Source organism: Peromyscus maniculatus, chromosome 5 (assembly GCF_049852395.1).
Source record: "Peromyscus maniculatus bairdii isolate BWxNUB_F1_BW_parent chromosome 5, HU_Pman_BW_mat_3.1, whole genome shotgun sequence".
NCBI classification, from domain to species: domain Eukaryota; kingdom Metazoa; phylum Chordata; class Mammalia; order Rodentia; family Cricetidae; genus Peromyscus; species Peromyscus maniculatus.
Genome location: NC_134856.1, coordinates 16,422,364 through 16,494,452, shown reverse-complemented (window position 1 = coordinate 16,494,452; position 72,089 = coordinate 16,422,364). Strand labels below are relative to the sequence as shown.

The window sequence follows — 72,089 nt, the reverse complement described above, 5'->3', positions numbered from 1 at the left end:
ACATTCAGGTTTTTCTTGGCAATTTCACAATCCATAGGAATTTCTCTTTCACAGACAATCTGAGAGCTGCGGTGGCCAAGCTGGACAAACTGAAGACTCAGGAGAGGAAGAGTCCCTAATTCTTCCCTCAGGAGCAGAAGCCCTTAGGAGCAAAGTCTTCTTGGCTCTCCCCCCAGGCCCCGATTCTTCCCTCGGGAGCAAAGTCTGGGCATTATCACTCTCCCACTGTCACAGGAGTGTCTGGGTGGGCTCAGACAACCCTGGGGACCCTCAGAGCTGAGAAAGAGAAGGAGCAGCTGTGCCAAGTGGTCAGGTGCCCACCCTCATTGCAGAACTACACTTGTCCCTGTCATATATTGGAACTCTGATTTAACATGTTAGGTACTGCTGAGCTGTACCCCAGCCCTACTCAGATCCCATGTTTTGGAAGGAGGGTCCTGATAAAAGCAGCAGCAACATGTAAACAGCAATGCATTTAGCTCCCTGCACTGGTATCTAATGTCAGTGTTAAAAAGTATTTGCTGAGCATCTGCCATGCCAGCAGTGCTGGGCTGGACCCACAGCCTGCATTTTTCTTCAATGCTCATCACAGATAGGTGAGGGGGAGGTTGCCTCATGTCTCACACGATAAAATTTAAGTTCAAGGAAATGAAGACCAGCACCAGAGGCAACCTAGGGGTGCCTGTCCTAACCATTTGTCCACACTGCTCCCTCTATACTGAGCAGGTAGGAGGCCAGAGACACAATGCAAGAAAGTAGTAGCAAGCATTGTGGTTCTATGCAGGTGGCCTCTGGAGACCTCCTGTAACCAAAGGGGCAAGCATCTAATGGTCTCTAAGGAAACACCACCAATTAGAGACCAAAGGCTCTAGCCTCCAGCTCACAGGGACACTTGGAGCCTTCCTGAACCAGCCACAGTCCCAGGGTCTTCCACTTGGGGGCGTTGCCATCTGTCTTGTAGAGGAGGCCCATCAGAAGCCATGCTCTTGCTGTTACAGTCTCATCAACAGTGTGGACACTGCAGGATGGAGAGGTGTCCGTTACCAGGACATGTGTCTCTCTGTCTTTGAGGGGCATGCCCATCACTTACACAAACTCACCTCCAAGACACTGGGGCAGGCGGCATTAAAAAAAAAAATTGCGAGGAGGCCATTATCATCATTAGCCCACCTGAGAAAGTGCACGGGATGATGGAAGAGGTCCTTGCCATCCGCCAGCCTCCTCTGCGGCGGGTCATTAGTTAAAAGGGGATGGGGGTGGAGCGGGGTGCCAGGTCTGGACCGCAGTGCTCCCTTTGGAGAAAGGAGCCAGAGACAAATGATTCGAGTCTGAATTCCATATACACCGGAGATTGCTTATCGATCCCCATCAGAATATGCGGCTGGCCCCGGGGACGGCTGGGATTTTCTCAGGGAGTTAATAACGTGGCAGCCGAGCTGTCTTGTCCAATTCACTGAAGCCAGGCCTCTAATCAGCACAGAGTTTCTTATTTTGAGAATTCTTGCCACTTGTGCGTGCTGCGCCCCTTCCACTCTGCTGGGCCCTGCCAGTGATTGAAATGACAGCCCACGGATGGGGAGGCTAATCAAATTGTTTATTATCGACCTAAATCAATACGTATAGATTGTCGAAACAGTACTGTCAGGCTGCCAAAAAGTCATACTAATAATTCCCGGCCAGCAGATGGAATCCAGTCACCGTCTCTCCGACTTGAATTACATCTGAATTTAGGGGGACAAAACAATTAAAAAGGGGAGGGGCTTTCAGGGAGAGGCGGGGCCCTGAGTGGGGGTGCATTCCCCACACAACTTGAGGGCTCTGCATTAGGTGGGAATGTTGGAATGTCACTTTGAGCTGCTTAAATAGGGGTCCCCAGCTAGGGAGAGAGTCGAAAGTCACTGCAAGAGGGAGCTATGTGAGGATGTGGTGGGGGTGTGCTCTGCAGGGAAGGGTGGGGACTTGGAAGATCAAGTGGGGGCCGTGGGGGAGGCTGAGATTTTGGCAGCCCGGATACAAGCTCTTGGCTACCTAAGAGGGAGTACTGGTGAGACGTCCTTTCTTCCTAGACTCAGTGACCAGACATGACTTCCCCCTTCCAGAGGACAGGTTGGGCGGGAAGAGGAAGAGGGTCTCACTGAAAGATGTAGTAGCTACAGGCACCTCAATTGCAGGGGCTCTAGAACCAGCAGTATCTAGACCTGTGCAGGTCTCCTTTAGGAATTAGAAAAGTCAGCTTTCCCTGATTGTAACAAGCAACATAGCTGAGCAACTTAGGAAGACAAAAGGTTTTCTGTTGATCAGTTTCAGAGGTTCTGGTCCCTAGCCAGTGGGCCTGTTGCTTTGGGTGAGGTAGTACCCACAAAGGATCATGTTGTGTGGCAAAGACTCCCTCATCTTTTGGCCAAGGAGTGAAACAGAGGGAAGAAACTTTTAAGGACATGCTCCCAATAACCTAAATACCTCCCACTAAGTTGCATGAATATTCCACCACCTTCATATAGAGCTACCTCGGAACCAAACTTCCAATACATGGCCTGTTGGGGACATTTAACATCCAAACTATAGCAGGGCTTCTCTGGCTAGATACATTAGAAAATGTCTCTGTTTTGGACAGACACACTGTTGCGGTTACCTGGCTTAGCCAATCAAGGTTTGTGGGGTTGTAGCCCCCAACCGGGACCTGGCAACTTTGTGAACACTATACAAAGGAACATACGAGGTTTATACCAGAGTGCCTACAGGCTCTGGGGGAGTATGTTCGTCCCTTACTATAACCTCATGGGTTAATCTACTACAGATGGAGAAACAGAGGCCCATGAAGTAATTTGCCAAGGTCTTAAGGAACAGAGGTCTGGTTTCTTGGCCAGGATGCATGGAATCAAGGCTGGCTGAGGAAGAGATTGCTACAGAGGCAATGGTGTGGGCCCACCCTACAGCTGTGGCCCCTGACTTCCCACTCTCTTCTCCTCCCAGCCTCAGCCTGCTCTCCATACTGAGCATGTGCTGAGACTCACACCAGATGTTGAGTTATGGCATCACCAGATGTTGAGTCATGACATCACCATTTACTGAGCATCTCTGTTTTCTCTGTGACATACTGAGAATTGTCTCTCAAGGAAGCCCTTCTCGGGGCTACTAGGAGAATAAGAGATGAGAGGAAGCGTGAGGCTTTGTAAGCCAGGGCCAGAAGAGGACCTCCCTCAGCCAGCATCCCTGGGCCCTGGCTTCTGTCTGCTGTGGGAAGAGAGGGTCAGCTCCAAGGTTTGAACCCAGAGCCTGGTCTCTCCAGCAGGGCCCGGCAGCCCCAGATGCTTCAAGAACATGCTGGAGACTAGAATGCTTCTCAGAGAACACAGTGTGACTTCTGTTTGGGGACAGATGTCATAGGCTCTCCAGAAACCATCTAATCTAAACCATAGGGATCATGAGAGAAGCTATATATCATTGGCTTCTCTTCTACAGGACCCTCCCAACCAAAGCCATGAGATGTTGCAACAAAGAGAACCCTCAATGTCCTCACTTGCCTTGTACTGGGCATGTCCATGTTTATCTCTACCCTAGGAACAACGTCTTGCGGAGGATGCTTCAGTTGGTGGGTGGAAGCCACTGGGCAGCCATGGCACTGTGTGTTGGGGGTTGTCTGTCTGCCCCTTAGCAGCAATGTGAGTTGGCAGGCTGGAACTGACAGGGCACCTACCCTGACTGGCAGAACTTAGCATGTTCTGTGAGCAGGCCAGCCTGTGCCTCACGTCACAGGCCACATGCTGCCTTCTGCATGAGTGAAGCACCCTCAGCACAGAGACACAGCAGATTTCCTGACTAACCCTCAGCCCCAGTCTGGGCTCTACACTCTTATTTGTTATTTTTGTGGTGCTGGAAACTAAACCTACAGCCTTGTACATACCAACACAAGTATTCCACCACAGAACTGTGCTCCACCACACAGAACGGTGCTCCACCACACAGAATGGTGCTCCACCACACAGAACTGTGCTCCACCACACAGGACTGTGCTCCACCACACAGAACGGTGCTCCACCACACAGGACTGTGCTCCACCACAAAGAACTGTGCTCCACTTCACAGAATGGTGCTCCACCACACAGAACGGTGCTCTACCACACAGAACGGTGCTCCACCACACAGAACAGTGCTCCACCACACAGAACGGTGCTCCACCACACAGAACGGTGCTCCACCACACAGAACGGTGCTCCACCACACAGAACGGTGCTCCACCACACAGAACTGTGCTCCACCACACAGAACGGTGCTCTACCACACAGGACTGTGCTCCACCACACAGAACGGTGCTCCACCACAGAACTGTGCTCCACCACACAGAACGGTGCTCCCAGCTCCCTTTCTTAGGAAGAGGCAGTGTGCTTCTGGTTTACCCCGCCTGGCTGGAACAGATGCCACTTGCTGAAAACTCACCGCTCGAATCGTGCATGCCCACAATGAGACGTGGACACCCACCTCTCCACTGGCTGCAGTTTGTCCCGTGCAAAGCTGTGGGAGGTTCTATCACACTCCAGGGGCCTGAGCTGTGGAACCCAGCCTTTCAGGTTCAAGTGGGCTCCAAATTTGGCAAACACATTTCCCTGTCTCTAGAGAGGAAAAAAAAATAAAACCCACTAGCAAAAAATACATTACACTGGGCATTATATTTCTGTGACGGAAATAACTCATTTTCATGACACACTATAATAATAGCAAATTATGGTACACAATGAACCCGTTCTCATTAAAGTCTGTGTGGAGAAAAGGAAAGAATACAAAATGTATACAATTGTTTAAAGGAAAAATGCCATGTAATATAAAAGATACTCTAATCGCTATTTCTAATTACAAAGAAGAGAAAATCACTAAAAAAAAAAATTACAGCATCTAATTACAAAAAAAAACCACGACAAAATAACTCTGTATAAAATTAATAACTGAGGACTTTAAATGACTGTAGTACCTCAAAACTGCTCTTCTTCCAGCCAAGGACTATCAGGCAGCGGTGGATATTAACTCTCAAGCATTTGCTTGGCTGCAGCCAGTGGAAGTCCCTCTCCATCAGGTGTTCGGCTAGCTGGCTGGGCACATGTGGAGTCACAGCTTATCCTTATGTAACTCTCTTGCTTAGGCATAGTTACTCTCTAGCTGGGGAAGCTGAGGCTCAGGGGGATAGTGTGAGTTAACCTCCAGGGATCTTAGACTGTGGCCAGCCCACAGCAAAGCCATGCATGTCTCTTGTTCCGTCTTTACTATAAAGCTTGTCTATTCTAGCTGGGGCAAAAACATCTTCAGGACACACGACTCAACTCAGCCAAAAAGGCTGAGAGTCAGCCCTTGAATCTTCAACCTTGGCTTTCAAGATGACGGACTCATCCAACAGATGTGATCAGTACTGCCCAGCTTCCTGAGAAGCCTGGCAGCTCCACACCTCTGCAGAAGATGCCCTTCTGGCCTCAGTTGCCACTCTGTAGCTGTGCGTCAGTGTGGAGCACAGGACAGACTGGGAACAGGGAAACTGAGGAAGCCAAAATGGCCACCTGGACAGAAGCAAAGTACTGGGATGAGAGCAGGCAGGTAGAGGCCCAGGGGTTGGTGTGAGGTACCTCTATGCAGGCACGATCCCAAAGACTTGGCAACATGCTACAGGCTGGACCTGCTCCAAGAATTCCTGCTTGAGATCTGTGTGGGTGGCAGGGCTTTAACTGAGATGTGGACCCTGGAGGAGTCAGGCTTGAGGCTTGGAGCAGGGGGCTCCGTTTGCATGTGTTGCGTTTGAAGGCTCTACCTACATGTGCTACTCCACTTGGAGGTCGAAAAGCCAGCTCAGTGGTTGCCAGTGGGACTTTGGTTTAGTTTTGTTTTGAGATCGTCACATTATGTTGCTTTGGCTGGCCTGGTATTCACTATGTAGCCGGTGAAGCTTCAAACCCACAGTAATCCTTCTGCCTCAACCTCCTGAGTGCTGGGATAACAAGTGTGTGCTATCACACCTGGCTTTGCAATAAAACTCTGGGGCCACTGTTTCCTAGCCCACCACGAAGCTGTCTTAGTTCCTTTGGCCACTGTATCAGTAAATAGGCAAATGATTCTACCAGATAGTTTAAAAAAAAACAAACAAACCAATGAAGTCACACTAACAACTATGTGTCACCTTCACAGGGACATTCAATTCATCAGCATATTCCATCCATTCTCCCTTCATATTGCATCAAGGATGTAGCCACCACCTTGTTCCCCTGCCTCAGCAGTGACGACAGTATATTCTGCCACTGTGACAGCCCCTTGGTGACTTCCAGCTTCCACTTCAGGCTTCTGGAGTCTTGTGCCGCAGCAGGTGGAATATTTTTATAATATAAATCAATGATGTCATAGGACCCTGTTCAAATCCCTTCCCTGACTTTCTGTGAGGCTCACTTTAATGACTTAAACTGTTTCCTTACAAAATATGCGTGGAAGTCCTACCCCCAGCCACCCACCTTATTTGGAAATGGGGTCATGTTAGCTGTAAGTAGCTAGGATGAGGTCACACTGAGGGAGGGTGGGACCTTAACTAAATGTGGTCATACAACTCTTAACCCCACTGAGAGACACTGTGTCGCTGCAAAATCGGACTGGAGTAACCCAAACACAGGCAGAGGCTTGGTGGCCCTGCCAGGAAGTGGCATCACACTGGGGACAACTGACCTATTGACATGGGCCTTCTAGACTCTGAGACCGAGGCGGTGACTTCCTGGTGTTTCAAGACACCCAGTTTATGGCACTTTGTTCAGCAGCCTTAGGATATAGACGGGACAGACTCACTCAGAAGTCCTCTGCATGGCTCATAAGACCCCCGTGGCCCTTCCCTGCTCATCTGGGCACAGCCCTGTCTCCTCCCCTTTCTGGGGCCACCTGCTGTGGATAAGGCATTCCTTTCTGGCCATTGTGCTCCCGCCTAGCGCGCAGTCTTCAGGACCAGCCATGATCCTCTTCTCCAACTTGGCCCTAATGCCAGTTTGCAGCACTTTCCTGCCTAAACTGTCACAGTCCTGCCCACATCCCCCTTCCTCTTTTTACTTCCCATAACAATGGCTGTTTCAATAGCCATTATCAAAGCTATATCTTTAAAACACTTCAAAATTCATCTTCTACACTGAAATGTAGTCTCCACCCCCCCATACACAATGGGCTTCAGCTGTCCGTGCACATCGTAGGTGGTGATTATCGCACTGTATCAGTTACGTTCCCGTAGATGTATAAGACACTATGACAGAGAAGACTTACAGGAATTCCTTGGGGCTTATGGTCCCAGAGAGTCGGAGTCCACGATGGCAGAGCAGAGGCATGGGAGCCAGTGTGACAGCTGGAACGGCAAGCTGACAGCTTGCATCTGGAATCCTAAGCAGGAAGCAGAGAGCGCGAACGCAGGCCTGGGAGCATAAGAACAAAGCCTCCGATAGCACGTCTCCTCCAACAAGGCCACAAGCCCTAAACCCACCCAAACAGCCAAACGGCCATCAACAGGGAAGCAAGTATGCAAATGTCGGGGACAATTGCAAGGCATCCCATTCGAACCAGCACACCCCCAAACACCAGGGACTCTCTACACGGTCCAACCCTCACAATGGTTTGTTATAGGAACGAAACCTATCAGCCACCATGGCTTCCTTCCAGGTCAGGAGCTCTAGGTGTAGACTTCATCCCCACTACAGCCTATGCCCCATTTCACAGATGAGAAAACTGAAGACAGAGAAGTTGAGACCTTGCTCAGAATCACATAGCTACTAGTAAGTGGCAGGGCCGGAGTTTGGATGGGGCCACCAGAATGACGATGTCTTGTCCTTTGCCACAGCCTGCGGCTGGGACTGTGAACAAGTGGGACTTGCCTCAGATGTCAATGCAGCCCCACACCACCAGGCTCCCTTTAACCTAAATAAAATAAAACAACAGGCATGCGGGACCTCCCCCCTCCCCCCTTATATTCCCATCTGCCTTTTTCCTGCTGGGGCTCATCCTGGAGAGGGTCTCACAGGAAACTGGTGACTTCTAAAGGTGTTCTGACTGAAGAGCAGGGCGTCAGGGATGGGGGTGGCTAGCCCCAGGCTGGCTGCAGCTCCTTGCCCATACCACGAGTGGGAGATCTGGACCTGACCCTTTAATCCTCCAACATTTCCTTCTTCTCCTCTCTACCCAGGGCTCGTAATTCTGAGCTCACAGAATAGGAGCCTGCCACGGTCACGATCCCTCTCCATTACCGAGAGTAAGTAAGGAGGCAGAGGAAGATGCGTTCTCGCTCTCTAACAAGTGTGTGCACCTAGCTGAGTGAGGCTCTCTCCGTGGCTATTTTCACTGAGGGACTGTGACTGAGTCAGTGCTTCCCTGTGAAGGGGCAAGACCCTTTGCTGGCTTAGTCTGGCCTTGGTCTATACCAGCTTCTCCTGGCTTGCCTTCTTGTCTCACATCTTCAAGAGTAGGGGTGGTGTCGTCTTACAACTACATTCCTCACTCACCCAATATTAAAAGCAAACTCTAAGCCAGGCCTGGTGACACGGGTCTATAAGTTCAGCACTTAGGAGATTAGGCAAGAAAAACTCACCAGGGCTACATAGAGAGACCAAGGCCAGCCTGGGCTACTCACAGGCCCCTGACAAAGATAAAAGATCAAATTGGTTTTTGCTTCTGATTTAGCCCTATCATCTTCAGCCTGAAAATTGCCACCTGGAAAGGTGCATCCAGTCCCTCTGACTTTTGAAGCCCACTGGCTCAGCCATTTGCTGCCTCCTCCAGACCTCCCAGCTGCAGGATGACCTCACCTCCCTCCCCAGCCTTGTGTATCTGCAAGATGATCCTGTCGCTCGCTCACTGCTTGGTGACAAAATATTGTTTTACAGTGATAACCATCTCGTAAGACAATATTTGGAAAGTTATTATCTCAATGTCTCTGGTTGAGGACATGGAATGATATCACCCACGGCCAGATCCGCTCTGCTTGCAGCCAGCTCTGGGGGCGGCTGGGGACAGGGCACATGACGTATCGAGGGCCTGATCTTCTAGTGATTTGTCACAACTGTTCCCCCACCCCGGACGAGAAGGATACAGAATTCAAGGCAGAGGCGAGGACACTGAACAGTGCAGGTGTGGGGACCCAGAGGAGGGGATCTCAGCAAGGAAGCTTGGCTACCCAGGTCCTGGGGGAGTAATGAATTTGTTTAGAAGGCTGTTAATGTTGGTACTGCCCAGTGCTGGTTGGGGGCAATGGTTCTTTGAACCCCAACTCCAGAGAAGATCCAGCAGGGGTTCTGAGACCCTTCCTTCTCACCTCACTTCCAAGCCAAATCATGCCCCAGGCACTGATGACAGCTGTCCCTGTCTAAGTCACTCATTGGGTTTGACTCAAGGGTAGACTTCATCTAGCTGGGCTCTGTCAACCTTCACATTGAGGAATTCCTTACTGTAGGACCAGCCAGTGTACTGGAGAGCATCTAAGCAGCCTCTCTGGTCTCTGCTCACTAGATGACAGCAGCACCTTCCCATTTCCTCCCATCTGGACAACCAAAACTGTTTCCAGTCGTTACCAATTGTCCCTTTAGTGGGGTGGGGCTGAAATGGACAAGTTGTTACAGAATGGTAGTTGTCTTCATTTCCACTCAATCTGAAGACAAAAGTTCTGAGAGTGAACTTGAGAGAGGGCTATCCCCCTCCCTCTTTGAACAGTGAGTGCCGAGCACCGGACAGCCTAAGTGAGTAGCCCAGGCTACACAGAGGCCATTCAGGGAAGCCCAGCCCAACCCTGGTGTAGCCCGAAGCATCCCACCGTCTCTCATCAGCTCATCGGCACTCCGCCTGCTCTTGGACACATGCAGCTCTACTGAAAAGCTGGACCCTTTGCCACAAGGGCCATCATAAAGTTACAGTCACGAAGCAGGGGGAGATCCCAACCACAGGCATTTTCGAGAGGCTTCCATTTGCCTTCCTAGCCGAGTGTTCCACCACCCTACCTCTGGTCCTCACTACCCTTCCTGAGGAAGGGTCTAAATCCCAGAGATTGGAAAGGGCCACCAAGTGCTTGGAATCCAAAGGATGCAGCTTGGCCAACAAAGCAATAAAGCAGAGCCTAAGCTAAGCCTTTTAGTCTCCAAAACATTCTTTATAGCCAAGAGTGTTCCAGTGACTAGAATTGCCCAGGTGCCCCTGGGAGAGCACAGATGAGGTCCTATGAGAGCCTTCACCTGTATACTTTAGCAGTTGGCTAACTATGGCTGGTGGGCCAGATGTGGCCTGCTACCTGATTGTGTCAATAAAGTTTTCTTTGAACATAGCCATGGCAATTCATTTACACATGAACCATGCTGGTTTCATACTTCAAAGACCAAGCTAAGCGGCTTCAACAGTGATGGTGTAACCTGCAGTCTAAAATCTTTCCTTCCTGATTCTTTCCAGAAAGAATACTAAACCCTGGAATATGTCTATCATGAATATCTATGATTCTTGTCTATTTCTGTGTATAAAAGTAAAATTTAAAAGACAACATTTCCTCTGCTGAATAAAAGAAACACAGTCTGCTGTGTATCAATGCCCTCTGAATTAAAATGTTCCCTGTACCCTCCAAAAGGGAAGGAAAGGTAAGGAAAAAGCCACAAGACTGAGAAAATAGAGAAATCCCCTTGCCAGCTTTATAAAAGGACTGAACAACTGCTGGGGGCGGGGATCTGACCAGCTGAAGGCAGAGGAGAGAGCCTCAGACTGTGGAGCAGCAGCAAGATGTGCAGAGAGCCCAGGGTCACAGTTTCCTCAGGTTTCATCCGTACCAGGGTGGGCTTTGGTGCCATGGCTGTCTTGGTGCCATGCCTGATGCTGTAAGAACTCTTCACCCACATGTACCAGGCTTTTTCTTTGCAGGCACCAACTAGCTCTCAAATCATGACACAGAGACTTATTTTTAGTTATGAATGCTCGGCCTAACTTAGGCTCGTTTCTGGCTAGCTCTTTTAACTTAACCTGTTTCTATCTATCTTTTGCCTCAGGGCTTTTTACCTTTCTTTCATTCTGTATATCTGACTTTCACTGCTTCTTGTGTTTATCTGACTGGTGTCTCCCTCATTCTCTCCTCCTCTTGTTCTCTTCTAGAACCTAGATTTTTTCCTCTTATTTATTCTCTCTGCCTGCCAGCCCCGCCTATCCCTCTCCTGCCTATCTATTGGCCATTCAGCTTTTAATTAGACCAATCAGGTGCCTTAGGCAGGCAAGGTGAAACAAATGCAACACATCTTTATATAATTAAAAAAATGCAGCATAAGCAGAAGTAACACAGCTTTACACAGTTAAAGTGATATTCCACAGCAAAAACAAATGTAATACATCTTTGCCCAGTTAAAATAATATTCCACAACACTTGCACTCCTGTAAGAATCCAATAAAAGCTCATTGGTTCACTAAGCTGGACTTTGGTGCAATTATTACTTAGTCTGTTGTAGGGTCCCTTTCTGGGGGAACAGATACGTGTGTTATGTCTCTCTGGGTGTATGATCTACAAATCAGGTAAACTCATTTGCTCAGATCCACAAAAGGGAATTCACCCAAACCAGGTCTTTGGATTCTTCATCTAATGCTTTATTCCAAGCTGCACACATCAGCAGCACCCTGCAGCCATTGACCACATGTCTTGGAGATCCTTGGGATGAAATGGGCTCTCACAGCTGGTGGAGACTGAGATTCACTTTCTGTACCCCAGCTCTGGTTAAGGTTGAGATGGAAGGACCTTCTGGCAAGATGAGATGGAAGGGAGCTAGGGGCTCATCATGACAGAAGACACAGCCTGTAACCATTCAGCTCAAAGCTTGGGACCCTGGGGATGCTTCCCAGGTCAGGCTGACCTAGGTCAGCCTTTGGGAAGGGGAGCAACTCTGCTCACAGACTCAGACACACTGGGAAGAGGGCATGCTAGGGCATATCGTTCTCTGTTAAGCCAAGTTGGAGGCAGACAAGTTCTTCTGGGAGTCTCTGAGCTGGCCTCGTGGCAGTGGGGTCCTATGGCGTGGGTTGTATGCTGTGGGAAGTCCAGGACCAGGCTTATGGCTCAGTGTTCCCTCTTCCCTTGATTGCCTAGGCTGAGACACGGAGGCACCATCCTCGGCTTTCCCACTGAACAGTGAGCATCGAACCTGAGGATGCCAAATACTTCTCTTAAAGGTGGCATTGGAATTGGGCTCCTACCATGGAGCCAGAATGGCAGCATGTGCTAAGAAGGGTGATATACTCCTGTGAGGAAAATGAGGACTGTGAGAGAGCTGCTTCCAAGTGGTAGACCTTGTGGCAAACAGCTCCACCGAGAAAGCTTAAAGACAGTAAGTGCTAACAGACCCGCTCCTGTTTCTTTAGGGACGACCCCTCCAAGTTGTCACCCAGTGGGACCCCAGAACCTCAACAAGCTGACTCCAAGTTAGTCGGATGGCTCCCTGGAGCTTTCTAGACCACGAGAATGTGAAGAAGACAAGGAGGTGGACGCCTGCTCCTACCTGCCTAGTGAAGGGCAAGAGAAAACTACACCTGCTGTAAACACTGTACTAGGAAGAGGAGGCAGGAGGAAGCTGGATACCTGTCAGAAGTTAGGGCTTCTTCAAGCAAAGCAGACCCCTGAGCAGAAATCCCTACACACAAAGACTCCCATCAATTCTCACTGCTCCTCACTTGTGATGCTGCCTCTCTAACCCCACATAACCCTAGAACATGCTCAGAGTTCATGCAGGGATTCCAAGTGTACCCAGAATCCAGAAGAAAAGGGGATCAGCAAGAAGCTGGGGGAGAGAGAATCCTGGATTCAGTTTGAATGAAGGCAACCCACCTCCCTTCACAGTAATAATGGCATAAGTTGCCTACTCTAAAACTGAAGCTTACAGTTTTGTTTATTCCAAACACGTCTCTTAAAGAGAAAATAACAATTCAATATGATAGCACAGGGTGTACATGGATATGAAAAGAATGTGAAAAATATCACCACACAGGTACACACACACACATACACACACACACACACACACACACACACACACACACACACACACACACACACACACAAAGCAAAATTTGGGATAAATAGACCAGGAAGAGGAAAGAAATCTAAGAACTAGAATTTCTGACCCCTTCTAGTGATTTCCTGGGCGGTGAAGTTCAACCAATGCTCAGTAAACTGTCCTTTATATCAGAACTCCCAGAGGACACCCTGAGTTAAGAACTTGATGGGTGTGAGGGTGCCTAGCTGCAGCCCCCACACCCCTTTCCTCTTCTGTATCTACAGCTTCTGGTTTTAAGAGAGTGCATTTGCACACTCTTGCTTATTTTGCTGAAGACCTGCCCCTGAAGTGGATCTTAGCTCCCGGTAACAGCCCGTGCCTGTGGCTCAGAGATCCTTTCTAAGCCTATTTTAGGCATTTGATTATTGCCTGACTAATAATAGGGACTCGTTCTGTCAAAGACCAGGCAGGAGGATGTAGTGTAAATCGCAGCGTATAATTGCCCCATGACTGCCATTGAAAATTCCCTGTTACTGGAGTAAGAGAGTGTCTTTCTTAGGGGCAAGAAGCTATTTTTTTTCATGTAATAATAATTAGTCTGTGAGAAAGCAAGCAAAGAAACCCACCCAGAGAGCAAAGTAAAAAAAAGAAAGAAAGAAAGAAAAAAGAAACAGAGTGGAATGGGGGGAGAGAGCAAGAGAGAGGAAGGATGGTAGTTGTGAAACACCTGTCGGAGTCACAGCCTCAGGGAAGCAGCTCAGTGAGGGTCTGACATAACCTCCACTTCATTTGTGTCCCTGACCATGCAGAGGGAGGACCCTTGCCTGAAGCCTGCCCTGGACCTGCAGTGGCCAAGTTCTTAGCCTGTATGCACTCATTTTTCCTGCTCAACTTCCAGTAGCTAGGAGCCGTCATCACGACGGAGCTGTGTATGCTAGTTTGTGGGTGTTTCGTGGTTATTTCAGAGGCCGGCCAACCTTCCCTGCTTAGCTTTTCTGCCGGATTCCAGTCTGCACTGGATGCTTTATTAGCTACCTGTGTGTCTCTGTAAGCAATTCCCTGGGAATAAAGATTTATTTGGGCTCATGGTTTTAGAGGGCCACAGTTCATCATAGTTAGAACCCCACAAGAGACTTAGCCAAGCCTGAAGCAGAAGGAGCATGTGGCAACAGCTGTTCACATCAGGGTGGACAGGAAGCCAAAAGTAACAGGAACCAGCATCTGGGCTAAAACCTTTAAATTCCCACCCCAGTGACGTACTTTTGACAACTAGGTCACACTTCCTAATAGTTCCATAGAGCCCCCTGCTTGTACCATCATTTAGAATATGAGCCAATGAGGGTCATTTCAGATTCAAGCCACGGCAAGTATGTGCTTCTGAGACTCCACCTCTGTGCTCTGTGTTCCACGATTGTCGTCAGTCAATGGAAGTGGCTTCCTTTCTCCTTTTCCTTCAGGCTGGGACCTCACTCCCTATTTAGGATGGGTCTTCATACCTCAACCTAATCTAGAAAAATCTCTCACAGATATGACCAGAGATTTGTCTCCATGGTGATTCTAAGTCCCGTCAAGCTGACAATTAAAATTAACCATCTCACTGTAGTTAGAACTAGGCTTTTCCCAACAAAATCAGGACAGCCTATGGGGACAGGGCTTCACAGTCATCAGGACACTTTACAATAGCTAAGGGCCTGACCTCCACTTTGTCCACCCCACCTCCATCCTTATGCATTCATTGTCTTGAAAGAATCTGTCATCTCCAGCACCCGCTGGTTCCTGGGGAGCCCACTCCCCTTTTCTGTCACTGACCCATGACTGTAACTGGGCTCGTGGCTTAGATGTAACTTCCTGCAAGAGATCTGCCTTGATGTCTTTGAAAGAATTCTTAGTTCATGGAACCTTGGCCAGCGCTTTGCAGCACCATGTACACCCCTTTCCTGCTCTGAAGCCATGTCACATTGGTCACCTGACGTTGAAGGCAGAACCAGCTCTCGGCTGTCCTAGGATAGCCAGGCTTAGGTGGTAAAGTAGGTGAGTCAGAAACACGGGATGAGTTCAGAACTAGAGACCGGGGGGCGGGGGGGGGGGGGGGGGAGTGGAGGATGGAGAAAGAGAGTTACTAATCAAGCTGCTGTCATCAGAGTGTGTGTTCAGGATGGTCAGATCTGATACTGTCAACAGCAGTCATTAGTGCAAAAAAATGCATTTCTAATGTTTTAAGGTTGGTCATATACAATTCCATACTTAAAAAAAATCCTGCACAGATGAAATAAAACATATCTGGGCCATGATGGGTGGTTGTGGATCTAGATCCAGTATGCACTCCTGTGGTCATGCCTGTGATGGTCTCAGCACCCAGTGAGGCTATGGAAAAGGTGACAGAGTTGTACTGAGCAAGCAGCGACCTGGCCCTGGCTGTTCCTGGCAACATCCTCTTTTCCTTTGTCTGGGCTCACAGGGGAACAGGGCCATGGCCTGAGCATCTCACCCCAGCCTGACTGTGACCTTAGCTGGCTTTGACTCTTCTGTACAATTCTGTCACTTGTCCTCCGAGTCAGGGAAAGAGGAGGCCAAGGCCTTTCCTTAAGGTCCTGGGATCCTGAATAAGACCGTGGTAGGTTCTGGGATGGAGGCTGCCAAGCAACAGAGGATGAGGGGGCAATGCTCTGTCTGCATCTTCCTGGCAGCTGACTATGCCTCCCTGTTCACTTCAGAGCACTCTAGGAACTGGACACCACAGATGTGGGTTCCCACATGCAAAGTGCAATGACTTCGAGCCAGATCAGCCCAGGGAGCCTCTCAGAAGAGCACAGCCGATCTAACGATGGGAAACAAGGCAAAGCAGGCCAGGGGAGCTTCTTTGCTCACCCCTGTCCCTAGATTACCCAGGAAGGGCTGCTTAGCCTGATCACCAACCTCAGGGAGCTAGGATTTAGCGCTGGGACATAGCTTGAGAAGCACCTCCTCCCAACCCAGTGAAACACCAGCAGGTTGTCACGTGTGGAAGCATGTGTTCTCAGCACACCCCCTCCTGGTTCTAACTCTAGTCTCTGTTCAGTGTTCTCTGAGCTGTAAGATGCTGATGTGGTTCAGCTGAGAAATGTCCTAGTTGGGGTTTCTGTTGCTGTGATGAAACAGCATGACCAAAAGCAAGTTGGGGAGGGAAGGGCTTATTTGGCTTATACTTCCACAGCACCGTTCATCATTGAAGGAAGTCAGGACAGGAACTCAAACAGCGCAGGAACCTGGAGGCAGGAGCTGCTGCAGAGGCCATGGAGGGGTGCTGCTTATTGGCTTGCTCCTCATGGCTTGCTCAGCCTGCTTTCTCATAGAACCCAGGACCACATGCCCAGGATGGAATCACCCACCATGGGCTGGACCCTCCCCATCCATCACTAATTAAGAAAATGCCCTACAGCCGGATCTTATGGAGGCATTTCTCAATTAAGGTTCCCTCCTTTCATGACTCTAGCTTGTGTCAAGTTGACCTGAAACTAGTCAGCACAGGCCATGTAAGGTGACAGTTCCTGTCTCCTCACTCCTGCTGGGTCCTCACTGGAGGGGCCTCCTGCCCACTGAAGGAAGCCTGCATAGAACACTTCCTCAGGCATGAGTGTCAGGGAGAGAAGGCCGGCCACACCAGCCTGGGGACAGTGAATGGCTGAATGACTTGAATCTCAGTGATGGCAGAGGCCAGGTGACCGTGAGTAAGCCATAGTGCTGCTCTCATTCCCATTATGGGTGGCGAATCTGTAGGGGAGCTTACCTCAGAGAGGTTGCTCAACACAGCCCTGGGTACACAGTAGACGCTTCATCCATGATGGCTTGTGCCACTGTTACAAATATCACCTAGCAAGGCAGCTCCAGAAGACCGACTAGACTGCATTTGCAGAGTTACCAAAAGCCAGACCTGCAACGTCGCTGGGAACCCCAACTAGGAGCAAGAATCAAGTCTAAAAAAACAAAACAAAACAACAAAACACCAGTGTGTAGTGTGAGCAAGGCTTTATTTTCACAGATGTTCACACAGCATCCTTTGTGATGGGGAAAAGCTGAAAGAACCAAGATGTCCAACAATAAAGGGATAGTTGTTATTAAGACAGTCACGTCTCCCACTTTCTGGGGGCTCCCATGCTGTAGACAGGGGAGCATGCTATCTCATCCAATCAGCGCAGGGTTCTACCGCATGGAACAGGAGGCAGTGAGGGGCAGAGGAATGTGTTAGCTACTTACCATATCGCTGAGACCCTATGCCCGACAGAAGCAGCGTAAGGGAGTCTCTATTCTGCCTTGTGGTTCAGGGGGTAGAGTCCATCGTGTAGGGAAGGCATGGTGGCTGTGGTGGGTCCGTCATGGTGGGAGCTGGGGCTGATGACACAGTGGAGGCACACAGGAAGGAGACAGCTAGGGCCAGAGGTGAGGCCAGGCTGCAACTCACAAGCCGGCTCCCTTGGGTCCCCCTAGCTAGTCATCTAGGTTCCTAGAGGTTCCACAATCTCCCCAAACAGTGCCACCAGCTGGAGGACGATCATCTAAACCCATGAGACTGTGGAAGGACTTGCCATTCGAGCTGTAGCAAGAGAGAAGGTCATGGGTGAGTTCATGGAGATCCAGTCACAAAGCAGAGAGACCACACTGTGGTGCTTGCTGAGGGACAGGAAAGTGGGGATATATTCTCCCAAGACATACCTTGGGATGCCTGTCACGAGGAAGCCAGAGAGCAGGAACGGGACAGAGAACTCCTCCTCAGAGCTGAGGTTGGGAGGGAGAATGTCATGGCGTCGATTGTCCTCTAAAGTTGCCTTGCTGAGAGGAGGCTGTCACATGCTAAGGGATGGTAGGACCCCTGAGAGGTGGGGCCTGGAGGGAAGTATTGAGGTCACTAAGGGGCCCCATTTCTGAAGAGGTTAATGTCGTTTTCCCAGGACCCCAGTGCTCTGTGGCTTCCAGACTCATCCCCTTCCCTCTCATTTTTTCCTACCATGATGCCATCCACCATAGGGCTCAGCCTAGGTGGCTCACCAGAGACCAAATCAATGAGTTAACCTTGTCTAGTCTTGGGTTTCCAGCCTTCAGACCTGTGAAATAAGTAAACAGCTTTGCTTTATGAGGTAACCCCAGGTATTCTGCAACATCCATGGAAAACTGGCCAATATTCTCCCCTACTGCAGACTCAAGTGAGTTTTCTTCAACTCCCTCTTCTCTGCATTCATCCCGGTGTCGTAAGACCAAGAGGCAAAGGAGAAGTAGCACTTTTGAAGCCCAGGGAGATCCAGAGCCACCTGTGGGGACTGGTCATCCTGAAAGAAATGCAGTTCCTAGTAGACACAGCAAGAAAGCATGGAGGGACCAGAGAAGAAACACCCCGGTTTCTCCCTCTCTCTTCCCATCTCATCTCATACTGGTGCCTCCTGTCAGCCAAAGCCGAGGAGAAGCCTGAGGTGAGGGAAGTTCAGACAGGGCAGCTGGAAGAGAGCAGGCAGATGACATCTTGGGAATATGGTAAATGGAGCAGCTGGGATGGGATCATGCCGGAAGTCTTCTTGGGGAGACTCCCAGCCAGACCCCTGGGAAAGGTGAGAAAACCCAAGTGCCAATGGTGTGGAATTACATCTCCATTTCATTCTCCCCGTTCATTTGATGTGGACCCTGTACTGGCCTGGAGCTTCTGGCTGGAGACAGACAGTGAAGCCCCTGCTGGCAGGTGCATGTGGTATCATTGGGGAGGAGAAGAAAGATAAGTTGTAACCTAAGTGCTAAGGCGAGCACTGACAGCAGTGTGTGTGTGTGTGTGTGTGTGTGTGTGTGTAAAACAAGATCTGGGAAAGGGCAGCACATCTGTCTCTCTTGCTATGTGTGCTCACCACCATGGTAATAGGACACTGGCCAGATCCCAAGCAGAAGCAGGGACCTACTCTTGGACTTCCCAACCTCCAGTACCAGAAACTAAACACACTTCTACTCTTTACAACTTAACAACAATGCCAAAAGATCTGGGAGATGAACAAAGAGGCAGGTGTATTGGCTGGTGGTGGCCGGTTTGAGGAGGTCGTCTGGAGACCTGGAGTCTACCCTAAATCACAGCTTGCCCTGAGCAAAACATCTCTCCCTCTAAGCTTGAGTTTTCTGTTTCTAAAATGAAAAGGTTTCTCACCAACTTCCCTCCCAAATGAGGTGGGGTGAGCGATGAGATGAGGAGAGAGTAGTCATTTGAGGATGCTAGCACTTAGCCTATTATCACGAGGATGTGGAGATACACTGTACTGTCTAGGACTCCATGGTAGCAAGGAGGCCTGTGCTCACCATGACATCATGCCTCTCCTTTAGCTCTGTGTTTCTCTGCCCTGGGGCTTACTCTCTGCTGCAGGCTAAAGATGAGTGGAGTTCACTGCCCTTGGGGTACCCAGAAGACCATGGCTTTCTCTTATCCTAGATGTGGGAATGGTGACAGGACTATCCCTTGATGTTTTACTTTAAAAACTGTCCCAAGGAAGAGTGGGAAGTAGATTACAGGGTGACAAACCCTTTTTATTTGAAACTCCTAATATCTCTTTGGAATTCCTGGCTTCCTACAAACAACATCAGTAACAATTGCTTGTCTTTCTACCCAGCAATTTCAACACCATTGATCTGCCCAAGTCCTAGTAACTTGCCGACTCACTTATCCAAGACTTTTCTATCTATCTATCTATCTATCTATCTATCTATCTATCTATCTATTCATCCATTCATCCATCCATTCGTCTGTCTATCTATCTATCTATCTTCCATTCATACACTTATTCATACATTGTCCCTCTCTCCATCCATCTACTATCCATCCACCCTCTATCTTTCACCAACTCATCTATCATGCACTCTCCATTCATCATGCATCTACCAATCCCTTCATACTCCATCTATCTATCCTCTACTCAATATCCATTCATCTTTCATTCATTCATTTACTAATCCATTGTCTACCTATCCATCACCTTTAATTCATCCTTTACCCATAATCTATACGTCCTCTACCTATCTTTCACTCATTCATCCATCATCTATCCATTGTCCATTCTCCATCTATCCAGCCTCCACCCACCTATACTCCATCTATCCATTCATCATTCATGGTCTATCCATCCTCCACTCATCTTTCATCTATCATCCATCTGTCCAGCCATCATCCATACCTACACAAAATGCTGATCATCTATCATATCTATATATCATCCACCCATTCATCTATCACCCATTCATCTATAATCCAAGCATCCACCCTTCATCTATCATCCATCCATCATTCATCCATCTACCCTCCATCTGCCATCCATCATCCATCCATACATAAATTGACAATCATCCATCATCTATATTCCATCTATCCATCCTACCAACTCATCTATCCTATGTACCTACACAAAGTGACTTTTATTCCCAGCTACATTAGTGGAGCAAGAACAGGAGTTCTGACCTTAGAAACTTTTTCTGTAGTAGAAGATCTATGATAGATTGAACAAGAGTCAAAAGAATCCGGAGGTTAGGGCAAATGTAACTGAGTAATGAGCAGTCCATACAGGAAAGACTCAAGCAGGACACAGCTCACTGGGAGTGTTGAGAAGAGATGGTCTTCCAGATGAGCTGTGGTCCAACAAGACCCTTAAAGAAGAGAGGCTTCGACTTGATCTTGGGCTGCTGAGGTCAAGGACCTCTCCGGCCCCATGTCCTGGGCCAGAAGACAGCCCGAAGTCTCATCTGCAGAGAGCACATCCTGAGGCAGACTCAGCTTCATTTCCAGCCAGCACCTCTGCTGCCATCGTTTTGGGGACAGAGGCTTGGCATGTCTGTTCCACCAAGCAGTGCCAGTTCCACGAACACCTTGTGAGCTCTTTTAGAAAGGTGGGGTAGAGCTAAGAGCAGAAGGTGCAGAATCAGGTCCCACTCGTCCCACTTCATTATTAGCTAACAGATGACAAGTGTTCCCTTGCAAAGTGCCAATCTGAAGGCATTCGTGGGGTGGCCCCACACATGGAGGGCTGAGACCCACTCTGCCTGGCAAAGGCGCTTTCTGCTGTTCTGGCTTGGCCATAAATAACCCAGCCACCTCTAATTTGGCCTCCGATACCCTGACCAGCCGTGATTTATTCACAGACCAAAACAGGCATCTCTAATTTGCTAACCAATCACTGCAATTCTAGCCTCGCCAACCAATAATTCTGCCATCTCTAATTTGCCAATAAATAATTCTGCAGCTTCAAATTTACTAACCAATAATGTGACCAATTTGCTGACCAATGGTTGTGTCAAGGCATAATGGCGCCCCCAGCACATGGTAATTTGCTAAGCAATATTCGGCCCTTTCGCCCTTCAGCAATAAAGAACTTTAGTGTTCTTGGAATTCCAAACACAGGATTTTGCTCGGAAGGATGCTGCAGGCTGTCGGGCTGTGAAGGGTCCTTCCCCAAAGCGGGTCCTAGTTTTCCATCACACGTTCCAGAAGCACACTTCTTATCTCGCCTGTGACAGATGTCCCAACCATGAATATTTTGTAGATGGAGATATTGAGCCTCAGAGAGGGAAAGTGACTTACCCAAAGTCACACAGCAAGGTAGGAACAAAACTCAAACATGGGTCTCCGGGATGCCAAGCCAATAGGCAAAGTGCATTGTCCGGGGAAGGTGAGTCCCTTGCTTAGTGAAAGAGTCTGTTATGTTAGACTCTGACTGCTGGCTGCCTTCTCTGTCTGTTCTCAGCCAACATCCTCTGGTTCCAGAGAGGGGACGAGAGAGAGAGAGAGAGAGAGAGAGAGAGAGAGAGAGAGAGAGAGAGAGAGAGAGAGAGAGAGAGAAAGACCTTGCTGACTCTACAACCTAGGGGGTCTGAGAGCTGACCAAGAAGAACCACAGAGAGAAGTTGTGCCAATTTCAGCCCAGGAAATGCAGGCTCTCAGCAGAATCAGTAGCCAAATCCCACATCCCTTGAAGGAGTTGCACCCACACTTCCCAGAGAGAGAAAGGAACCGGAAGGAAACAGAAGCCTCTCGCCAAAACAGGTCCTGGGGCTCAAGGCTTGGTGGCCCCATGAGAAGCCAGGAGAAGCCTGACTACTTCTGAGGCCCAGGAGAGCCACTTAGGGACTGTGCATGCGACCGTCTCCCCAGCTCAGAAGTGAGTGTAAGCTGGCTCTCCCAGATTATAACTTGATTCTCTCTCCAGCCTCGCATCTCTAAACTCTCTTTGGGCCTTGCTATGCTTCTGGTTCCGTTTAGAACCTAAGACCAATTAAAAGCAACTGTACTTTGGCATTGAAGGGGGTTCCTATGAGGGTGTCCAAACGTGCCTCTGCAGCATCGTCTGGCCAGACTAGGCTGACTTTCTTTTCTGAGGCAAGAGGCTGTCCTGAAGGAGGTGGTCTATTTCAGGAAACAAGTTCAGTCCTTAGAAGTCACATCCCCTGATATCCTGACACCCCCCAGGCCCAAGTCTTCCTCCAGTGTGGTGCCGTATCTGTCTGGGTAGGAAAAGGACCCAGGTAGGGAAAGGCCCCAGAGGAGGAAGGAGTTTGGTGGAAGCATGAGAGGAAATGGCACGCTGGAGGAAGGGGACCAAAGCCAGGACGGGCCTGGAGCCTTGTGCTCTGGTGGGTTATCTTGGGCTCGCATCTCATCCCTTTGGCTTGGGAACCTGCTCTCCCCACCCCTCAAAAGCCAGAGAGGAAAAAGTCGACCACCTGGGCTGGCCAGGCCCTGGCTTGACCACAGGGAGGATGTCTCTAAGGGCAGATCAGCAGATTGCAATGGATTCTGTTGTAAGTTATACCCATTGCTTGTATCCAATTCCTGTCACCCCCCCTTACACCCTCCGCCCCCGTGGACTTTGAAAACTGAAGAGCTAGTTTGGATTTTGTCCTGGTCTGGTGACAGATCTCAGCTCAAGTGTCACCTAGGCTGGGTAGAGTGAGTAGGGTGCCCACTCTGCTTCTTCTGATGCTGGCACTTGGCCCTTGCAAGCGGCCCTTGGCTTGGAACCTGTGTCCTCCACACACCAGGAACTCCCTGAGGCTGGTGTCTGTATCTTGCTGGTTGTCATGAATGAGTCTCTGGGGCCAGCATGTGAGGCCATGGGCTCACAGCTCAGTGGGCATCAGTCAGTGGGTTGGATGGGGATGATCTCTGCCAGAACTGCAATCTGTCTATTTTTTGGAGGTTCTCTGCAAGTCAAGGTGAAGGCTCCCCTCAAAGCTAAGCCATGGTAAGGCTTGTGGTGAGGAAGTTTGCTAAGGAAATGCTGCCCGGGGAGGTGTGTGAGGCAGGAGTCCAGGGACAGGAGGAGGAGGACCAATGCAAGGATGCCTTTGATGTTGTCCCCTGGGACCCTCTGGCCACCTGAATGATTACATAGCCAAGCAGTTCCTAGAGGATGAAAAGGGGAAGCAAGAGTTCATCTGTTTCCATTTCCTTAGTCAAGGACATGCCTTCCAGGCTCAGCATATGGGAATGCCATGCATTCCATGAGGCAGGGCTGGCAGGAAGTGAGACCTGCAGGACACAAGGCCAGGTGAGGCATGGTCAGGTGGCACCCGTGCTGAACAACCGCAGCCCGCACGGTGTGGAGTGGTGGGAACCAAGTGGCTTTATCGTGGCACCTCAGTGTGAGGTACCAGATCTCTCCACCTCTAACAGAAAGGCAGCTGACTGACCCTCAGTCAGAAGGGATGTAGACGTTTCCATCAACGGCTTCCCGAACAGATCTGCTGCACAGAGGCCCACAACTGAAGGGCACACCCGTAATGTGGGAATGAAGGTGGTGTGTACTGAGTGCCTTTCTGATTTCTTGCCCTCGTTCTAGGAGTATATACAGACTCCTCATACCCTTTAACCACTCTGAGCTCACATACCCGGGTCTTGGCCCTGGATCCTCAACAGGAAACTTGACAGAGTCAATCCTATGGGTAAATGGCCTGGGAAACTCAGGAACTCAGAACAGCTCTGCTGGTACTGGAAGAGTCAACTCATGCTACCGTTCACCTGCTTCTTGGACCTGCGGGCACACAGTAGAGAGCAGGACACTGTCCAGCCCCATCATTCTAAACTCTTTCTCAACACGCCAACCTCATCATATTAATCTGAATGAGTGGTTCCTAAAATGTGCCCTGAGTCAACAGCACGGTGTCCCCTGAGTGTGAGTTATAAGCACAAACCCTTGTCCTCTGCTGTGACTTCAAGCATTATATACTCAGCAAGTCCCCACCCCACCCCCTTTCTTGGTTCCCATGCTCACTGCAGTTCCAGAATCTGGACCAGGAGAGAGGTATTCTGCAGTGACCTGCTCAGCACAGGTTGGCATAGGAGCCCTGGGGAGCCCTGGGCCTGTCTCCCGCAGCAGAAAGCTTCTCTTTTGCAGATGTGTAGGTGGGTGTGCAACAGGAGGTCAGCTCTGCAGATGTGTAGGTGGGTGTGGAGCAGGAGGTCAGCTCAGCTTGGAACCTCCCTGGGATGAGCGCCACTGAAAGGGTAACCTCTGGAGGGCACACCCCACCCCGCTCCACTGCCTCCACAGAGCCTGGTCTCAGCCACTGGGGACAAGAAGAGGTGGAAGATGACTCCAACTCAGTCTGCACATCTTGCTTGTCCAAGAATCCCAGGCTTCTGCTCGAGGCTAGAACACTGTGGGGATTGTGGACATCCTGGCCTTGCTACCCCACTGAGTTGTTAACTACATGCATCTTGGGGACTCTCAAATGCCCACCCCTCTACTATCAAGAAATGCATGGGATATTCTGCTTTCCTAAGCACTTCGTAAAGGGCCAGCACACAGTAGGTGTACGGCAACCATCTGCTGTAGGGATGGATATGGGGACAGGCTCAGCAGGGTCTCTATTCTGTCATCTTTGCCAGGCCAGCTCCACTTGGCTCGGCAGTCCTCCTTGCCCACTGCTGCAGAGTCGCTTACCAGGCACACAAAACCTTAGCTTCCTTCTCTTCTCTTCAGGGGAGGTCTGAGGTTGGCAGGAGAGGAGAGCAGTGGCGCTTCATGTCCTCAGACCGTAGGCTGGGGTGAGCAAGGTAGACCTACAAGAGCCCCAGAAGGGGAGAGACAGACAGACAAGTAGAGGAGAGAAAGAAAAATTGTCCCATGCCAAGGATGGTCAAAAATGCGTTATTAGAGTGTCCAGGAAATTATGGCTTCTGTCCATTAGTTCTTTCAGGGTTAATATTGATGCAGATATTATTTCTATCCACGGCCCCATTTGTTTGAAATATTATGACGGAGAGTAGCTGCGTCGTGAATCACCTCCGTTGATGGAGTAGTTAGCTGTACGACGGGGGCAGCCTGCCGCCCCTCCCTGCCGCCGCCAGCATGAAATATTGCTGAGATGGTCCCTTAAAGTGAGCACTCTATCATCATTTGTGTGCGGCCCCCGCTAGGCCCGCCTCCCCGGCTTCCCGTTGGGCGTGAGGAGCTGTCATAACTCAATCGGGCGGCTAATGCGACGCGTCTCGCAGCACTGTGGCCCAGCTGCTGGCCGAGCAGCCTGCTGACAGCTGGGGGTCCCGCCAGCCCACCACTGGCCACATGCAGGGTAGAGGTATTTTTGGAGATGGAAATGGGAGCCTGCTTCCGTGTGCCACTTACCATTCTCCAAACACCATCTGTCATCTCCCACTCGCAAGTTGGGCAAGCTGCTTTCTGGGCCTGGAGGCCCTTCTTCCTGTTCTCTCTGACACCAGGCAACCCATCAAAAAAAGTGGAACTGGGGCACAGGGCAGGGGAGGGCGGCTTCTGGTTCCTGCTCTCTACCAGCTCAGTGGCAGCGTCACCTGTCACCTAGTAAAAGTCATAACAGTACATTGTTTATGGAGCCCTCCCAGCACCCAGAAAATCCAAGCAGACCCAGGGCTAGGAGCTGACAAACTTTTCTGATAGGATGAGCTGTTGAGTCTAGGAAGCTTCTTGGGTCTCTCTTGCTACACCAGTCTGTGCTGATGAGTATGCAGCCTGGGTAGTGGGAGCAGGGACGACAGGCTGGATCTGGCTCTGCCGTATCTGCTTTGTGCTGTCCTCTGTGCCTCATTTGCAGACATTGCTCAATGCCGTCTTTCAAATCACCCTAGAACCCCTCAACTTTAAAGTTAAACCCAGCTCAGGCACCCCTCTGCTGAAGCCCGGCTGATTGCTTCTTCATAACTTGAGTCACGTATTTTTAATTATGTTTTTACTTCGTTGTGTCGTTTGCACTATTACACACCAGGGACCTGCCACGTCAATGTCAGCTCTGTGGGGACTGGGAAGAGTCTCAAGTGCATCCCTTGCATGCTGGCATCTAAGCCACATTCTAAGATTGGGTCATCCCTGGGCAAGCACTGTCGAAACTCCCATTTTTCAGATGAGGAGACCAGGCTTAGAAAGCTCGGGAGCTGTCCAAGGTCACCCAGCAAGTACAGTTCTTGGTCTCCACCTCGAATCCTTGCCGTGGTTTCCCTCACTCATCTCTTTGCACGGAGCATTTACTGAATCCTTGCTCTCAGACAGGAAGACAGCCTGGGCTCTGGTCCTGCAGGTCACCCTGCATGGATGCAGAAGCTGGCAGCGTTGAGCTGGCATGCCATCTGAACACCAACCTCTCTCATGGAGTCCATGTTACTTCTCCATTGTAAGCCTTTGTGGACACAGCTGAGAGCCAGAGATCTGGGGATACCAGGATGGCAGGCAGATTCTATGGCTGCCCCTTACCAGTATCTTCCTCCATGACCACAACCAGGAGACACTTAGGGCTCTAGGCTGGCCACTGAGATGAACAGAGGTTCACAAGTACGTCTTCCCACCCCTGTAGCCCCATCCTCACTCAGTCTCCCATACCAGTTGTGTCCCACTGCACAGCTCTTGCCTACACCATTCTCGTAATGTCTTAGCACCCACAAGGAAAGGTTAAAAGGGGGAAGGCACCTCCCCAACATTTCTCAAGGTGTTCTGGGGGCTGATTGTCCAGAGGATGTAAAATAGATTTTGCATGAAGCAGAGGAACCTTTGCAATGTGGATGGGCCCTTCCAATCAATTGAAGGCTTTCAGAGAAGAAGCCGAAGGCCTCAAGGAACAGTGCCCTCCCCACCCATATGCTGTGGGTCTCAAGCTCCCTGGACCTCCAGGCTGCAGGGCTCTCACACATCCTAGCCCCCTCCCCAACCCTCCCATCCCCTCCCTCCCTCCCTCCAGGTTTCACTATGTAGATCATTAGATCATTGCTGGCCTCAACATCTTAAGCTCCATAGCCTAGCCTCCCTAGTGCTAGGATTACAGGCATATGCCACATGCCCTACCCCCTCCCCTCCACTTCCCTCTCTTCCTTCCCCTCCATGTATACTCACGCCATGTTGGTTTTGTTTCTCTTGGGAACTTTGACTAGTGTGGAGACCACCATCAAGCCCAACTGTTCATCTCCTTCACTTGATAGAGGAGGTAACCAAGGCACAGAGAGAGAAGCCCTATCTTACAGGGTCAACACGCCCTCTTTTGGCTGTGGAGGGGCCAGGGTCCTTCACACTCCCACACTTCCAGGTCAAGTGGGAGGCAGAGTTCACACGTGTTCTGAGGAAAATCACCTCCTCACCAGATGTGGGTGACTGGGGAATTAGAAATCAAAAATTCGGTGTGAAAATACAGAAATCTAGCTGCACAGCCAATTTTCCATCACACTTAGCAACTCCATTTGATGCGATAGTTTGCTAATAAAACATGAGCATTACGGTAACATAATATTTTAAGTATCCATTAACTAATACGTAAATATAATGGAGTCTTATGGAAATATACTTAAGCTGTCACCAACACCCCTAATGTAATATGCATGACTTCCAGGCTATTTATAGCTCCTCGGGTTTGCTCTCTCCAGCGACTTCATTGGCTCAATCACAGAAGATCTTGTTTTCTCTCCCTGCCCCTTTCTCTACGGGGCGCCTGGCCTATGCTCACTTGCTCAGCAGCCATGAGTGCCAGTGTGTGCCTGGCTTGGTGCTGGGTGCTGGGTGCTGGGTGCTGGGTGCTGGGCGCTGGGCGCTGGGTGCTGGGGTAGGTAGAGCAAGCACAGCCTGCAGGTGTGGAGTGTCTGAGCTGGCAGACACAGGTCACGTGGGCGACAAGAAATGACTAAGAGAAAAATGTTGGGAATTAGGAGAAGCAGGCCAGGGAGGCTTCTTGGAGGAAGTAACATGGGCTGAGGAGTAGAGAAGGAGCTGGTGGACTAAAGCAGGACAAATGGGGGGTGGTATGGGGACCATAGACCTGGCCTAACGCAGGCAGCGGTCCTGACACTACCACACAGACTGTGAGGGCCGAGCAGGGCAACACAGGAGGCAGACAGTGGACAGAGGCTGGCCTATGGGAGGCTGCAGGGTAGTGGAAAGGCCAGTATTGGTGCCAGGGCCAGGCAAGGGACTTCCCTGTCACCGTCATCTGAACACAGAATGGTTGAGGTCTTCAGGGGGTTGTATCAACAAGCTCCTCTGTAGATTTGGGTCCAATCAACAACTTTCTCCGATGCAATTTAAGCCAGAGGACAACCTCACTGTGGCCTCCTAAATCCTTATCCATGAGCCTGGAGATGGAAAGGCTGTAAGGACCTGTGGGGTCTGGACTTCATTGGCTACGGTGGGCCACATCCCTAGCTGCCCTGGAGTCCCTCTGTTGTGGGGAACAGCACAGAGCAATGGTCCACAAGGGGGCATTGTGGATGGGCTTCCACCAGGCTTACCCCTTTCATTAGCAGTGAACCAGACACGGGTATGAGCCAGCATAGGTGGGTTCCTCAGGCTGTGCAGGACAGAAGTGAGACCGAGCAAGTCAGCGACCACAGGGCATCCCACTTGCGGATGATGGGAGTTTAATGCCCTGGGAGTCACAGAAATTGTAAGGCAGAGTGCTGCCCCTAGTCTTGTCCCACTGAGACTCACAGGGAGCTGGGGGAAAGGTAGACTAAGCCCATCAGTCACTGACTGGGGGTGACTCTGATTGGGTACTGCCATCCCGAAGCCTCCAGCTTTCCACTTGTGTGCCTAACAGAGGTTTTGAAAGGCGTGCAAAGGCAATGATCCAGTCAACAGCAGCAGGTAAAATAAGGGACCTGGTGAGGCAAGAAGCAGACAAGCCTCAGGGACAAGTCATCAGGACGTCCTCCCTGACGAAAAGGCCTTGGTCTACAGTGGATGTACAAGCTCACTGAATTCACTGGGGCTGTTCTGCAGGAGCAGTGAGAAACGCTAGTCCTCAGGGACAGCCGAGCCACCTCTGGTTTCAACAGGACATTAGCATCTCCCTGGCTGGGATGTTTCCTCTTTTTACTTCTGGCTGAAGTGCGACTCTGGTCTTCCATAGAATCTTCTCCTAGACAAGCCTTTCCCCTTAGGCCAGATTCTTCTTATTACTAGCCATTGAGACTAGTGGGGGCTGGGGCTGTTTGTTACTGCGCCTTCCTCAGACATATTCTGACTGACCCAGACAGGTGACAAGAAGGCAGATTTGGAAATGAAAGCCATTCAGTAAGCAGTAGTGAAGGACAGGTAGGACAGGGAGAACACAATAATCTGGTATCTGAGGAGTAGACTCTAGCCTTGCACCAGTAATTTGGGGGTGTGCTGGGAGTTGATCTAGGAAGTGGGGAGACAACCTTGTTTGCTGCATACACCCATTCGTGCTATGGTATGAGCATGCCCCTAGGGTAACAGTGTTGAGAGGTGGAATTGTGAGGTGGTTACCAGGTCACTTCCCTAAACACGGTCCCTGGTGTTGGTAGGTGGCTTCAAGCTGGGGCTTTGAGAACAGAGGGCCTGGACTTTGCCATCTGTGAGATGGGCCCAATACTAGAATGTTGTTAAAGTGAAAGAACCATCTTAAGCTGGATGCTTGATGACAGGCTCAGTCAGACGCTGTTGAGTTTCTGAGACCTAGGCAGAGCCAGGAGACAAGCCATGTGAGCCAGAGCCTGGGCAGCGGCAGGGTGTGGGGGAACCAAGGGGTTTCTAGTAAAGGATGGGCGGTTTAATGCGGCCATCAGCAAAGTGGGCCTCTGTTGTCAGAGTGGGTTTGCCACAGAGGGTCTGTTCTCCTCCCCCTCTTTTCCTCTCCCCTCCTTCTCCCTCCCCTTCTTCCCAGGCTGTGGTACAGGAAGAAGGTCCTCACTACCTGTGTCTCCTGAGGGGCTTCCCAGTTCTCAGAACCACAAGCTTAATACATTTTCGTTCATTATAAATCGCCAGCCTAGTTATTCTGGTACAGCAACAACAAAAAAAAAGAACCAAGACACTTGTTGATGTAAGACATGGCGGGAGGAGGCACACAGAATCTCTGCCTGCTCAGCCAGGCACCCATGTACACCATGCACGATCCATATGCACACTGGAATGCATGGGTGTGTTGTGAGGCACTCTGGTGTGTGCACACGCATGCTTCTATCACTAACCCCTTGAACAATCATGTACATATCCTATTGCACATGTGTACACATGAAGGTATACCTGGGGACATCTACCTGTACACACACACACACACACACACACACACACACACACACACGGAGGGGGGGTGCTCACTCACAGCTTTCAGCAGATGTTCTTTAGTGTGACTGCGCACACATAGGCATGGTTCTGCAGGTACTCACACATTCAAAAATAGGAACAGTAAGTCCTTCCCGGTATCAGTGCCTGGCAGTCTCTTCTCTCCTTCCACACGGCTGGCTTGGGGCTGAACCATGGAATCAAATCTGGCCAGTAAGACAGTGACCCACATAGTACTAGAAGAGACTGGGAGGTGTTTGTACTCAGCTGTGCTTCAAAGCCTAATATCACTGTACAATGAGCCCTGACTAGCCTTCTGGAGAGCATGGCCATGTGGTTGTTCGTCCTTGACTCATAACAACTGCCAGTGTCAGACTTGTGAATAATGTCACTGTCAAGCGTCTCTCTAGCAGAGCCACCAGCTGCCACAGACATATAAGCAGGTCAGCAGTGGCTCAGAAGACCTTCTCGGCCAAACCAAAGAATTAAGGGAAATTATCAGTGAGGGTTGCTTCAGGGCACTGTTTGAGGTTGACTTGTTACACAGCACAAACTAACAGATACAACATCCACGTACACCATACACTACACACACTTAGGCATTGACCTATACTTACTTGTATGTAGAAACACAGAGGAGGAAGCTCTCCAACACTTTGGTACACACACGCACATGCACACACACACGTCTACGCACAAACAGCACACATTCAAATGTACATTCACAGTATCTCACAGATATGGGTTAGTTCAAGACTCTGAAAAAGTAAGTGGCCATAAGGCCAAACCTCCCATATTCCCTGGAACCCTGTTTGGGAAAGGGAAGCAGCGATCCTGGAATGGTGGCAGCCTAGTCCAGCCAGGACCCTGTTGTGGACCTATCGTTACACCAGGTGAGGGGACATCTCTGGGTCGGCAAGTGTCCAGAACTCGCCCGCAGCTCCGACACTAACTCAAGCCCTTCTCAGTGACCTCCTGAGCCTGCTGGTCTATTCTTCCTTCATTTATGACTGTGAAGCCCAGGCAAGTAGTACATAGAAATGCTGTTCAAGGGTCACCCCTTCCTTGCTCCTGACTCAGAAGCCTTTTTACCTGGGATCCCTGTGTGTCCTCACTGGAGCTGTCATCCCCTGGGGGAAAGGCCAGTCCCTGTGCCGAGGATGAATCCCAAGTGGTTACTGTGCTGAGTAAGGGGTCACCTGAACCCACAGCACCTCCCCATCCTGCTTGTCCACCTGCCTCTCCAATCCATGGGAGGTCTGCAGCAGTGACCACAGGTGGTCTGTGCATCTCCTTGTTCACATTGGCCTCTGCACCTGCCCTCTCTAGGACCGTGAATGGTTTTCTAACATCCTGCTTCCAACCCAGCTGTCCACAGCTCGTCACAGCCTAGCTCAGACGCCTTCCTCGCTTCCAACGCTCTCTCAGCAGAACTGCTCATGCTGCGGTGGGCTTCCCCAGACATGCCCCCAAACTCTCTGGTGTGATTGGTCCCCTTCTTGAAATGCCTGTTCATCTCTTGTCACTCACGTTTGTGTGCGGCATCTGGTCAGACGGCAGTGGGACTTTGAGAGGCTGGGCCCCACCATCCATTTGCCCTGGTGAAGAAATTGGCCATTGTGGCCCCAAAGGGCCAAGCAGGGAAGCTTTCCAAGGACCACGGGACAAACACCACCCGGGGCCCTGGCCCAGTCATTCTCTGGCTGTCCAAGGCGATTTTAAAGCTTTTCCCCAATATACCAATACCCAAGGCAAGGGGGAGTGTGGAAAAGCCTGGGCCAGATGGCATTTGGCTTTGACCTGGGGCTGCTGTTTTGCTGCTGGGAAGGCAGAAGTCATCATCACAGAGGTGGAAGGGATTGAGCAGGGTAGAATCTGACCACCTAAGGCTGACACTTGGGTACCTAAGGCAGGATAGTTAGAGGGGATTGGGTTATAAGCTGTCCTTTACCAGGACCCCACCGAGTGGGAGACATGCTATGGGACACTTTTCATATTGTCTGGAAGCCCCACAACTAGCCTGCTGAGCAGGAGTTAGAGTTCCCATTTAACAGGTGAGAAAACTGAGACAGGTCAGCAGGCAGGTGACCTGGCTAGGGCGACTTGCTAGCAGCTGGGCCTTGAAATCAGGACTCCCTGGCCCTGTAGCCTGATTCCTGTAACTGCCTTTATGGCAGAAGCCCTAGCAATGGGGGTTAACTGAGATCTCATGGTCTGGGGGTGACTGGGCTCAACTGAATGGCTCTGCCTTGGGTCTATTTGGAAGGCACTACTGAATGATTTGGGGCTGGGATGTCTGAAGGCATCCAAGATGGTGACTGGTTCCTCCTCTTCCCTCCCCCTCCTTCCCTCTCCTCTCCTCCTGTCCTTCTCTCCTCTCTTCTCCTTTTTTTCTGTATGATCTCTCCAGAGTGGTAGCTTTAGTGAAGCTGGTCTATGTCATCGCTAGGCGGCAAAGGCTTGTGTCCCAGAAGTGATCAGACATGGCATGGCCCCAGAAGTCTCCTGGTGTCACTCCCACTGTGCTGTATCGGTGAGACAGTCCTTCCTCTGTGGGTTTGCGAGGGGGAGAAGCAAGGCTTCATACCTTGATGTGAGTGTGGCAAGGTTCTAGAAGAGTGTGTGGCCAGGGCACGTGTATCTTATCTGCTCCACTGGGTTATAGTGTGCCTGAGTCGGGGCCAAGAAGCAGGGAAAGCGGTGGAAGCCATATCTAACCCGGGAAATCAAGCAGAGCACAATTTAGAACCCAAAAGTTTCCCCCTAAGGAAGTGAGGAAGAGCCCATCGGTGCCCGCGATGTGAGCTGAATGGCAGGGGTATAACCGGGAAGAGGGAGAGGAGGAAGTAACTCAGCAAATAGATGCCAACCAAGTGCCAGGCGGGGGTGTGAGCATCTCAGACACCTGCACCCTCAAGTGGAGATGGTGTGTAGATGGCCCTGGGTATGAGGCACCATGAGCCAAAATGCCGACCTTCGAGGAGAAGCTGATACGGGAGCAAGACAGCAGGTCATGGTGATGCCGTGGTGAATGAGAGAGGTGAGGGGCACGTGAGGAAGGTGACTGGGAGATTGGAATGGAAGGTAAGAGCTTGCTCCGCGCTCTGAGCCAGTCAAGGAGGATGAGAGGCAGTAAGAGGACTTGAACCCACCAAAGAACACAAAATAACCATCTAGAAAAATTCCATCTCTACAGATGCTGGGAGCTGGAGGGCTCTCTGAAGAAAGAGGAGAGAGCTCTTTCTGACCCCAAGATTAGGAAAGCCTCCAAAGAAGGCCAAGATGAAGTCACTGTACCATCCCTGTCTTCTGCAGAACTCCCCGCAGCCCTTCCCCATTGACTCAACGCTGGGCCATTCCCACTGGGATAGAAACTATCCTTGGCTCTCTTGGAGGCCCATGAAGACAAGGGCCTGTGACATCAGCAGGTTTGCATGGCTCGCTCAATACAGGAGAAGTGTATTCTCTGCATAGATGTGAATATAGGACAAGACGCTACGGAGAGGGACCAGCCGACACCTCTGGTGGGCAGTCTTCCCCTCGCTGAACCCTTCCCATCAAATCCCCGAGGAATTCCCAGATCATTCCCGCTACTCCAGTGCTCACGGCACAAGAGCAACCTGGAGAAGGAAGGAGATTTCCAAAGGCCACTGCATGTGAGAAATAGACTAGATTTGGGAGTGTGTGCCCAGGCTGTGAGCTCCACGCTCAGTGGTGCCCAGGGATTGGCCAAAGAACAGAGAGAAGAAGGAAGTCATGCCCCAGACGAGTAACATGAGGTTACTTCCCCATGATGCAGACGCACTGACCCCTGGAAAGCAGCTCAAGGCACAGAGGCCAGAGCTGGGAAGGACATGCCACTGGTAGCCGTACCAGCCCAGCGGTCCGCCGAGCTCCAGGCTGGCCGCAGCACCTCCCTTGGCAACGCTGGCGCCACTGAGGCCTGACAGTGGGCATGCAGACCCTGGGTCCGAGGGAGGAGGGGAAGACAAGGAGACATTGCTGTGGTTTTGCGGCCGAAGAGGGGACATACTTAGGATATTTAGGGGATGCACAGGGAACAGGCTCTATCCCCCACAGCGCTGGCTGCCAACACTCGGCCACTGGAACATGCCATTTGAGAAATGTCTTCATTTCTCCCAGGCGTTGGCTGGCCAGGTTCCCGCCACACTCGTTGAGAGCAGGAAGGGGAGGGGGGAGCAGGAGAGGGAAGGTTGGGGTCATAGACTGGAGTAAAGGACCAGAAAATGGACTCCTAAGAGCTATTTGAGAAAGACAACACGAGAGTCTGCCAAACCCATCCTCTGCACGGTCTGTCAGCTGGACGTGGCCCCTTAGACCCTCCTACATCCCACACGAAGTCACATGCCAGCCTGGACCATGGCCCAGTGAGGGCACACCATACACCCACCAGGGGCCCAGCATGCAGCCACGTTAAGGAGTGTATTCCAAGGATGCCAGCCTGAGAGCCTAGGCAAGCTGGCACCTCTCCTGCCAACACGGAGCCAGTCTTTATTTTTACACAGCATGGCTTAAAGTCCCAGCCACTGTGAGTCTCGCCCTCCCATGCTTATTTTTAATTTTCAAACAACTCAGTTTACTGCCTGAAAGTCTTTGCTGGATCCACAGACTCAGGGCTTCAGAACTGTCAGGGCCAAGAAAGCACCTTTGTCCAAAGGCCTCGTTGTCTTGGTGGAGAGACTAGCTCTCAGGGTGGTACTGTTGATAAGTGTGCAGGCATCCAGGATGAAATATCAACTTATACATAGACAGGGTGGTACTGGTAGAGGTGGTTGAATGTGTTGGGGTGTTGGGGGTGATGGGGGCGGGGAACATGGGCTTAGGCATCAGGAGGTCCTGTTTTTGTCTCTTGAGATGGTAATGGGCCCACATGCACCTCAGCCTTCCTGTCTGTGGGGTGGGAAACTGCCTGGCCATTGCCTTCTGAGAATAAGGAGCAAAACATCATCCATGGTGCCTGGTGATGGGAGGTACTTAATAAACAGACATGCTTCCTGGTTATCAGGTGCCTGGTGTCAGTGGTTAGTGATTTTTAATAAATTAAAGAACCTGGGCATTACAAAGAAGGCCAAGCTCCATTTAACTTTGTTTTTAGGACTGTGACAGCTTTATGGAGATAGGTGGACCAAATCTCCTGGCCCCAGGGGAGGGGGGAGGGGAGGTCCTCCTCTTCCAGAGAGGGTCCAGAGGGCCTCAGTGAGAAGGTGTGTCAGGATGCCAGCCTTGCCTGGTCCCTGGGTTGTCATTCGATCAGGTGGATTCGGAGGGTGGACTGTTCTGCCGGGCATCGGAAAGTAGAGCCCTGGCTCTGAGCGCGGAAGGGGAGATTTACCTGAGAGATACCCCAGTTTGGCCTGATACAGATCGGCTGGCATTTCTCAGGGCTGAAAGAGTGGCAACCGAATCCTGTGCCTGCCTGACCCAGCCCCCGCACCAACACTAGATCCATTTCCAGTTTCCCTTTCTTCTGTAAACAGTGGCGCTCAGGCAGGGCTGCCGGATGGCCTGCCGGCCCACCCCGAACCCCTGATTGTCTGTGGCAGATAACATAGCTTGAGTGTGCACCATCCTAGTTCTCATTCACACCACACTCCTGGCACTTTAATAATGAAACAGAGGGAGAACGGGAGAGGGTGGCTGGGAAGGAAGAGCCAGCGATAGGGACAGGCTCAGATTCTGGGCAAACAGCTGCTTTGTGTTTAGAACTTGGGGCTTAACTGGTTTTCAGGCAAGCCACAGGCCACAAGAGCCCTTCTCCAGCCTGCCAACCAGTGCCCACAAATGCCCAAATTTAGAAGCTAGCCACTGTGCCCAGTTGGACTTTTCAGAGGAACGTAGGCAAAGGTAGACACCCTCACTTCCCCAAGAGTGGTTTTTCTAGTTTTATTGCTGCTGCTGTTGGTGATGATGGTACTGGTGGTGCTCGTGATGGTGGTGATGGTGATGGTGGTGATGATGGTGATGGTGAGAGGTCAGAATAACGACCAAGACAGGTTAGTTGGAGAAAAGGACTTGGCCCTGGGCACTCACAGGAGGAGAGTTGGGCAGAAGGAAGCTGGGGCCAGAACACATGGGCTCTGTATGGTGGCCAGGAACCTGGCTTGGTTTCAGCTGGGTCAAAAAGTGTCTGGAAGGGAACTTGTCGAATGCAAGCGTTGGCCCCAGCAGACTGTGTACTGACATAAAGCACAATGTGAAGGAAGAGAGAGATGGGGGTGGGGGGGGAGCATGAGGGTATGGGGGTGAGGCCAGGAGACCCAGGGATGCAACCAGTGGGGCATATGTGTGACATCTGAGAGGGAACACTCAATCCCCACTTGAAGATACGCGTCTGGCACTCTGGAAGAAGCTGGAACTAGGGACAGGGATTTGGAAGCCAGCCACAGGGATGTGACAATTGACACTGTGGACACAGACAATCTCAAGAGAGAGCTGAGGGGCCATGGTGCAGAAAGCCGAGGCCAGGTTTAAGCAAACACTGATGATTAAGTATCAAATAATACTAAAAGCTGGCCCAACAGAGGCCCTAGGAAGGGCCGGGGGGGGGGGGGCAGGGAGGACCCAATGATCCAGGAGCACTAGAGAGGTGCTCAGCCAGCTTAGCCACAGTGAACCTGGACTTGAGCTCTTCCTACACAAGGCTCAAAGCCACCTATGACCTGTGAACCCCAAGACTAAACTTCAGAAGACCCAGTTCTCATTACGTAAAATAATGAAAGCACTTGCGGTCCATATTAAACAGGATCTTTATATGACCATATACAAATTGAGTTGGCTCACAGTTGAGGAGCTGACGTAATGCTGTGACTTGTAGACATTTAAAACTGCATTAATTTTAGTTTTGTGAGCTCCTTTTTTATATTTTGGAGCCAATTTGTTTTTAGTTCTCAGATATTTTCACAGGCCCCCAAGAAGCATATTACAAATTTTGCATGCAATGCCAAATGTTTTAAGCAGTTTTAGCTTGGCTTGAGTGCTGGGCTGGGGGTGGAGGGAGTGGGCAGAGGTCTGACAAGGACTGTCCCAGCCTGTGAAGCATCTTCCTCTGTCAGATGTTCCCACCCGCTGGCTTACTGTGACCCAACACTTGCCTGGGCATGGGTGGCCATGAGATGTAACAGCTCAGGTCTTAGAGACCCAGGTTAGCATTGGCTGGTCAGGATGGGCACTGCCCACACGTTGGAGTTGGTGGGACACTGCCAGTGTCTGGTTCTGGCTCTTGAGTTTCTAGAGGGGTGAGCATCTTAGGTCTCCAGAGAAGGGTCTAGGGTGAGCAAGAAGACAAGGGACCACTTGTGAGCCACTGTGCTGTGAAGAATGCAGACATATTTCAATGTTTCTGTGATACTACTCTGACTGGGCAGATGTTCCTGTCTTCTGGAGGTGCCAGGTGGGTGCCTGGCTTCTTGTCTTCTGGAACTGATGGGAATACTGTTTCTGCTCAAAGCAGCAGGTTTCCAGATCTGCCAACCCCACTGGCATCCCATAAGAGTGGTATGGAGACTTCAAGGGTCTGGGGACATTCACTAAGGACAAAGTACCCAGTGAGGAGAAACCCACCCATCTCTCTGCAGCTGATCTCACATCTGCCTACCCAAGGGTCTTCCTGCCCTCCCCCAAACCCATCCCAACCCCCTGGAGCTGGCCCATGGGGCCAAGTTGCAAAGTCTGAGTACTTTTTAAGCACTGCAATTTGGTGCAATTATTTGAAAGTAAACAATCTGCTGTGTCAATTAAACATTATTTAGCTTGCGTTCCTTCTGTTGCAGGGAGTGATCTGCTCTGCAGCTCTCCGGCTGAGCAGGATAGGCCCCGGCATCAGTTTCGGCTGGCTGAGTGGCTCCCTGCCTTGCCGAGGAAGAGTTCCCTTCCGGTTCCCACTAAAGCCACGAAGAGTAAGAGGGAAGAAGAAGACCACAGCCACATCCCAGGGCAGATTTCTGGCCTTGCAGGCATTCCCTTTCTTTCCCTCCCCTTAGACCTTTGCCATCATAGCCAAGGAGTGTGTGCTGTCAGGGCTGCAAGAAAATAGTCCTTTTGGGACATCCAGGCTCGGTGGTTTTTATTTCATCATGCTCTAACTGAAGGCTTTCTTTCATTTTTACATCCATATGTATCTTATGGAAATGTAATCCATGTGTTTTCCATTCATTTACACTCGATTCCTCAAAATATTATTCCTACGAACTGTTTGATGTCCAGAGACCTCTGCCAGCCATTGAGACCTCTGTGCCTAGGGGGTGTGTCATCTATGAAATAATTTTGGAGCCCCACTAGTGATCATAAAAGGGAACGTAGAAATGTCCACCTTCTCTCCCCAAGCCGTATATCCAGGTGTGTGTATCTACATGCGCAAGCATGCACTTAATGATGCTATACAGAGACTGTGCCGGAGTTTGCACATGGCTGGTTGCCCCAGAGAGCTGAGTGAACACATTCCCCATCTCTTCCCTTCTTTTCGCTCTCCACATTTGTTATCTATCTCCCCAGTAATTCTGGGAAGTAAAAATTAAGCAGAACTAGTCCCATTTACCAGAGAGAAGTACTGAGGTTTGCTTCTGGATTCATCAGCTCACAGCTCATACTCTTTCTTTTACTAAACCCTGCACACATGCTAAAACTTGGTTCAAACAAAGAGCAATTGCATTTCGAATGCCTGAGACCCTCTTTGTACAAACACTTGCTGATTACTTCGGTTGAGCCAGGCACCTCGATAGATGCCAGGGATAAAACAGTGGCCACAGCAGGGACAGGGCCCACTGAGATTTTAGGGAGAAGGACCATTAAGTCACAGCAAGCATGCCTGGCATGGCTGAGGGTGGGTATGTGGGCCAGATGGCAGGGCAATGTGTCATCTGTATACAAACCAAATGTCCTTTGTCATAGAGAGATCGCTGAGAATTCTGTCCACAGTATAATGTTTACTTTTCTCCTCTGAGTAGCCTGGATGGACATGACCATCCCTTCTAGAAGACTGACATCTGGCCTGCTGTCTGGCACTCCGTGAATACCTAGTGTGGGCCAAGCGATGTTCTAGACCAATATAACACAGACGACAAGGGTAGTTTAAATTTCTCTATTAGCCACACAATAAATAGTAAAAGGAAAAAAGGTGAAATTAATTTTAATCTTGCGTTTTACCTAGCATAGTACATCCAAATGATCATTTTAACAATATTTTTTCAGTATTGATATAAAAAAAATTACCAATGTGATTTTGTTTGTTTGAGACTGGGTTTCACTATTTAGCCCAAGCTGGCTTCAATCTTATGATCCTCCTGCCTCAGTCTCCCAAGTGTTGGGACTGAAGGGTCACCAAACTACTTCCGGCTTTAAAGAGCTATTTTACACTCCTTTTTGGTCGGACATCTGCTGGATATTGAGTCCTCTGCAACACACCTTAACTGGACTGGCAGCGTTCCCAGTGCGCCACAGCCACATGTGGCCGGGGACTCACATTTTTGGTAGCGCAGCGCTACACACCTTACATCTGTTCTCCCTCTTTACCATGTAGTAACCCTCCTGGAACTCCACTGATGGTTCAATGACAGATGACCAACACAAGAAAGGAGAAGTACATTGCCAAGGTCCCTGGCCTGAGACACACATTTGGCACTGTAGCCTGGGTCTAAGGGACTGCGTCTTGGCTCTGCCTTTCCTGCTGGGCATCCTCTAAGCACCTTTGTGTCTACCTGGCTGTGCTAGGCCTCATCATGCCCGAAGAGCTGCCTCCTTAGGAACACTGGAGAGAAACGGTACACGCATGCTGAGAGGCTCAGACAGGCTTCCTATGGGGGAACCCTTCGGGATTGCACCCTCTCTGATGCCAGAGCTGTTATACTCAGAAAGCATTGCTGTGTCATCTGCTTGTTTGAAACAGCAATGGCCCTTTTCCAGATGTCAAGCCAAACCAGCAAAGTCCAGTGAGATAATGAGAAAGATAAAAAGGATCTCCACCATCCACCAAGTGCCAACTGTAGCATTTAAGTGACTTTGACACCATTAGGAAGGAAGACACAGCATTATTTTATATGTTTCTACCAAGAAAAACACTGCCGATTAATTGGAAGTTGGCATTGATTGTGTTGGATGTGAACAAGCAGGCATTTTAGAATCAATGAAATATACCAAGCGCAGCATAGACAAAAGGCTAGACGCTACGTGCAGTGTCTATGGGCTTCATAGAATACTCAGGCAAGTTACCGCATTTTATACACAACGAGACAGAGAAATTTAACTAAGTGCTCATAAAGCTCCTCCTGATAGCGCCAAGACAAAGGGAGGAGGAAAGAATACTGTAGGGTCCTGAGACTTAATACTAGAGCTTTCTCTCTGCCACCAAGCCCATATACTTCCATATTATATTTCAGCCAGTATGGAATAGTGTATGGTGCTGTAACAAACAGCACCAAGATTCTGAAAAATAAATCAACACAGATTTGTTTCTTGTTTATATTTTTGGTTGTGAGCCTAGCCTTTAACAGCTGAGCCATCTCTCCAGCCCGATTTGTTTCTTGTTTAAAGCACATGTCTATTGAATCCATTTTAGTCACCTAGACTTCTAAATAATCAGTTGTCACCATCAAGCCACCAATCACAGTTCTAGAAGAGAAAGACATAGCTCAAGAAGACCCCATCTCACTCCCTCCCCTTCCCCACTTCGAGTAGCAATTGAGTAGCCACGAAATGATGTATGTCACTTCCTGTAATAAATAACTCACTGGCTAGTGTTAGTCACACAATACCATTCACTCATAAGGTATAGGAAACGCAATGCATTTGGTGAGAATGCTAAAAAATACCAATGTACTCAAAAGCTCTAAGTGGTGTTTGTCATAAGTACAAATGGGAAAATGAACTGAACCTACACTTTTTCAAAAGAGGAACAAATGTCAAAGAATGTATGAAGAGAAATTCACCATCGTTAGCCATGAGGGGAATGCAGATTAAATCTACACTGAGATCCCACCTCACCACAATCAGAATGGTGATCATCAAGACAACGATGAGGTGGAAAAGGCTTTTGTACACCCCTGGTAGGAATGGAAACTAGTTCAGCCACCGTGGAAATCACTGTGGAAGTGCCTCAAACCGCTGAAAATAGAACTGCCATGTGCTGGATCCAGGCTGAGGGATTCTAAGCTAGTGTGCCACTGAGATACCTGTACATCCATGCTTATGGCAGGGCTCTTCACACAGCCAGGGTATAGAAGAGCCTGGATGCCCTCCATGGATGAGTGAATGGAGAAATGTGCTTCATGTACACAATGGAATTTTGATTGACTATGAAGAATGAAATCGCATTGTTTACAGGAAAATGGATCACCATGTTAAGTGAAAAAAAGTCAGACTCAGAAAGACAAATATCATGTTTTCTTTCATGTTGGAATCTAGATTTATTTAAAAAAAAAAAAAACCTCAACCCATAAAACCTGAAAGAAAAGGGAACACTATTGAGAAGAGGAAAGGGACCAGAGGGCAAGGTGACAAAGAGCAACAGGGGCTATAGTCACAGTATAGCCTGTGATTGTACGCAAATGTCTCCGTAAAACCTGTTACTTTGTATAATTCATATGAAATTATAAGAAAAATCTCAGAAATCCTCCTCTGTTTTAGGGGTTCAGCTTTGACAGGTTGCTTCCTATGAACCTCAGCCTCTCACACCCAGAGTCCACATGTACGGGGTAGAGGACAGGAAGTTTTACTGATGATATCATGCTTTGGGGAAGTTCAGAGCCTCATTGGGGCTCAGCTTGGTGGGGTTGAGACCTGCTGGACCTCACCATCCCCCAACTCTGAGTCAGCCTGCCTATCAGGAATTGATAAGGTGGTGGAAAAAGTGAGGCTGGAGCTAGAGACTGGAACAGAGGCCTGGGGGGAGCTGGGAATTTTCCTAACATCACAGGAAAAGCCTGCCTTGCGTCTCACAGTGTCCCTCCTTGGCCCCAGATGCAAGAACCCGTGTGAATTTTCCACAAGCTGATTTGGACACCTAGAAACTGAGGCATGAGTTCCATTAAATGCTGAGCACTGAGACACTGGGCACCCTTCCCTGACCACGCATCAGAGACCCAGTGGGGCCTGAATTATTTTTACGTGAACTTCATCTTTCCTGGCTTCCTGTCTCTCAGCCTTTGGTGGTACCCAGCCTTGGCCTGGCCCACTCAGCTGTAAGATCTGGATCTGCGGCGAAGCAATGTTGGCTCACCCACTAATTGCTGTCGTGGATTTTTGAATGAAAATGAAGACTGTGGTAAAATTGAAACATACAGGAAAGAGACTTTGGACTGGGACCTTAAAGAAGGTAGCACGAAGGGTACCCAGGCCACTTGTCCCCAGAACCAGGGTGAGGGGCTTTTTCCCAGCCTGCTCTGATTGAGAATGGAAGGTTGCTATGTGCTTCTCGAGTCTCAACAGCTCAAGGTCAGCAACCTGACCACACATTCTCTCCCTGCCCCGCACCCCAGTACCCCCCCACCCCCCGGCCCCCGCTGGAGCGGTGCCAGGCTCAGCAAATATTTGCTTTGGCCCTCTGGAGACCAAGATACTTACAAACAGTAGAGACACAATGGGACCATGTTTATAGTATGACCTGAGGGGGGCCCCCACTCATGACCCATGAGGGACTTGTGAACCTGAAGGAGACGTGTGTGCTCTGGGTTCCTGGGCAGTTTCACGCCCACTGCCTGCCCTGTGGGGAGCCTTTGGGCAGCTGATTCCCTCTCTGTCTACCTGTCGGCCCTTCAACTAGAGGCCTGGCCCTTCCCTACACCATTCCGGGTTCTGCATGGTGTTCCTTTCCTAAGGCCAGGTTGTGACTCTCTCCCCCGCTTCTCCAGCCCCTTTACTGGACGGCTCCTGTGGCCCTTCAGGCCTCAGCTGACATCCACAGAGGAAGTCAGTAGTTGCCCTTTGCTCTCTTAGCTTTTGGATGGCCCAGACACCATGCTCGTCTCTTCTCATAAGGTATCAAGTTCTGGGGGACAGGAAACAGGAATTCTGTCTGCACAGCCACCCAACACCATCCCACCCCTGATGGAATCTCAGCCTCCAACACAGAACCTGATACATGGTTCAAATCAGGAAGATGGCTGAGTTAGTGAATGCACAAGCCAATGGGCTGTGCTGCATCCATCAGGTAGGCGTCTTCAGGGTTCAAGGTCCTTCTCCTGCTCCTCACCATCCTCCTCCCTCCACCCCCTCTTCCTATTCTTCTCTGTTCTCTCCCCCAGCATCCTCCTGATGGTGCTGTAATCATAGTCCTCCTCCTATTTGTCCTCTTGTTTCTGCTGTTGGTGTCCTCTTCATCCATCTCGGTCTTCCGTGTAGACAGGTATAGATGATGGCATCCCTCTGCCTTTGATAAAATGACTCACTCACCCACCAGCTGGGTTGAGCGTCTACTCCACTCTATGCTCACACCACGGTCTGGAGTTAGCCCTGGAGTCGAGTAGTGGGCTGGATTCGTCTACACACTAAGTGTGTCATCTTTGGACAATTCCTCCACATCTCTGGTCTCCTTTTCCTCGTGTCTAAAATGCAGAGATGAGTGGTACCAGGTAACAGGGACTAGTGGGGGCTAACTGGGAAATGCATGTGCAATGTTTCCACCGTGTCTGGCACATGATAAATAACACCTAGTAGCTGCAATGACAGGAATGCCACTGCCCCATAGTGGACAGGCTCCACTTCTGGTCCTGATGCAGAGGAGATGGGATGCAGTTGCTCATTCAAGTCACTCACTCATTTGCCATGCAAAGGAGCCTCTCCTGGGTCCTGTGCTGGGCCTGGTCTTCTCAGGAATGTAGAATGAAAGGACAGATATATTAAGAGAAACTTCTGAGCAAGAGCGTTTGGAGAAAATTCTGTGTCTGAAAATGGGAAAGACTAGACCTTTGTGTAGACAATATGGTGGCTACTGTGTGACAAAGGCCTTTGTCTCTAAAGAACCATAGCTTATCTACAGTGAACTGTGTACTCCTGGTCTTGGACAGTTCTTCGGAGTCATCAATCTGATTTTTAGATGGAGCCTTGGCTAGGGCAGTGAATTTCAACCTTCCACCCAAGATCCCTCTGGATAGGTCAAAGATTTCAGGATGAGCTGAAAAGCCCTTTCCTTCCCCTTCCAGGGAAGCTGCTACCACCCCTGGAACAGGCCAATGATGTACCCTGTGTGTGCTTGTGCTGGATACAGAGACACACCTGGACATCTCTCCAGAGTCATCGGCCAGTTACAGCCACTAGGGGGACGTTTTGCTGTTGTTGTTTTAATTTTTTGTAATTGTTTTAATTTTTTGAGACAGAATCTTGTTATGTAGGCCAAGCTGCCCTCAAACTTGCAATCCTCCTGCCTCAACCTCCAGAGTGTGGGATTCGCAAGCACATGCCACCATGCCCGGCTTAAATGAGAACTTCCACTCTTTGAGTAAGCTACAGTCTCTCCAGGGAGGTGCTGGGGATGGTAGGGTGAGGGGAAATACTTGAATGATTTCTCCCCAAGACAGGAACGGGTTAGGAAAAGTGGTCTTTATTGACTATAATAAGAAGATGAAAGGTAACAATAGCTGGCAATGTCACAAAACACCCACATGACACACAGAGGCAAGCAACATGGCCAAGCACACACAGAGACACCACTGGCAGCTCTCAGCTGGAGAGGAAAGAAACCCTTGCCTTCCTCCCCTAGACAAAGGCTGGCTCCATCTGATTTCTCAGCCTGAAGGTCCCTGGACACTTGTACCATCAGTAACACTTCGCAGAGCCTTCAGTCCTAACAAATAATTAGCTAAAATTGAACCAGGGATCTCTTACATGTATGTCATAGGTCTGATATGAATAATGAGGCAGAAGGTTAACGGTGGGTCAGACACAGCTCCCCGTCTTCCAGCTTATTTATTCAGCGAAATGAGAAATTGATCACATTATTGCGGATAGGGGGAGCCTGATTCATCGCAATCAGCCCGGAATTGGCAGTTTTGACTGTAGGCAATTTGGAGACATTACTTATGCCTGAATAGGCCAGGAAGGTCATTTATAGCTTGTTAACACCTTTCCAGCCTCCTCCTCCCTCTTCACTTTAACCAGGCCAGACTCAAAATCTCGGAGTCGAGAGTGGCACTTGATAGAAAATTAAAAGCACGGTGAACAACACCCAGCCAATTGTCCCTCCTGTAGGCTTGTTTCAGAATACTGCAGCTTGCACGGTGTTGGCTATGGTGTCCAGCACCATGGCTGCAGAGAAGAAAGGAAAACAGTAGACTGTCTGGATGAGACCAGTCAAGCCTCTCACGAGGGAAGTGGAGGCAGAGGGTCTCATGCTAGACTCTGGAGACATTCCTAGGCTCAGCTCTGGACTTGCAGGTAAAACCTAATAAATTCATCCTGAAGGGTGACCACAGAGAAGTTCCTGGGTGATAGTGCTAGCCGACCTGAGTGCAAGGTTTTCTTGGACAGCAGTGGTCTACAGCTGGCTGTGCACATTGCTATAGAAGAATCCCGGGGATTGGCTTACTTGTTAAAAAAAAAAAAAAATGTGCAGGTTGATTTGGCTCACAATTCTGGAGGCTCAAATGTCCAAGGGCCTGGGGCCAGCATCAAGCAAGGGCTGCTGCTCTATCTTCTATCCAGGGAAGGCTGAAGGGTTAGTACCTGTGAGCTCAAGGATGAGAAAAGAGAGCAAGAATGAGAACACAGTGAGGGGGAAGGGAAGAAGGAGAGAGTGGGGGAGGAGGAGGGAGGAAATGGGGGAAAGGGAGGGAGAGAATATGCAAGAGAAAACAGGAGCCTCAATACCTTTTCTATGTGGCACCAACAGTATAGGGCCTTGGCTGTGATCTAGCCATTGCTTATTAGGCTCCATCTTCCAATGATGTTGCACTGAAGTTTTGATTAATTGACTGTATTCTTCTTTCCTTCCTTCTCCCCTACCCCTTGTTTTATGGTCTTGTGTAGCCCGGACTGATTTTGCAGCTGAGGATAACCTTAAACTTGTGACCTCCCTGCCTCTTCCTTCACGAGGTGCTGGGGTTTGAACCCAGGGTTTTGTGGATAACGCACAAGCACTCTACCAACTAAGCCACACTCCTAGTCCCGGGATTACATTTGTAATGCATGTTTTTGCTGGGGACACACTCAAACCCCAGCAAGAGACTTGGCCGTGACATGGACTGTGGAGTCGTGTCATGGAGGGCCTTAAAAATGGACTCGGGACCCAGATGCGGAGTCAGAGTTTCCTCATCTGTGCGATAGGGGCCGTAACAGAATCTGCCTTAGGTGTCACAAAAACATACAAACACTTAGAAATCATGCCTGGTGTACCCTTGTCTTCAAAATTGGTTTTTTTGACTGCCACTTGTGTGTGATACACAACACATGTGTGTATAAAGGCCAGAGGAAGACGGTGGTTCCTTCTTTCTCACTCTCCACCTTATTCCTTTGAGGCAAGATCTCTCCCCGAACCTGGAGTTCAAGATTTTGGTTAGGCTGGAAGCTGCCAAGCCCCAGTCTCCCTCCTGTCTGCTTCTACCTCCTACCCACCACTACCAGGTGCTGGCGTTACAGGCGTGGGAGACCATACCCAGCTTCTTATACTGGTGCAGGGATCTGAACTCAGGTCCTCACGGCTACACAGCAGTCACTCTTACCCACTAATCCACCTCTCCAGCCCTAAGCCTGGGTCATCCTGTATGTCCCACATATGACAACTGGCATCACCATCAACATCGTTGTAGTCATCATCATCATCATCATCGCCGTCGTCATCCTCATTGTCATCCCTGCTATGATCAGGATGCCTCAAAGACATCTGTCAGTCTAGGAGAACTTCTTTTCCAAAAAACCCTTGAGGAGGAAAAAAAAAAAAACATGGTGTGTTGATTATCAGCTGTTGCACACCCAACCAATCAGATCCTCATGGTTTCAGACAGTAACCATGTGTTCTGTGGTTTGACTGCTCAGTTGGGAGGTCTTTCTGCTGGTCTCAGTGGGCATCTCTCCTATGGTTGTTGCCAGATGACAGCTAAGGTTAGTGTCTGTGTGCAGGCTGTGCTGGGACAAGGACAACTGGGTTCCTGTCTACCAGCCCAAGTGGTCTCAGAGAAAGCTGGTCTCCGTAGGGTATAATCTGGCAGTAAGTGACAATGGGACATTCAAGTGATTGAGTATCTCTGAGGCTTGGTCCAGGTACCTGTATGCAGAAGGATGAGGGATGACTCTTGCATTCTCAGTCTATCTGTCTATCTGTCTATCTATCTATCTATCTATCTATCTATCTATCTATCTATCTATCTATCTATCATCTATCTATCATCTATCTATCTATCTATCTATCTATCTATCTATCTATCTATCTATCTCTATCTCTATCTATCATCTCCCCCCTCCCACCGTGTGTGTGTGTGTGTGTGTGTGTGTGTGTGTGTGTGTGTGTGTGTGTGTGTGTGTGAGCTGGATCCACTCTATGGCTTTGCAGGTGTGCTACTTCCACCTTTACGACCTCCCAGCCCCAGCCCCATCCTGCACATCATTAATACCGTCTTTCCTTCAGCGCGGAGCACTCAGAAGCACCAGATGCTGCCGGCCTGTGTTTGCAGTCTGGAGCTCCTTTGACAAGCTTTGCAGACAGGTGTGGTTTCCCATCAGGTCTCATCTTTAATGTCCTCTGTGTGCTTGTCTTCACGGGGTCCCAGAGGCTCATTTCTCACCCCAGATGAAGATAACCTTTCTTTCTTCATTTGCATTGTCTTTGAGCCAGAGTCAGCTCTGCTGTAAGTAGCAGATCCAAGGCCCCAAAAACGAACGCCGGGCTTCGGACAGAGGACAGACTGTGGAGCAGGGGCAGTGGGGGCCAGGGCCAGGACTGTTGGTGGTCTCTGCTGTGTCCCCACCTCTCACAACCAGCAAGAGTGCACACACACACACACACACACACACACACACACACACACACACACACACACACAAAATCTTCTTCCCAGTCCTTTTTTCCCCCTGCCCTTAGAATAAACAAAACTCTTTCATTCTGGAGCCTGGAAGATTTCATAATGAGTTGAGCCTCTTAACAGTCTATTTTAATAAAACTCGGCTCTCTGGCTGTATAGAGACCATAAACCATGCAGGTTCCAGCAATAATATGTTTAGTAACCCTGCTTGATAAAGTGGAAATGTTTGCATGTTTCAAATTAGGAGCGATTTAAAGTAGGAAGCCAGCAAACCAGCTCTTGGGTTATGAAGCTTGACATTGTTAAGCCTTAAGAGAGCACGCACTTCAAAGTCTCCTGGCTTGAAATACGTCCTGTGTGTGGCTCCCGGGAACCAGCTGGGATGAGCTGCGGCGCCGGAGCGGGGAGCCATGGCACAATGCCGTTTGGCTGACAAGAGTGTCAACCCTTCAGAAATAGGCAGGATTTTTGTTCAGGAATATGTCACCCAGGGAAAGCCCTGCTGCACACACACCCCCAACAACCGCCCCTTGAGACACAGTCTTGAGGTGCTTGTGAACTTGACTGATTTTAGAGGCACAATTTAGCATTGCCAAAGAGTTCAAACAAATGCCGAGGGTTTCGGGGAAGGTCTGAACTCGGGCTGGCAGCTGGATCCTGCCAGAGGCTCTAAAGCGACTTTATCCCAATCCCTCTGGCCCGAGTTGATTTACAGTAGGACTTGGTGCCATTTTTCATTTGAATGAGTGGGTTCTGCTTAGCTTGCTCTAGCGAGGCTGGTCTCCTCTCTGTCCCTTAAACCCATCAGGCTTGTGTCTACTTTAGAAAATCCACCTCACACTTGCTATTATCTCTACTTTGAGTGTGTGCACGTGTGTGTGTGTGTGTGTGTGTGTGTGTGTGTGTGTGTGTGTGTATACACCACCAGCACTGAGACTGACACCAGCCCGACTGCCACTCTCTTTTGTGTAGTTGGCTCCTTGTCATTTCAACCCAAGTTTTCAGCCCAAGTTACTCTCTGAGAAAGGCCTTTCCTGGTCACCGCAGGACTCCCTCCTTATTGCCTGTCTCTTTGGTTTTTCCTCCTTGAGTATTCACTATTATCTCCAAATTATTTTGCTTATTTAATCACTTGTTTGCCTACTGTCCATCTTTCCTAATTGCATGTTGACTTCTTGAGAGCAGGGAGCTTGTTACTCTTGCTCACCACTGGGTGGCAGGTAGTATGTGCTCAGTAAATGCTTGTTGGGTTGGATAGGAGGGGTAGATTTGAATGGAAATGTATGGGTGGATGGATTAATGGATAGATGAATGAATGGGCAAGGTGGATCGGTAGATGGTTGGATGCATAGATGAAAGGATGGACGGATTCATGTCAACATGAATGGGTAGGTTGGTTGAGTGGATGGATGCACGGGTAGAGATGTATAAATAATCTATAAGGATTCTTCAGAGTTCAAGACCAAGATTGTGTGGATAAGCTGTTAGAAGAGGATGAGCTTGGTTTGAAACAATAAATATGTTCTTTGGTACTGTAGGAGGTCCCCCACAATGGCACAGGTACATGAGCTCATGTAGTCACTTAGGGGAGAGGAGTTGCTGGCATTCACTGGCCCGGCTTGCCTCTCTCCCTCTCAACATTATATATCCTTCCATTTATTTTCCCATGGTCCGTGGTGGGAGATACAATTTCTATTCCTTAAAAAAGCATAATTGCACCCACTTTGGGTCCCCCATTCCCAGGTGGCACCCCCAGTCCCACAGGAACAAAGGCCAGCCTGTTCTTGGCTAGACAGCCGATCCAGGCACAGCTACTGTGTGGTATGTGACCCTGCCTGGCTGGCTGAATTCTCTAGCTGATAAGAGCACTCCTCTCATTGCTGGTGGGGAGCAGGCAAATTAGAGAGAGGAGACCTCCCTGTGTTCACCTCATCTCTGCCCCCAGGGCAGACGCGCTCATCTCCTCAGAGTCTCCTCTTTCCTCATCCAACCCAGCGTGTACCCTAACCAGCCAGGGGTATCCAGGCTGCCCCCTTTCCCTGAGTATTACTTGACCACTGAAAGTGGCCAGGAAAAACTGAAGTTGTCTTCATGGGAAGAGGCAGACTGAACAGACCCCGAAGGCCACAACACGCAGCCTTTGGGAAGCCGAGGCAAGAAGACTGACTGTTTCAGAGGATGAGTCCAATTTGAGTTTTTCCCCAAACCAAAAATAAATAAGTAAACATAAACAAACAAACAACTCAATAGTTCAGTAGCAGGATGGGCCAAAGCCTTGGGCACAGCTCCTTGGAGCTCTGCTCTGGCTACTACAGCTTTTAATAAACAGCCTCACACAAGGTTGCCCTGCATTTGACCCAGCAAGACCCCTGGGTTCAGCGAGGACTTTCCAGGGCCAGTGTGAACTTTACACAGCTGTCTTCCTCTTGTTTCTGGGGGCTTCAGCACTGTGTCAACAGTCTCCAGAGTTGTTCATCATGGCACAATGGGGACCAGGGACTGGGGTGCTCAGGGCTGGGATAACGACACCTGCACCCACCCTCATGGTAAAAAATGGGGGCAGTGGTGCGTGGGGTGACATTTGGGTTGTTGGCTGAGGAATATGTCTCCTATCAGTTCAACAGAAAGCGTGATGATTGCAGCAAAGCCTAACAAAGAAAACGCTACCGGGCGTTTAGTAAGCTCACGTCAGCAGGACTGATGTGAAATTTATCGTGTCGGGAATAGCACATTCATTTGCGTGTGGCAAATGCTGGCGTGTGAGCGCTCTGCCTAGAGAAGCTGAGGAAGACATCCACATTTGCTGTTCCCCTCCCAAAGTCAGAGTTTAGACCTTCTGCTCAGGGGTCCTCAAAGCCCGAGAAGCAAGGAGCACGCGTGCCTTGTAAGGCAGAAGCAGAGGGCCCTGAGCTCACTCCTCTTAGGGAGACAGAAGGGGGGTTCAAGAAGTAGAGACAGTTGCTGAAAATCCATGGCGAGAGTCTCCCTGACGCCACTTTGAGCTTATCTCCAGGAGGACGCAGATTCCTGGATACCTGGAATGTTGGCCAGAGCCCCTACCTAGCCAGGGGCTGCTTGTTAGGAGTAAACACAGTCATTTATAGCTTCATAGCTGCAGGCCAGCCTGCCATTGTCACACGAAGATATCCAGGGAGAGTTAAGCTCTGAGTCACCTCCCAGATAAGCCAGCAGAGGAAGAGCAAGGCTGTCTGCAACTGACCAGATCCAGGATAAGGTGAGACAGGGAGCCTGGGAGTTCAGGTATTGCCGGTTCCAAAGTGGCCACAGATTCTGTGTCATTCCAAGGTAGTCTTTGTCATCTCCCCTTGGAATCTGAGATGTTCCCGTGATCTGTTTTAACCGTGGAATTCAGAGGGAGTGTCCTGGGACTTGTAAGAATAGAGTTTGATTAAGATAATTATGCTTTCCTCCTCTTAGAGCACAGTGGCTGTTCACAGAAGCCTGAGCCAAATGAAGAGGAATTTCCATGATGGTGGAAGCCAGCCCTGGTTTTCTGGTCAATAGTCCCCAAAGGATATCCAACTCATAGCCAACATCAACTGCCACCTGTGTGGGAGAGACATGTTGCTTATTCCAACAGAACTGAATCCCCAGAGGACTATAGCTCCCCTCTAGAAGAGCTGCCCAGCTGAGCACAGTCACTTCACAAGACCCTTGGCCATGATGGATGACTGCTTATTCTGAGGCACCAAGGTCACAATGGCAGATACCTGAGGTGCCACACAAAAGCTCAGACCTCTGAGACCAAGGGGAAGAGCAGTCACCAGGCCTTAGCTAGCTCCCCACATGAGCTCATGATGATAACAACTTCAGGTACTTACAGAGTCCCCCATGACCAGTTCTGACAGAACCTGTTATGTGAGATACTTGGAAGGAGACAGAGACAAAGGACATTGGAGACAGACCCCTACCATCAAGGGTTTTGGATGATAGCAGTCACCATTTGCTCTGTACCTTGCCAGCCTTAGAGTGTTCCACAAAAACACACATTTTGTCCCCACAGTTCTGCTCTTGCTGGAGAGATGGCTCAGTGGTTAAGAGCATTGACTGCTCTTCCAGAAGACCCCGGTTCAATTCCCAGCACCCATATGGCAGCCCACAACTGTCTGTAACTCCAATTCCAGAGCATCCAGTGCTCTCAAACAGACATACATGTAGGTAAAACATCAAGGCACATAAAATAAAAAACAAAACAAAACAAAAAAACAACAACCAAAAAAACAAGACAAACGACAGCCAGCCTTTGGGCTCTGACTTGCTGATCTGACTAGAGGTGGGCGTTGGAGGTATTGCTGCAGGAGCTTGCAGGTAGGAGCTTGTAGGTAGGAGACTTCCCAGAGAAGAGGCTCATGGGGGGGGTGGTGTTTGTTTTGTGTTTGGGTTTCTTCTTTCTTGTTGTTTGTTATTTTTGTTTTTTAATAAGCAGTAAAGATCTGCCAAAGTATTCCTCTGGCTCTAGGTACCCAGCGTGGTTTGAACCTGGGTCCATGTCAGGCTTTCAACTCAGTTATCTGTGATTATGGAAGTGGTTTTGAGAAACATGCCGATTCATTTTGTACGCAAATCAAACAGCACCCAGTGTGTGCTGCTCTGCCTATCCACAGTGATGCTTCTGTCTCCTTGGAAACTCATCCCCTTGGTAAATCCTTACAGAACACAGGCTTTTCGGAAAATACATGCAGGGGTTGCTCTATGGTCCACTCTGCCTAGAAATGTGTACACGGTCTTCATGGAGCCTTCCGATAGCTAACCACGTGTCGGGAGACTGCGAATTCCTGGAGCACAAACCTGTCAATCTTGATTGACTCTGAGTTTTACAAACTCACTTGGCCACAAAAACTTAATAGCTCATAGGTTAAAACACAGGGTCTGGATCCAATAGAATAAGAACAATTCCACTTAATTCCTGGGCGAGGTGTAGAGAACACAGGAGGAGCCTGCGAGTGTGAGCCACCCAGGGCTTGCGCCCTAACACGAGGTACAGGGTGCAGCTCCTGAGCTCAGCGCACCCAGGAAATGCGGCTGAAGAGACTACGGAGCTGGCTCGGTGTGTCTCCTGTTATTTTCCAAGAAGCGAGCTCCATATCTTACAGTGCCAGAAATACCACAGCTGTATTTTCAGAATTGTTTTTAATCTTAAGACTTGTGACCATGAGAGTGGCCCATGTTAGAGCTGTGGGGAGGTGGGGACATTTCCTGTGGCACAGCAGGGCCTCAGGGAACTTTCAGGCAGGGTGAGCAGGTGGCTATCTGTGTCCTGGAGAGGGCCTGCGTGGAAACAGTGGCCTACAAGGCCCTATGGATGCTGGTGGTCTCACTCTCCTCCAGGCAAGACCCTTTCAAGCCCCCCCAACAAAGGCCAGAGGCCCCCGATATTGACCCATGCTTTAAGCCCTTGGATACTTCAAAGGAAGGAGATTAGGAGGCAAACTCAGAACCTGCTCCCCTGAGAGAATCATTTGTCCAAAAGTTGATATTATTGATGCGAGTGGAAGCTTCGAGGAGCGTGTAATTTCTTTAATAAAAGTCAGATTGAGGCTGGCCAGGGCTCCAGAGTTTTCCTGCTTCCTCCCACGCATCCCTGGGGCCAGCAGCCGCCTATGATCCCACCAATGTTTGATCAGTTATGCGTCTTCTCCAGGGCAGCTCAGGCAACGAGAAAGGCTTCGCTCTCCGGCTGTCTCCAGAGTTTGCCTTAAATTCTTTGTTTCCTTCAGAATTCATTATGAACGACATAATTACATCTCTCCTTTTCTGACTGAGTGCATCCCTTACAAATGGTGATTTGCCACAGGATGTGGAAGGGGCCTGCCTGCGTATCTCCCCATCCTGGACCCTCTGCCCAATTGCACTGTCCTGCTCCAACTTCTGTCTCATCTGGGGCACCGACAGCGCTCTGTAACTCATGAAGTGGGAAGACATTTGGAGTAGCAAAAATCTGAGTTCCAGAGAGCAGTTAAGTCCCTGCGATGGGAGCTTCTGAGGGAAGACATACCACCAAGGGAAGTGTCACCAAGAAATAGGGGTGGGGCTCGTTCCCAAGCTTATACCTTCCACTTCCGTAGGCTCTTACTTACTTCCATGGGACCGTACTTCCTTGCTTAAAAGCAAGAGTTTGAGCCTTGTAAAGTGGTGCATGCCTGTAACCCCAGCTCTTAGGAGGCTGAGGCAGGAGGATCTCAAGTTTGAGGCCAGATTGGGCTATATAGTGAGACTCTATCTCAAAAACAAAACAAAAAGCACCAATAAAATCATCCTAAAGCTAACATTTTATTGGATGCTTCCTATCCATAGTTAATACAACAAGAAGGGGTTTGCTAGATAATGAACTGTCAACACTAGTAGAAGAAATTTAATATTAGAGACAGACACAAGAGAACTTATTTGTTAATTCATTCATTCATTCACTTATTCCTTCATTCACTTATTCATTTCATTGTGTTTCTGCCTATGCTGAGCTCTACTGTGGTTGATATAATTACAGGGGATGAGCAATAACAGCTTATGTTTGTCAAGGGCATCTCATGTGATAGTATTATCTCAGTTACTCCCATCCATTCATATTACTAATTATTTTATGGAAGAGGGGAATGAAACCTAGGACTGCCCAAGGTCAACAAAGCTTTCAATGGTAACATTCTGATAATGAGGCGCTGGGATTTGTCTTAAGTGACACACAGTCACTGATGGCTTGCAAGATCCTTTTCCTCACAGAGTTTGCATTTGTCTAACAGGGGAGACAACCACTGGGGAAGAGAGGCACATGGAGACACATTAAACAGACAAGATGGCATCAGTCAGCAATAAGACTTCTGGGACACCTCGGGCATGGTGGGTGAGAGGCAGGTTCAAGGAGAAACTACCTGGAAGGTCTCTTTTGCTAAGTCCTTTGGTGGCCTATTTCATCATACTGTCAACAGGTAGCATTTAGCATCACACACAGCCCCTGCTCCTCCCACACAGGCAGGGCTAGGCCACTGGGTATGAACCAAGTCATCCTGTGGGGGACACCCAGATCTGCCAGCAAACACTCTTTCAAAGACTAGGAAATACTAAAACACTCCACTAGAGACAACCTGTCCCAGCCCCTCTCAAAGGCAGTGACTGGCATCTAGAGGGTAGAGGCAAGGGGCCCTGGGGACACCTTGCAATACATGGGGCAGCATTGCAACAAAGAATTATCTCACCCCAAATACAAAGTATGGAGATCTTCACACTAAAGAGAGAGATGATAGAGTATGGATGGATGGATGAATGGATGGATGAATGGATGGATGGATGGATGGCAGATAGATAATGGATGGATAGAAAGGCAGAGAGATGATAGATAGATAGATAGATAGATAGATAGATAGATAGATAGATAGATAGATAGATAGATAGATAATGATAGATGGACAGACAGACAGATGACAGGTAGAGTGATAGACAGAGGAAGTGGATGGACAGATGGATGGATGAATAGATGGGTAAATAGATAGATAACCTCCCTCATTGTCTATTCTATAGTCCCAGAATCCTTGCAATATTTATGGAGACCAGAACTTTCAACAATTTTCTATAAAATTTTCCATCAAAAAATTCCAACGTAACAAGCAAGACCAGAAAGTCTCCCTCACTTAGGATGGTGCACCACACCCATCTGAGAGAGGAAGCCTTGTCTCGAGACATGTGGTGAAAGAGAAAAGGCCTCCATCCCCATTTGCGTAAAATTGATAATCCAAACCATCTCTCTGTTGGGGTCTTCTATGATTGAAGCGATGCTCGCTTTCATCCCTGCCAGGAGGAGGAAAGTCATGTTCCCAGCTCACGCTGCTGTTTCATCTGCTAGACCGGCCTGTGAGCTAAGCCAAGTTTCATTAAAAATTATTGGTCTTATAACTTTTTTTTTTTTTTTAGCTTTAAAGAGTCCCATATGGAACCAATATCATGATCGGTTCTAGTCTCACAAAGCCAGTGGGCATCTGACCCTCTGCTGCTTCCTGCTGGATTGAAGGTTCGTTTGGTTCCCCCAAGTGTTAAGTGACTATCTCAGCAAAGAAACCTCCACTTCAAGGGACTAAAGAGGTTAGTGCCACCCTTGCGGTCTACATCCAGAAATACCCGTGCTCTTTCTGTGGGATTTGATTCCTGGACACACCTTCTGAGGAGGTGGCCATCTGCAGATCTCTGACTGAGACTACACTGTGTGGATCAGAAAATCAGCAAAAGTGTATTTTAACAGCCCCCACCCTCCGATAGGTTGTATTTCATTGACTTGGAAGAAACACTGCATTATCTGGGGAAACAGCACAGATGTTGCCTAATGAACGTCTCTGTTTATGCTTTGTATTAAGCTCATGAAACATTTATGCAAATCTCACATTCACACAAGGTGAAAGAACCCACAGCGTTATGGAGCCTACAGCAGGGCGACTTTTGTTTTGGTTTTGGTATTGCCTTTTTTCCACCCCAGTGTTTTATGGGTGTGCTTGTAGCTTGGGGGGGGGCAGGGGGTTCAGTTTAGGAGGGCACTCCAGATTTTCATCTCTTCTGTTTTCAGTTCTGTTATCATCCCTTCCAGCTGACTTCACATTTTATGATGCTAATGGCGGGTGTATGGTTTTGGGTTTCTCCGCTGTCAGCTGGTCAGTGGGTCTGAGGGATATATTTAATAGAATCTGACAGCTGATGGAACTGGCTGCATTGAGAGCGGATTTGATATGTGGAGTGAATATGGCGACCCCGAGACCACCATAATAATGGCCCTTCTCATTCAGCTCTTGAAGCCAATATAACTCTTTCTCTGTACACACCAGTACATGTGCATAAAGGACATGACTTATGGATGGCTTCTTCTGTATGCTGATTTGAAGGCCATTTAGATAGCATGTCAAAACAGATTAGCTGCCCGATGCAGCCAAGAAATTAGGGAAAGAACTTTCTGCAATTCTGTCCACCGGTGCACATGTGTCTCTAGGCAGAGCAGACACCTTGTAAGGCCATCCCAGACATGGTGGGGCTGGGGTCAGGATGAAGTTGCAGCAACAGGTGTCCTAGGTGTTGGGGGCTTTGGCTGCCTCAGTCTGCAGAGCTGGAGCCTCCATGGAATCAGTTCACAGAGTCGTGCCCTGCAGTGGGAGATAACTACACACTGTTCCAGACCTGCTTGCCCACCAGTTGCTGGAAAAAGCAGCTTATGTGCGGTGCTTATTCTATGCTACACTTTATCTGTGTGGACACAAGAGCCTTAACATGTCAATTTTTATTACTCCTTTTGCATCCATCTGCAGAAACTAAAGAATGGTCCAACAGTGATGGCTCCAAAGTTATAGCTAATAAGTGGGGAAGCTGGAACTCAGAGCTCAGTGACCCTCTTCTGCTTCTCTTTCCGTTTGGTGCTCAGCCAACAGTGTGTTTGCGTGTGTGCGTTTGCATGTGTGCATGCACATGTGTGTGCATGTATGTATGTATGCTCATGTACATAAGTGCACATGCTGGTGCACACAATGCACAGACAGATGAACACCAGTGTCCCCCTAGAGATGATGTGGCCTGTCCCTTTGGCCACAGGCAGCCATGCCTAGGTCACAAAAATTGCTGTTTCTTCCTCTGTCTCCCTGCTATCTATCCCTTGGGCTCTTCTATAGCCCGAGAGAATCCTGTGCTGGTTTGCATCTTTGTTCTAAGCTTGGGGCCCACTTCACCCACTCCTGCCCACAAGCCTCCCTCTGCTCATATCCTCAGTGAAGTGATTACTCCAGCAATGACATCTTAAGACAGTTGACTCCTCCTGAAACCCTTCCATCACATTTCTTCATTTTTCTGGCGAAGAAGGAAAAACGTACTGTAGAAATGAGCAGCTGTGTCCTTGGTACCTGAAGAAAGCAGCCAGATGTTAGAGGATAGTCTCTTGCTGCCTGTGACTTTTAGGTCTGAAGCACAAAACCTACTATTGATTTGAGACAATGTGACAAGTTTTGAGGTCCAAGGCACCTCAACATCACATCATCAGTTTCTCCTCGCCTTCCTCCCTCCTCTCCCCTCTCCTTCTCTTGGCTCTACTGTGTGGTTATCTCCCCCATATCCATCCCACCTAGTCCTTTATCCTGCCTTAAGTGGGAAGCAGCACCTGCTGGCGTGCTGCGGGAAGGCAGTCCCACAGCTAAGGAGCGATAAAAACATGGCGCCCATTCCTCACAGTCCAGAGAACTTTTGAGCGCACTTTGAAGTGACTCTGTGGCGAGAAGAAAGGAGACAGGAGGGAAGGAAGAGAGAGACACCGAGTCAGGAAAATGTGAAGTTCTGTCCAATTTGTTACAGACCCATGAGAACCATCTGTGGAACACTGAAATTTAGGGTACTCATGGCCTTGGGGGTTATCCAACAAGCACCCCCCCAGCAGTGATGACTAAGGGCCATGTGCCCCAGGGACATGAGAGAGCTCAGCTAGAGCATCCTCACTGCAAAAAAATGGTACCAGTGGAGTCCAAGTTCTGATCTGTGGAGGCTGTGGAGGCTGTGGAGGCTGTGGAGGCTGTGGAGGCTGTGGAGGCTGTGGAGGCTGTGGAGCTGTGGACTCAGGAGCGTGGGTGGATCTGTGTTGTCTGTGCCGGCTTGAGAGGAAGATGAAAAGAAGTGGGCCTGGGGTCAGGTAACCACGGAGCTGGCATCCCACTAGGCCAGGTCGGCCAGGAAGATGGCTGAAGCAAGAAGTGGCTGGGCTGGGACTGGGTAACATTCACAAGGAAAATGACAGGGTTTGCAAAGGAACATGGGTGAAGGAATGGGAGGGTCGTGATGATGGACAGTGTTGCCTAGCAACCCTGGCACTGGATGTGACTCGCTGTGTGGTTTTCCTAAGTTGTTTAACGTGTCTGAGCTCCTGCTCCCTCAGTTATAACACGGTCTTTCTTTTCACCTATACGATGCTGATAGACATTAAATGGGGCAATATTGGAGGTGTCCTAGTATACCTTTGGTAAGTGCTCCTGGACCTTGGAAGTGCTGACCTCTGCTCAAGACACAGTGTGTTTTCAGTAACTGCTTCGTGGTGCCATCTTGCGACACATTGCTTGGGGCATGAGCTGTTTCCAAGAGTCAAGCAGGGTTACTGGTCCCCTACAGGAAGACACAGGCTTACACTTGTGCCCACTCCCCAGATCCCCAAGGAAATAACAACAAGGGGAAAGTGTCCATGCTGGGACTTGGACAAGGGTGATATTTAGAGACCAAGGGCTGTAGGATCTTGCTGGATTCACAGAGAAACTCAGATGGCAGAGGGGCCTATCAAGACATGGCTTACGGAATATGTGGGGGGCGCTATCAAGGCATGACTTACAGAACATGAAGAAGGGACTTGCTTGATAAGAATTTCCAATGGTTCTTTATGACCTCAGCAGCAGCCTTCCCGAGGTGAGAACCAGGGAGATGAGGTCAGATCTCGTGTGGGTCCTTGGCAGGCGGGACATAATCCCAAAGCAGACCACCACTGCAGCTCCTGGCTGCAGGGCCTCCACAGATGTCAGCTCTCATCTTCCTGTCCCCAGCCTCTCCCACCCTGTACTGCTCATAACTTGTGATCAGTCTCTGCCTTCCTTCTGCCTACCTATTGCTGGGCAGATCTCTGGGAAGAGCCTCATGACCCAGGTCTGGGACACATGATTGATTCTGGGATGGCCATGCTGCCTACAGAGGCCCAGTCAGAAAAGCTCTCAAAATTTAGAAGGTGTCCAAAATAAGACCCCTACTTTAAGCCCTGCGTGGTAGCGCACAACTTTAATCCCAGCACTCGGGAGGCAGAGGTAGATAGATGGATCTCTGAGTTTGAGGCCAGCCTGGTCTACAGGGCGAATTCCAGGACAGTCAGAGCTATTACACAGAGAAACCCTGTCTCAAACAGCATCAAAAACATAAACAACAAGATGGCTAACATAAAGGGGATGATAGATGGTAACCATGTCAATAAGGACATGGAGAGACCAGGACCATTGAGCACCACTGGTAGGAAAATGGTGTGGCTGCTGTGGAAAACAGGCAGGCAGCACCTTAAAAAGTCAAATATAGGGTTGCTGTATATGTACCCAAAAAAACTGAAATCAGTGTCCTCACAATACATTTATAGAGGCATTATTATCATTGTTGTTGTTATTATTAATTACGGTTTTTTGAGACAGGGTTTCTCTGTGTATCCCTGGCTGCCCTGGAACTCGATGTAGACCAGAATGGCCTCAGACTCACGGAGATCCTCCTGCTTCTGCCTCCTGAGTGCTGGCATTAAAGAAGTGTGCACTACCACTGCCCAGCTTTATAGAGGCATTATTAACAAAATCCAAGTGTCTCTGTCACATTGGCCTGCAGGCAAGTCTATATTACATTTTCTTGATTAATTATTGATGCCCAGGTGTTCAGGCCACTGTAGACAATGCCATTTCCAAGCAGGTAATCCTGGCCTGTATGAGAAAGGTCAAACCAAGTACAGAGAACAAGCCAGTAAGCATTGTCCCTCCACAGTTCTGCTCCGGTTTCTGCCTCCAGCTTCTTGCCTTGAGTTCCTGCCCTGACTTCCTTCAATGGCCGACTGTGGTCTGGAGATGTAAGCTAAACAAACCCTTTTATCCCCAAGTCACATTTGGTCATGGTGTTTATCACAGCAGCAGAAAAAGCAAGCTAGGACATCAGCAGAGTAGAGATTACCTTCTCTGACAGACACGCTTGACATTGAAAAGGGTTGTTTCCCAGTGGATTTCCAGATGGGGTCATGGAGCAGAAGACAAGACTTACGGATTTAGAGTGATCTCAGGGCTTCTGGGTGTGGATGAGAAGACAAGAGATGGCAATAATGGTAAAAGAGAAAGGAATGGGAGGGGGGAAAGAGGAAGGGAGGGGTTATTAACAAAACCTGGTCCAAATATCTGTTTAGAAATGTTAAATGGTGATCATAGTGGAAATGAGATCATCATCAAAGATGGGATGAGAGAATCCCTTGAGCTGAAGAAAGAATCTATATGCTATATCCTGGGAGCTGTTCACTTGCTTCTGTAAATAAAGCTTTATTGGGCCATGGCCACATCTGTTCATTGACACACTGTCTGCGCTTATTTTCCCAGTCTCCATCTGTGAGTTACATGGGTGTAGCAGACTCTGACTGAAAAGCAATACAACCCTCTTGTGGGGTGGGGGTGGGGGGTGGGGAGGTGGGGTATAAGCTGACTCTGGCGATGGACCTCTAAGACAAAAACAGAAATGTGGCTGAGTTTCAGGGATCTAGTTTTATTGATTGTTTGACTGATTTTTAATTTATGTGTGTGAGAGTTTTGCCTGCACTGTGATGTGTCTATGTACTGAATGCTATATACCCAGGGAGGCCAGAAGGGGGCATTGGATTCCCCTGGAACTGGAGTTAGAGATGGTTGTGAGCTGCCACACAGGTGCTAGGAATCAAACACGGGTCTTCTCATGCCAGTGCTCTTAACGCCTGCTCATCTCTCCAGCCCCACAGTGATATGTTTGCTAGACTGTGTGAATGTTTCCTTCCTTGAAGGTCAGAGGAAGTAGGTATCCATCAGGTCACACATCCGAGAAAGATGGGATGAGATGTTCTGAAATCTGAAGCCTTCTGATGGAGTGTGAGTCAGGAAGCAAGAGCTGAGAGGCAGCCAACTTCCAACCAGGCCCTGGGCAACCTGCAGGGAAGGCCTCAGATGCCTCACATCGATTTCTAGGAAAAAAATAAAAGAACGACGCCAGGTGGCTGATGGGTGAAGCAGAAGAAAGTATTCAAACCCAAGGAGAGGGAGCATGAAGGAAGCATTACCGAGCTGAAAACCAAAGACCTTAAAGCTAATTTCTCATAATTGCAGTTACTGTGATTATAATATAATACAAGTGTCAAAAAATAATTCTGGAAAGAGATTAGACACAATGTAAAAATATATTAATTATAATATTCTGATTTTAAAAACCAGATGGGGCTGGAAAAGGAATTGATGATAATACTGGTAATTACAGCTTCCATTTTTAGAAGTTACTGTGTATTATGCACAAAAATAATGCTATATAAATATTGTTTTTTCATATGTCTTTGTGTATAGCTCTGATATCCCTAAAGGAAGTTCTTAGAAGGCGAACCTTGCTGTGAGCACCTTAAACTGTGGACATAATAGACTTTAAGCTGTCACCGCTAGGGTGAGTGTCCCTGTCACCCTACTCCGGCCAGTTCTGCTTCTTTTCATTTTGCCGGGAACGATCAAAACAATGCATTAGAAATATAGAAGCTGGGCAATTCTTGCACAAACTAGAGCGAGTTGAAGGTGGTTTGTTTCAGCACTTCCACCTCCACAGACTTAGGTCCCCACTCACTTCTTCCTGGGCACACGCGGAAGGGCAGGCCCTGCCCAAGGGCTTTTCATTGTCCACCAAAGCTGTAGGTGGCAGGATTTTGTGGTGTATAAATAACAACGGTGGCTGTGAAATGCTTTCTTTGGAGCTAGCGTCTATAACAAACAATTGAGGGCCATTAAATCACTCACCACATGTCCCCATGATAGATGTCCTGCGTTCATAAATATCATAGTCACAAAGAATATCAGAGTCAGCAGAAGCTCCTCTCAGTCCAGAACCCAGTGAAAGTGCATACTGTCGTCATCCTGGTGGCTCAGAGATTACCTCAGCCCAGAAGTCTGAGACACAGAAAAATTCCTTTTCAAAAAGAAGGGGGTAGATCAGTGCCTCATTCAGTCCTCATCAGAGAAGTTTCTTCTTGCAGTAGACGGGCACTAATACAGAGACCCACAACTGGACAGTGTGCAAAGAGAGGGAGACTCTGGAGACTCAGCCCTGATTGGCATCTTCCCTAAACCCATCCCCTTAAGGCTCGGGAATCTGTGTGGAAACAGAGGCAGAGAGATTGAAAGAGCTGGAAGCAGAGGATGACGTCAGTGATCGAGTGCTCTAGACAGGACGGGGCAGATGTACATACAGACTCTCAGAGACTGTCAGCATTCACAAAACAGCCAGCAGGGGAAGAAATAGGCCTGCTGGGAGAGGGAGATGAGTTTTCCTCGATGGAGATGCCCTGGGCCTATCCACCATACTCCAGGGCAGGCCCTGTGCTCAGGAGTAGTCGGCTGATACAGCTGGACTCAATTTTTTTTAGAGAGAGAGAAAGAAAAACATGGAATTGGGAGGTGTGTGGAGGGAATCTTGGAGGAGTTAGGAGAGGAGAAAGAATATGATGAAAATCTATTTTGTGAAATTCTCAAGGAATAAATAAAAATGTTTTTTAAAGGGAGAGGGGACTGGAAGGCACCATGCAACTTCTAAAGGAGGGGCCAACCAACAGTCCTGTGGTTGGACTGTTGTGATGCCTGTGAGCCACATCGATGACAGACACAGCACAATAGCCCTACAGGTACAGCAGAGGCACACGTACTTTGGTGGAAACCAACTGCTCTCTACTCGGACTTAAGACCCACTCAACAAGAGGGAGATCATGCCTGGGAGTGAAGTTATGGTTATTGGTGGAGAAGATGCAACCACTAATTTATTAAACCAGCATGACCCCTCACGACAATCTATAAACATTTGTCCTTATACCCACAGATAAGTATAGTCCTCATCCCTCATCAAGGAAACTTCTCTTCACAAAAGAACAAGAACACTACAAAAAACAAAACAAAACAAAAATCCGCAGCCAATAGATATATAGAGTTTCAGAGCCCAGTCCCAAGGCATGCACCTACAAAACACTCCCACACTTTCCACCCCCTGTGGAAGAGGGAGTAGAGAGAGCGTAAGAGCCAGAGGATCAGGGTGTTTTCTATGAGATTGTGTCTCCTGGTAACATCAGAAGCTACACCCATAAACTCTTGCCAATGTGATGTCCCAGACATGAGCTGAAAAGGGACACCAATGAGCAAGCCAAAGTAAGTATGCAGGTTTTCCCATGAGGCTTCCACCCTACACAAAGAACTAGGGGCAACTGAGTGAACTGGGAGACAGGGAGAGAGAGTTGGCCCTCCCCAGGGAAGAGCACACCAATTGGTTGTCCAGTGCCAAACATCCCCGAAAACATACACACAAACGCATTATGTGGACTCAACAGGTTATATTTAGGAATATATACGTATACACCAAGACATATATACACACAATAACAACTGATGGGAAAAGAGGCCATGATTTGAAGGAGAATTGGAGCGGCACATGGGAGGGTTTGGAGGAAGGAAAGGGAGGGAGAAATATTGTAATTGAAACACAGTCTCAAAAATAAACGAAAAGAAGGGGGAAGGGGTTGTCTGGGGAGATGGTTCAGTTGATAGAATGCTTATTGTACAAACATTAGGACATGAATTCAATCCCAGAATCCACATAAAAAGGCAAGGCATGGTGATACACACTTGTAGCCTCAGCACTGGGGAGGGGACGAAGACAGATCCCTAGGGCTCCACAGCCAGCCAGCCTAGCCCAATTGGTGAGTCAGGCCGGTGAGCTGTTCCATCTCAAAACACAAAATGGGCAACACTTTGCTTTTTTATAAAGTATAAAGAATAGTGTCTGAGGTTGACCTCTGGGCACCACACATGTACACACACACACACACACACACACACACACACATACACACACCAAAAATTAAAAAGAAAAGCTACAGTCCCAATTCTGTGTTTAAAAATGTATATATTATATTATATACAGCTAATAAGACGGAGAACCGGGTATTGGTAAGAGTCATCTCCAAGAGATACTGTGCAGACTGCCTTCTCATTTCTTCTTTCCAAATGCACTAGGATCTCCTTTAAACTTCTTTTGCACGTGATAAAGAAAAGCAACAGGCATGCTGGGAAAAAGGAAAGAGGTGGAAACACAGACCGACCCGGGCATCTGGTCCACGAACCTCCACAGCGTTGCTGCCACCTGCCCCAACTTTCTGCCTAGGGAAGTTGATCTCTTGAGCTGTTTCCTTGCTGTGAATCTGGCAGTGTCTTGGCTTCCCCACCATTGGTGGTGAGACGTCTCACAGCAGCACGGGTCCCTTGATGTCCTCAGTGAGCCCAGTACCATGAGGATTCTGATCAGGGCCCTGGAGTCACCTTCCGCGTTGGCTCGGTATACTACTACAGTCCTGGTAATGAGTTTCTGTTGCTTGGTCAGGACCTGTGTTTATGTCTCTGCTCTGCAGGAATGGGGCCCTCAGGACTGCTAATGCATGGGAAAGCAGAAGTTACCGTGGAAGTACACTGGAAGTTCTGATGTCTCCCTAGTCGGTGGGTATACTCTCAAGGATTGTTGAGTATAAGAATAAACGATTGAGTGAACGAAAGATGGTGCTTGTCCTGGATGCCTTACTTTTCTGAGGCTTCTTATCTCTTGATTCCTTCAGGCCTGGGCCCTGCTGAAGCCTGAAGTCTGCCTTTCTCTTGAAAACAGATGCCCTGTGACCTAGGGTGGAGTGCCAGGCCAAAGGAGGCTTCCTACCTCTTCTGATCTGCTGCAGTGGGAACCACCAGGCCCCTGCTCCATCCAAATCCTAACCCAGCTCTATCTCACCTGGGCCAGCCTTGACATTGTCCACTTTCCTTCCTTAGGAGTCGAGAATATCACTGAAAGAACCTCCTGGCTAGAGCTGTGGCCTGTGGGAACCCATTTCCCATCAGCAAGGCTGATGGTATCCTGCTGGAACATGGACTGTGTTAATCTCCTCATGCCAGAAGATCTGGTCCCTCACAGGGGACCTCAGCTTTCAGAAACCATGATCTGATCCACAGATTGAGTTGGCCTCAAGGAGCAGAACTGATATCTGCCTCATAGACACCCCGACATTATGATGGCCTCTTCCAAGCTGACTGACCGGTGACCACGGATTCCCAGGCCTGTTCCCAAGGCATTGGGCACCGGAGGCATGGCTGCTCTTTGCTCAGCTTCAGAGAGACTTTGCGCATCTTGCCCTATCAAAAATAACAGACCCTGAAAGTGTAACCTCTCCCCAGAGCAGATACGCATTTGCAAGGCAGTGAAACTACGTAATTACAGACACAACACACTAAAAATAGGCTCTGTGCCTGCACCGGCAGCCAGATTGTGGCACCCGAGCACAGCACTGCCACGTGTGACAGTATTAATAGGGGCTGTGGCACTGTCCCAGGTGGCAGATGAGGTGACTTAGGGGATTAGAGCCGTGAACCACAGAGACCACAGAAATGTCCTGCTGCCCAGTGCCCATCCAAGGACTCTGAGCCTCCCTTGAGGACCAGACAAGGAAGGCCAAGCTGGTTCTTCACAGCTCAGGAGCGACTGCAGCTAACCATGATTATGGGTCTCAAGAAAGCTAGAAGGAAGGCTGGAGGAGGTCTGAGAAGATACATGTGCAAGTTATCCATCCAATCACTGCAGGCTGTGTTGAAGGCTATCCCCCTGCCATGTAAATATGTACACTAATCAGAGATAAAAGTTTTAAAAGAAGTCGTCAAACAGCCACCATGGTTATATGATCACCTTGCTGTATTATTGTAACTACTCAGCCTGAGTAATAGGAGCCGCTGTGCTTAAGGCATGTGGCCTCCCTCAAGTACCCAGCAGCTGTGTGGGACTCTGGGTGGCCACCCTCCATACATGGCCTCTTGTCTTCCAGGCTAGCCAGCTTCTTGCCTGGTTGATCCTGAGCAGTGTTCAAGGGCCAAATGGACTGTGTGTCTTTAGAAGTCTCGCCTCCAGGGTGGAATGACATCAAGTCCTCAGCATGCCAACCAGGAGGTCAGTGGACATCCAGAAATAGGAAACAGGTTCCCTGTCTTGATAGGAGAAGCAATGAAATTCTGTAACTGCATTTATTCTAAGACAAGAAGGCTGTGGTAGATGCTATTTTATATTATCTCATTTAATTTTCAGACGAACTCCAGAAGAAAGGGGTTGCTTCTGGGTCTCTAAAGAACAGGCAGCAGTTGGTTCTCACCCCAGGCCTCCTCCTCCTCCTATGCAAGTGCTCACACCCTGGCACCTGACACCCAGGTCCCGCTTCACAGATCCAGAGCCCAGGGAACAGGCCTATGCACACCTCAGTTTCTTCCTGGAAGCTCCAGATGGGAGAAGGAGCAGGCTACCTGCCTTCTGGCCATGATCTGTACCCCAGAACATTCCCTAAGTCCAGCGGCTTGAGGCACTGTGGCAGTATCCTCCCAAGTAGACACACACGGGCTCCGGCTCTCCTTGACTCAGGCCACCTGCTTCTGCAAAGTGCATCTTTCTTCTTTGTTCCTATATTTAGTTTTTAATCTAACATTTTCATGGTAAGTAATTTGTGTTTTCCTAAATTTATTTTTTCTAAATTTATTTTTATATTGATTATGATAAAAACACCCATGTCATTACAGTTACCTTTTGTTTTGTTTTGTTTTGTTTTTCGAGACAAGGTTTCTCTATGTAGCTTTGGAGTCTGTCCTGGAACTCACTCTGTAGATCAGGCTGGCCTCGAACTCACAGGGATCCACCTGCTTCTGCCTCCTGACTGCTGGGATTAAAGGCGTGCGCCATCACCGTCCAGCCTACAGTTACCATTTTTAAGTACACTGTTCTCATTGCTACGCAACCATCACCACTGGCCATCTCCAGTTGTGTGTGTGTGTGTGTGTGTGTGTGTGTGTGTGTGTGTGTGTGTGTGTTTGCGTGTTTTCCTGTGTATACATGCTCCTGTGTGCGCCAAGACGTGAGTGATTGATGATCAGAAAACAACATCAAGTGTTGCTCCTTGGGCACCACTCACCTTTTTATTGAGGAAGGTCTCTCACTGGCCTGAAACTTAGCAAGTAGACTAGGCTACCTGGCCAGGGGGCCCAAGACCTGTCTGTCTCCCTAGTGCTGGGATTCCAAGTGTGATCCTCCACACTTGGCTTTCTTTACCTGGGTTTTGTGGACAAAGCTTAGCTCCCCGCTCTCACAAGGAAAGCACTTTAGTGATGGGGATGACTCTCTGAACTCGAGAATCTTGGAGAACTAAAACTCTGTCCCATGATACAATAGCCCATCTTCTCTCCTCCAGTCATAGGCAATCACCATTCTACCTTCTAGCTGTAGGTATTGGACCATTTGTTTGTAAGTGGGTTCCTATATTTGTCCTGTTGTGATTGGTTTGTTTAATTTAGCACGCTATCATTCAAGTTTATGCAAGTTACAGTACATGGCAAAATTCCCTTCTTTAAAAGGCTAAATAATACTCCATTGTGTGCATATTCCCCAGGGCAGTTCCTGTCTTTTCACTTCTGTGAAAAGTGATTCTTCTATGCCTATAGTTTGGTTTTGTCTGTCAAGTAGCAGTGTTGGGAGGTGGGGCCTACAAAAGATGTTAGTTTTCCTCAGAGACTGGAATAACTTGGGGAGAAGGTTGTTCTTGAGCAAGCAGTGATCCTGATGCAATGTGACCTCTTTGTTCCTCTCTATCCTTTGGAATAAATTAAAAGTTGTGAACCAGTGAACTTATAAATAAATCGTTTTGGCTTAATAGTTCTGGAGGTTGGGGAGTCTACAAGTATGGCACTGACCTCTGATGAGGGCCTTGAACTACATCCTAACAGGGTGGAGAGCATCTCATGGAAGATGGACCAAGCTTGTGCATTCAATGCATCCTAACAGGGTGGAGGGCATTACATGGGAGACAGAACAAGCTTGTGCATTCAAGTCTCTCTTATTCCTTTCATAAAGCCACTGATACCATCACAGGGGCTCCACCTTTATGGCCTCATCTAATCTCAACCACCTCACACAAATGGCTCCCCTCCAAACACCATCAATATCCGAACATCGGAAATCCCATCATGTGTTTCCAACATGTGGTTTTTGCAAGACGGAAGTCAAGCGTGTTCTAAGGAAAGAGGCAGGCAACAAGTCAAAAGAGCCACACCCTGTCCCATAGAGCAGTGGGTTAGAACCTTTGCTGTTACATAAGCTTATGATTGGGAGAGACGGACACATTTTGCTTTCCCTGGGGCCTAAGTGCCAGAAGCTCTGCCTCAAGGTCTGGACTTCCTAAAGGCCTCCCCTGACACCTGGTGAGTGAATGGCCCTGGACTTCACATCCAGAGAGCCAGGCTGCAGTCATCCCCTGGAGAGCCCAGCCAAGGGTCTGTCTCTGTGTTTGCCTGGCTCTGCTCGCCAGCCAGGATGAGTCTGGTTAGCTTCCCCAAAGTGCAGTAGGTTAAATGGGAGCATGCTTCCAGAGATACTCCGTGGATCCTAAAGTGCTCTGTAGACACAAGAAATTAGAATCCTCAAGATGAAGTTGGCCTTAGGGAGACTGAAGTCGTCCTAGCCCAGCTTTCTAGATCTGACAGCAAAGGCAGGCAGAGGCAGAGCAGGGCCTGCCTGTCCAGGATGCCAAGATGGTAAGATCAAAGGCTAGAGCTGTACTTGCACACATGGCATGGGGCAGATGACCCCCTACCCTGAGCAGTGCCCACCACCTCTGCCCACAAACTCCATGTGAGGAGGAGGCCTGTGACTCTGCCTCTTGGCATCCACTGGGGAGGAAAACTGAGCCTGTGTGACAAGCCATTTCATCAAGGCCTGATTTTTCCATTCCGGCCATTAAATAGAATTTTGCTTTAAAATGATTAATAAGTTAGAATCTATATAGTAAGTTATACATTAACAATTGTGGGCCCCATAGACAAGAACAAAAGAAACTTCATTACCACATCTCATTCCTCAAACCTCTAATAAGAATGGCATTACTTATACACCTTTGCCTTCCAACCCTGAACAATAGGCCACTTCCTAGGACTTTGTGTGACCTAACAACAACCCAAAAAAATGAATATGTTCACCTGCAAGGAAAAATATTACCCTGCACTTACAATGGCCCACTGAGCTACAAGGAGGAAATCTTTTAAAAATTCCCTCTGGGGTTGCAGTGACTGGGCAGGTCAATCGTGAGCACCAAACCTCGAGGGAAACATTCAGATGATGCTCTTGCACTGGGTAAACCTGTGATTGTTCCAAAAACAACACCCTGAAATAGATGTTCCAGTGTGCCAGGAAACACCGTTCCTTGGAGGGTAATGTCCTCCGCAGCGTGCCGGCCGGGTGAGTGATTTACATGCTGGCCCCGCAGGTATTATGGGCTGCCCTCACATAGCTGCGGCCCCACAGTCTGGGCCTCGCACGTACCCCACCAATCAGGCCGGCTCTGCCTTCCGTGGCAATTTTACAGACTGCGGGCTCTTTCACTTGGCTGTTATCCTTTCTAGAAGTCTCCCCCAGAAGTGGACCTTATATGTCTCCAAGGCTCACTCAGCTCTTTCCTCTCTGCTCAAGGCATTTTTCCATCTCACTCAGCATTTCCAGCATCTGGGGTCCAGGCCAGCAGCAGCTTCTGACCTCTGGTGCCCGTCTGGATACCCAGACTCGGAGAACAGCTCCTTTCTCTTGCTCAGGGCCGTTTCCTCTGGGGGAATGGAGCATACATCAGACTTGAGCGAAGGGTCTTGGGAAAGCAATTGTTCCTGCCTCACACCCTGCACAGGCCTGAGGATGTGGCACTGAAGACGACAAGATCCCTTCTAGAAGGCTGGGATGGCCAAACACAAAACAAAACAGAGCAAGAATCCAATCACCGTGATGATTGTTAAGTGCTGCACTAAAGAAAATAAGCAGGACCACAGGGAAAGAAGCTGAGGGAGATTCAGGCAGTGGAGAGCGGTATGAAAGGCAGCTCTCCACCTGCCGGCGTAACCCCTTTATTAGAGTAGCAAATAGGTCCCCTCTGGACAGAAGTGACACATGAGTAGGTAGTACATTTGGCACAACTCCACGGAGGTCCCCTGGCTTGGGAGTGGGTACCCATGGGTAGGGTAGGCACCTGACGGTGAGCCACAGTGTGCCATCCCCACAGGACTCTTCAGAGTGCTCCTGGAAGGTGACACACACGGAGGAGACCTGAAGAATGGGGCTGCGTGCTGCTTTGTGTCCCAACCTCCCTGCACTCAGGGTTCATTCCTGGAAGCCCAAATCCCAGCACCTCAGACTGGGCTTCCCCTTGGAGACAGGACCTTGAATGAGCCACAGGTAGAAACGAGGTGGAGGACTTGAAGGAGGCCCAAAGAGTGAGCCCTAATCTAACCAGACCAGTGTCCTTGTGAGAAGAGGACACAGACAGGAGGTTGCCATTGGCAAGACTAGGCGAGAGACCCAGGGCAGCCAGCCTCACCAATGCCTTGGTGCTAGGCTTCCAGTCTCCAAGAAAATAGAAAGAGACTTGCATGGTATTTTGGAAGGAGTCTTTTGGTTTAAAGGAAGTGTAGACAGGAAGGCCCCAAGGAAGAGATGGATAGAGTGTGTAACCAGAAAGGTAGCTAATGGACCTGGGTTCCAGCTAATCGGACAAAGCAAACCAGAGGTATTAGGGAGGTGATGGTCTCCTGAAGGGTGTGGGAGTCGCAGTTCTGGTCCTGGACACAGCTCAGGTAGATAAGAGCCCCAGACCAATAGGAGCCAAGCGAAGTCCAGGGAGCGAGGTGGACACAGGAGGGCTATGTGTGGCTTGAATAAGGGAGATTCAAAGGGCCTTGTGCTGAAGCTGTGGGCACAAAGATGGCGCAGTTGTGGACCTGTAGGGCTTC

At 49.2% G+C, this 72,089-nt stretch overlaps 1 long non-coding RNA gene across 1 annotated transcript; it reads left to right on the top strand.

Moving 5' to 3' along the window:
* The first annotated feature begins 37,694 nt into the window (after window positions 1-37,694).
* LOC143273142 (uncharacterized) lies at window positions 37,695-38,588 on the top strand. The gene is made up of 2 exons (XR_013051055.1): window positions 37,695-37,931; window positions 38,311-38,588. It is a non-coding gene; the product is annotated as an uncharacterized LOC143273142 (long non-coding RNA).
* Window positions 38,589-72,089: the final 33,501 nt, after the last annotated feature.